Below are 72,089 nucleotides of genomic sequence, written 5' to 3' on the forward strand. Positions count from 1 at the left end.
GCATCTAAAGAGGAAGAATACTCAAAGGCATCTCAAGACAAATCCAAAATGAGAAAAGAACAAGATTATGAAAGCCAAGACTCAAAGTAAAAGTATGAAAGTCATAGAGTTAGAGATTGAGTCTTAGGTCTTATGTGAAAAGAATAGATGAGAATTTAGTCGAATGGAGCTCAAAAATGAAACTTTATTTTCTGATTACTTTTTCTCATCACGACCTTGGATACTGCTATTGGAACTTATTTTTCTTTTAAGGTCTAAATCTTTGTTTTTAAATATTACAAGTTGAGACATGTAGCTGTTGACTTAGTTTGCTAACTGCTGTGCTAAAATATTAGTTTGCTAATGTGTTTGCTAAAACATTAGTTTACTAACCAATTTACTACTGTTGCCAAAATTTCATTAGTTTGCTAAATGATCAGAGCTGCTCAACTTCGCACAAAAGGACAAAATAACGGCCATTTTGTCTTGAGCAGTGTGTATAACGTTCCAAAAAGGTTTTAAACGGTCTAAAATGATTTGGGATTATAATACACCTTCTTTACTTCATTTTTAGTTTGATGAAAGCTTACATTTGAACTCCAACCTTGATTTTTATTTATTGCTTTCATTCAAGAGCTGTAAAACCTTTGAGCTACCATTGGTAAATCAACTCATCTCTTCTTTATAGCTTGATTTGTATTGAGTAAGAGTGAGTGTATAAACATTAAGTTGCATTTAAGAGAGGTTGTACAAGCACCTATTGAAGCTTGAGAGTGTGAGTGCTTGAGATAGCACTTGTGAAGGTTTCAAGCTACCTTGGTAAAAGCTTGGTGTTGAGAAGTTGTAAAGGGCTTTTGGTCTCTTGCCTTTAAAAGAGCAAATAGTGGAGAGAAGACTCAAAGAGGGTTCTTTGAGAGAGTGGATATAGGCTAGTTAAGCCAAACCACTATAAAAATCATTGTGTTTGATCTCTCTAACCTTAACCTCTTTACTTTTGTACAATTTAATTTTTATACATGACCTTGAATGTTGATTGAATTTATTGAGTTGGTATATTTGAGGATTTATGAGTATGATGAGAAATTAGTTGAAAATCTTGTGATGCATGTTTTAGTTGTCACACCTTACCCCTCCGTAAGGCATAGCATGCTCCCGTAGAATATTTAATGAACTACCGAACTTCACCTACCGATAACTCATTAAGTACCCTACAAGGGATTTTAAAACAATTTTCTTACATTTTGGAAGTGGTGAGCATTTTGGTAAGAATTAAAAACCATTTATTCCAAGTTTAAATACTAGTAAAAAATTTTGTCCATTCAAATTTTGTCGCAAATTTTATAAAAATTTTGACAGAGTTCCCTCTGTATTTTGAGAAACCAGTTCTTCAAATACCTGTAAAAAGCACTTCCAAAACTATTTTACAACTCCCAACCTCCAATAATTCACAATTCAACTCAAGTCAATCCATTTCAAAACAGTTTCACAATCCAAGTCAAATTTGTCAACTCAGTATGTTCAATAATTCCATTCACAAAACATAAGGCAGAAAATCCATATATACAAATATCAAATTTACAGAAGAAAATCTAAAATAATATTATTATAGTTTATTTACAACTTCTCAATTTACATTGATACTTATGACATTACAGTATTTACATCAAAATAACCATAAGGGTATAAAACAATACCCGTACAAAAAGGGATCAAAAAGATCTTGTCAATCCCGCAGCTCACTCTGCTGCTTTCTCCTTACTTTTATCTGCGATAGTAAAGTAAACTATCGCTGAGTATAAACATACTCAGTGGTGCACAATAAAGATTTAAAATGCGATACATAAATCATTTATTGATGAAACATAATTTGAATACTTCACAATCACATTTCGCAAATATCAAAGCTCATAACAACTCATTTTGTCAAATAATATATTAAACAACAGTTTAGTCAAACAATTGCATAGACACAGTGTTGCCAAAGTCGTACACAACTTAAGCCATGACACAAAATTTCCGATCAATGCCGTGTTGTACACCACGACAAAGAAATCTCAACCCCATTAATCGAAACCAATGAGGGAGGTGGCTAGCTAGCTAATGAGTACTCATCCGATCTACAACCTCAACTGGCAAGCCAGAGAGGGAGGAAAATAAACGATCTCAACCCCATAAATGGAGGAGGAATAATAAGTAACTGTCATGCTAAGTGTGAATCAAAAATTCGTTTCAAACATTTCATTCAAATATTGCATACAAAAATCAAATCCATTTCCAAAGTTACAATTTGATCACAAGGTGGCAACACAAAAGTTCATAAATTCATAATGCGTAATAAATCAATTTTTCAAGGATAAAATGCTTAAATAGGGTTTATTGTGCACAAACCTCAAGCGAGTCGTCCCTTAGCCTCGACTCGTTTCCTCGGGTTCCTTCCCGATTTTCTTTTCAACTGAAACACAAAATTTTACAATGTTTTAGTACTAGAACTTAACATAAATCCCAAAATAAATTTTAACTTCGCATTTACCTATTTCTAACGTGTTAAATTCGACGTTCTCGAAATTTTGTGTTTCGGGTTACTATTCACTGCACTATTTAAGTCAAATAATTGACTTTCTAAGGATTAATAGGTATGGGAACTCCAACTTCACCCACATACCACATTTTGTTCATTAAACTTGTTGGTTTTGGTCACTTTTTCAAAGCATAGGTCATTTTTGGCAAAATTGCCAATTTTCGGTTTTGTGATCCGAAGTTGCACTATTCCATTGGTCGATCTACTGTTGGAATTTGACAAAACTTCCTTCATAGAAAATGTTCCTTATTGTCTTAAGTGTATTCTCATTTTTGGATCACCTCAATCGGAGTTTTGTAGCTCAAGTTATGGCCAAAATAATTTACTGTTCACATGCACTGTTCATACTGCACTTTTGGGTTCTGGCAGATTTTGTTTCAAATTTGGTCAGTAATTTGATTAAGTTAAGTTTATAATTTGGTCTAACTTTCTTCATATGAAATGTTCTACTATGTCTTAGGTTTCCATCGGTTCAAGAATCGCCTAAATCCGAGTTTCCTAGAGAGAGTTATAGCCATCCAAACATTGCTGCTCAATGAAATTTCTGCAGAGGTGCAGGTTTGGTACCCTAACTTTGCTCAATAATTTGAATGGGTTAATGGCATAATTTGGGGTGATTTTCTTCATGAAAGTTTTAGATCTATATGCCCTCTAACCCCTGGCCAAATTTCAGGTCAATTTGACCTGTCTAACTCGAGTTATGACCAAATGAACAGTTACTGTTCATTTGGTCGATTTAATCTGAGGCAGCCTGCTATCAATTCACTTTGGCCAATTGTTTCACCAAGTTTTGGTCAGTTTTTGGCCATGGTTCCTTAATGAAAATTGTGCTCTTTTATGTCTATTTTCATCTCCAATTGGTGGCATATCAATTGGACTTGTAAAATTTGAGTTTTGGTCCTTCAAAGTGGGTTTGGTCATGCTGCCAGCAGCATGACCATTGACCTACGAATTTAGCTAAATTTTCCACCATTCCCATACAATTTATTTGGTCCTAATTGATCATTATTTCATTTCACAATAGGTCAAATATGCCATTTATGCATTTCTCCAATTTTTGGTTCATAAACCCTTGCATTGAAACCCTAAACTCACTAACTCTTGCATTTAACCATAACTAGTGCACTTAACCTTAACCATTCAACTAATCAAAGCTTTTAAACTCATTCTAATGCATCAATTTCATGTAAATCATACTCCTATCAAGCTGCCCAAATTTCAGTTTGGTCCCTCTCCCATGTTGGTTTCATTTAAATCAAGTTCTAAGCTCACTTAATTACCTAAACATGCATTTAAATGGAAAAATAAAGAGTTTGATATGCTAACCTCACTTAAAGCTTCAAAACCCTAACCTTTGCTCTTCTTTCTTCTTGAAATCTCCTTCTTAAGTAGTAATAACAAGCTTTAGTAGTATTTTTAGGGGAGTTATGAGAATTGAGTGGGAAAATTAAAGCTTGTATGCAAGCTTTAATGGTGGCTTTCCATGGAGGAAAATGAGAGGGGATGGGGACGGCACAAGGAAGAAGAAATGAGGCTTTTCTAATTTTTTTTTTTTCTTTTGTTTCCTTTTGTTTATTTTGAAGACCATAAATATCAATTTAATAAATATTTAACAAATTTGTTTATGACATCATTAGTGATGTCATCAACTTTGACTTTTCCATCCTTTTTCTCTTTTTTTTTTCTATTTATTTTTCTATTAGTTCTTTAATTTAATTGTCGATTTCGAAATTTTCTTTTCTCCGATTTTATTTGACAGTTAGGTCAGGAGTCAGCTCTCGGGGTCAATTGACCAAATTGCCCCTCGCCGGTTCATCCCGGTTTGCAAATAATCCCATATTTCTTAGGCTCACGACCTAATTATTTGGTAGCTTACAGTTCTTTTTCGTGATTTTCTCTTTTCCACTGTGTTCATAAGGGTCCTAAGGACCGCAGCGTCGCTTTTTACGGTTCGAAATTTGAGTTTAAAATGACTTCGCAGTCGTTCCCGAGGAGGTCACTCATCGCTGTGACTCTCGGCTCGTTAAACCTCTTATGTTCTGTTTTTCTTATTTATAGTCAACTAATTAAACATTACTAATTATTTGTGTTTATGGCTTCTCAAGTTGTCTTAAGTGTGGCCCTAATCCCATTAATTGTCCGGACCGACACCGGTCACCGGAATAGTAAAATATACTAGGCTATACAACGGGAGTGTTACATTGGTAGCTATAAATATTGATTAAAGCTTGACTTGCAACTTAGGAACACTTTATTAAAATACATATCACTGTCATTATATATTAAGAAGCATCTAGTTGAACAAAGCCACAATTTTTCATTAGGCTACAAGCAAGGGCCGAAAAATTGTTAAAGTCCAATTCACCCCCCTCTTGGACTATTTTGGTACAACAAACATATACTCAAATTCACAACTCAAAATTAGTATCAAAATTTCTAATACTCAATCTCAATTAGAATCATCATGATCAGATACTTAACTCATATATCAGAATTCTTACATTTCATTATCTTACATAATTTGCCAACTAATTACATAAGTTTGTCAAGTACAGCATATACAAATAATTTACAATATACTTAGAATGAACAAAAATACATAACATGTGTAAATATGAGCCCTATCTACATGTATTGCTGAGAAGGTGACAACCTTATACACTTTTGACACTTCTGCAGATCTGGACTTCAAAATCTCAGTCGAAGCACCTGCGCGAGGAAAACAATTCAATCACGCTAAACATTTCTGCTTAGTGGTGCAGTAGTATAACAAGAAATAATATATACAAATAAAGAAAGAAATAAATTATAATTCGGATACTCAGGAATCAATTTAATTTAGTATGGTATTTCTAGTATCAACTATCTTATATATTAGTTTGTTCTTTTTTGGAAGTGCTTAGTTTATAACATTTCAGTAAATATACTCAGTATACAAATCATTCTAACTATATTGTATTTTAAGTCTCTATGGTTCTACAAATTATATTTTTATTATGTTTCTATTGCTAATCTCTTTTACTCATTTCATTCAATACTTAGTTTAATTGTACTGAAATTTCATTATACTTAACTGCCTGAATTGAATAATGTTTTAATTGACTGTCCGTGTAGCCTATACACTGACCAGACTGGATAAATGGATTTACTAGCTCTGGATACCTAGTACCTCGGGCCATCACACCATCGGTCACAAAGTATCTCCCGGTGTGCAAACAGTGGATAAACTAGCACTGGGTACCTAGTACCTCGGACCGTCACACCATCGGTCACAAAGTATCTCCCAGTGTGCAAACAATAGGGCTAAAAAACTATGTAAACAATCAGGCAATAAGCCGAGTATCATAACATAATCCTTATAGTCATAGGCTATTAAAATCATAGTGTGGCATAATAAGCCATAAAACATAGTGTGGCATGAAGCCATTTACAATATAGCTGTCAGAACCCTATTGGCATGCCAACCTATCCAAACTAGTTAATTAGGCAATACTAGGGCATTTACAAACTTAAATATTTAATTCTTTATTTTTAGGATTTATAGGTCATTATGCCTTGCAATGGTCAACAAAATTGTTGACCTTTTTATGCATCATGGATAGGTTGATTCTAGTATCAACATGTCACAATTATTCAGTAGATCGTCAGACAGATCACATTTCATATCAATTGTTCTAAAGTGCCATTGTGCTCAAAGCATTTTTCCTGTCTCTGATAATAAGGACTAATATAACATTCATATATTCATGTGATTTATTAAGTCATTATATTTCTTGTTCACATTACTAGTCAAACATAAACGTTGACTTTTCCACACTGAACAAATATGTTGGTTCTAGTTACACTAGGATTCCTTATTTTGAGTTTATACTCGTTGGCATTGACTTCCAAACTTAATTCAGGGCTAATTATATGTGATTCCAAATTTTCATATTTCATGGCTAATGGTTACTGTTCCATTGGGTCAGGCTATAGGGTGAAATTAGCAAAATTCTCTTCATCAAATTGTTTCTTATTGTGTCTTCTTTAATTCCCTTTTTGAATTATTCCATTTTGAGTTGTATAACTCAAGTTATGGTCAATTAACCATAACTAGGTCAAATCTGAATTTTATTTTCCTTAGTAGTCATTTTGATTTTGGACTTTACTAATTTATTTGGACTGCTTCTAAAGACATTTAGGCCTAGTGTGCTTCATAGGATTTGTTGCCCTATGTCTTATAGTTATTTAAAAATTTTACTTGTAATTTGTCAAGTCTTATAGAATTATTTATAGTCAAATTGTTGACTTTGACTCAAAGGTCTTATATTGGCATGATCCTCAATTAGGTCAATAGCTTTGATCTTAAATTTTGGCCTTATAGATTTATAATTTCAGGAAGTTGTAGGTCTCTTTCTTAGCTTTCCAGATTGGTATGACTCATTACATTTGGAGACTTCTTGTGGGAGATATGCCTATTTGAATTTTCTGGACTTAATGGTCAATTATACCAATTCCAGATTTAGTGTGTCAACTTAATCAACTTAATTGGCCTAGTTCCCTTGATTTCTGGGTTCTCGTCAAAATTTCAATATCGTAGGTTTATGTCTTGTTGAACTTTTGACACTAATTTTAGGTCATTTGGAGTTGTGTAGACCAAGATATGGTCATTTTACTATTGCTGATCAAGTTGCACTTATATTGCAAATTCTGGGTCACTTTTAGGTCAATTTCAATTCTGGCAGATTTAGTACCCTAAATTGGGCAAGTAATTTGACTTGGTTCTGGTCATTTATGGGCTTTGATGTCTTCATAAGAGTTATAGCTTTATGTCTAATCTTTCCATTTATATAAATTTCAGATCATTTGGGCCTATTTTGAGTGAGTTATGATCAAATGAGTGACTACTGTTCATATGGTCAAATTCTGAGTTGCAATGGTTCTGGACAATTTTGATACCTCAACTTATGCAAGCAATTTGACTTAATAAATGACATTTTTGGGTTCTGTGATCTTCACCAAAGTTGTAGCCCAATATCTAAGCTTTCTGATGGTATAAATTTCAGGTCATTTGGAGTTGTATAGACCAAGATATGGTCATTTTACTATGGCAGGTCAAGTTACACTTATATTGCACAATTAGGTCATTTTTAAGTCAAAGTCAATTCGGCCAGTTTTTGTAACCCAACTTGGGCAATCAATTTAACTTGCTTAATGGCATTTTTGGGCTTGGTGGTATCTACCAAAGTTGTAGCCCTATGTCTAAGCTTTCCAATGATATAAATTTTAGGTCATTTGGACTTGTTTTATGTGAGTTATGGCAAAAATACTGGCTACTGTTCATATGGTCAAAAATCTGGGTTGCAAATTGCCAATTCCGGATTAGGTCACTTTTGAGTTACTTTCTAGACAGAATTTAGGCAAGGTTTCTAATGAAAGTTGATTCATTACATGTCTAATTTTACCTCCAATTGGCTTCACACAAATTTGGATCACACAATTAGGGTTATAGGCTCAAATGCATACTGCCCTCAATACAGTCCTCAAATACCAATCAATTTACACATTCAACTTGCTATACCTTAACTTCTCATGCCTAAATTTTAGACTCTTAAGGTACTAACATCATTCATCACATCTCATTAAGGTCATTTTGAACAGTATATACAAATTCTCAATGTATAATATACAACCCTAAATCACAAAGTCCAAAATCAACATAATATACACATGAATACACCTAATTATTACATATAATTCCAACAATAATTTACATACACTTCCATTAATCCCATAGTACGACAATTCATCAAATAACTTCATGAATTCAAACACTCTTCAATGAATCATAAGACTGCCGAATTGCCCAAAAATGCATAAATCTTCCACAATTCCTTCAACTCCAAATTCAAATACTCAAATATATATTCATATGGAAATTAACTTACTAGCACCTTTATCTTAATCAACATTAAATCCCAACAAATACATGTAAGAATAATTCAATAACCATGCACTTTCATGGCTGCCAAATTCATGTCCCATCAAATACTCATCTTTTTCTTCAAATTTCTCAACAATTACACTCATCACAACCTTAAATCCAAGATTAATTAAGGGAGGAAGAAAATTTAATACTAACCTTATTTTGAGCTTTGTAAAACCTCACCCAAACTTCTTCTTTTTGCTGCCTATGTGTTGCCCATGATGTCTAGACTAAGTTTAATGAAGAACTCTTGAAGAAACTAAGGCTTGATCATGGAGAAATTGAGCTCATGCATGAATGGTCATGGAGTTTTATGGGAGAGCATTTTTTGCCATGGATGAAGAATTGAAGGAAATGAGATGAGTTAGTGGAGAAATCTGTCCACTTTAGCCCTTTTAAACCTCATTATCTTTAGGTTAATTAATATATATTATGCTCCACTAACCTTTTGTTAATTAGTTTAATAATCCACTTTTAATTATTCCAAATTATACCACTCATTTTTTTTTAATTGCATTTCATGTATAATTTCATTTTTCATGAAATTTTTAAAATTTAATACTACATATTTTTAATGGACATTTAGGTCAAAAGTCAACTATAGGTGTCAATTGACCAAAATGCCCCTCTTCGGGTTGTATTTCGAATTTTTCGGTAATACCGATTTAATCCTTGACCCACCGATTTCTTAAATTTTTTTTTCGTTTATACTGACTTACTAAATTTTCTTTGACATTTTTCATGTCAATTGTACCTCAATAGACATTTAATTATGTCCCGAAAATATTTCCCCACGGTCTAGAGGTGGTCAATGGCACTTGTAGTAACTTCCCAGTGCAGTCACCTATCGCTACGGTTTCGGCTCATTTAACCTATTTGCACTTTACCTCTTTTATTTTCTCTTAATTTTTCTTATATTTTCTTACTTTGTATTTCATCATTTTATATCTCCTCACTATCAGCAAAATTTATTCCAGACTTTCTGGCTATCTGTACCCTAACTGTCCCCATTCTAGCTGTCTACCCAGACAACCTCAGTCATCGGAACAGTATAACGTACAGACTATGTAAGTGAGGATGTTGCAAAATTACTTTTCTATCTCTAAATTATTTCAAAATTTATAAATATATCCTCTAATTTTTAAAGTTAATGGTTTAATTTTCTCAATCCATCTAATTTTTCATTAATACTAAAAATACCCTTAAAATTTTATTATTTATTTGCAATTTGTTTGTTGCTCAGCAAAGAAAAGCCAACAAAAATCGGAGGCTTACCACCAGAAATACATTCCATCCCAATGTGAGAGGAAAACCCAAAACTGATGGGTCTCGCGGTACCCAACTCACCAGCAATCCTCTGTCCTTTACTTCCTCATCAAATTCCTCAGGCATGAACTACGGATTCACCAATCACGACGTCAAAATGGATGCTTGCTATTTGCGAGACCCCAGGCAAATTCTATCTGCTGTTTGTTTGTTATTGTAGTAACACAGCCATAATTTACATGCACAATTGAATCTGGTTCTCTTTTATCAAGCCACCCTAGACAGCTTAAATCCTCCTTCCATAAGCTTGACCTTGGACTTGCCATCAGGTATGCCCCTCTCAAGCAGGGTAAATGGATATAATAAAAATCTCGGGGTACATAGGCTGCAATGGCATTTAGCACTTCTTCAAACTCAATCGAATGTGTTGAAAATGAATGCATCAGCTTTTAGACTTTTATGTGCTTCTGACTCCATAAAATCGAAAATTATGTCGTCTACATCACTGACTGATAAAACCTATGTAGCACGGAAACGGAAACGCGGATACGGGGAAACGCGGAAACGGACACTGGGAAACGGCATTTTAAAAAATATAGGAAATGGAAACGTGGGGGAAACGCGTAAATATAAAAAATATAGGGATATATTTATAAATAAATAATATATATATATATATATATATATATATATATATATTTATTTATTTATTTATTTGAAAGTTTTAGTTATAACAAATTTAAATATTAAAATAAAAAAAAATAATGAAATTAATTAATTAATTTATTTATTTATTTATATATTTATAATTATAAATAATTGAAATAATAAATATATAGAATAATAAAATTAATATTAAAATGCTGAAAATAGAAGGTTGAGAGTTTTAATACAGTGAAAATTGAAAAAAAAAATTAAAAAAAATCAAACAGAAGATTCGGGCAAGGAGCACTGGAGCAGAGCCATGAAGAAGGAGCAGCGCCATCAGGGGCAAGGGAGGCTGATTGGCAGAGCAGCATCGGACGGGGAAGGAAGCTCCCATCGCCGGCACGCTGCTCACCACCAGGTACTCCTCCTCCTTCTCCTCTTCTTCTTCTTCTTCTTCTTCTTCTTTTTTCTTTGCCTTCTCCTTTCTTCCTGAAGGTGTGACTTTTTTTGTTTTTTTTTTTAAGAAACGCGTGTCCGGCGAAGGAAACGCGTTTCCGATTTCAAGGAATTACGGAAACGGCCCGGAGACGTTTCCTCGCCGTGTCCTAACGTTTCCGGCAAGGAAACGTTTCCAGAACGGGGAAACGCTCCTGCCTCCCGTTTCCGTGCAACCTAGGATAAAACTAGCATTGTCCCTAAGTTTCAGGTTAGGCATTCCCAGAATGAAATCAGCTGGTTGATTAAGAGTGCCATCATGCATGAAACTTTCATCTGATCCAACATACAAACAATGTTTTGTTTCATTAATTCATCTCCAAAGGGTAGAAACCACGTTAAAAATAACGAATAAAATTACCTTTGAATGGGACTATGCCCCTTATGATGAATTTAACATGATGGATATAAGCCATGATGAAGCCTCCAGCTGAGGCAGTCCAAAATCGAATCTCTGGAATGCCAACACGATGTGATTTAGGGATGAGGCACTGACAACATGAGGGATGGGGTGAGATGGGTTCTTAATGAATGCATGTAGGGTGTTTTGTGACATAAGTGCATTAATTTGGCTTGTTAGCGCGTTAAAAGCAGAGCTGAGATATAATGAGGAAGCGTATTTTAGAATTAATTTTTTTTTTTAGATTAACTTTGAATTGAAGATCTAATATATTACAGGAGATTTATTATTTAGTTCATTAATTTTTATAAATATTATAATTTAGTCTTTATATTTTAAAAATTGAGTTATTTAGTCCATCAATTTTATTTTTATAAGAATTAAAGGTCCGTTTATCCAATTAAAAATTATCTATCATTAGTAATACATAAAATGACAATTTTACCCCTTCATTAAACATGCCAACCTTTCCCTTTTGCAATCCCGAGAACCTGTCTCGACAAATTCAACTCTGAATTTCCAAGGTGGGTTTCGTTGTGGTGGTCTATTCTTGAGGTAGGATGCACTGGTTGATGGGAGAGAGAGTACCTTTCATAGCATAAACTCAGAAATGGATTTTCATTCGTTCACTTCGTCTACTAGTCATTGAATTTAGCATGCACAGCTCTTCGATTGGCCTCAAGATCGCATATTAAGACTATGTTTACTTCCTCCGTGCCTATTGTAAACAGACCCAACCCCTCCTCCATCCAAAATGGCCCATTTCACCAGCTGAGGTGTTTCAGTTCACACCAAAGTTCACCAGAAATAGGACCCAGCTCCATCTATGCCCAACAAACATACACAACTCCTCCCTCTCGAGTCTTCCGTTCCCTAGATTCAAATAAGTTCCTCATACCCATTATCATGTTGGTTATTTTCCTTAAGGTGTTCTTTAGATATGCTTGACTGGTGTTGTGCTACTGATTCAATTTACATTTGTATAAAGCAGGAGTGAACGGTTGGAAACATTGGTACCAGCATACAAGAGACTGGTACTAGCGTAATTCAAGAATGATTTTGAGGCCGTGGAAACAATCGCTACGGAAGTGGGTAATGTCGTCGATGAGGATTGCTATGCGCTCGTGATTTGTGGGTTGTTGAGGGCTGATATGCGCCGATGATGAGAATGACTTGCCTTGTTGGGATTGACATTCTACGATTGCATTTTCTTTTTTTAATTTGCTGTATTAATTTGTTGGTTTGGCATTGTTCAAGTAGAAAAGGGAGAGAGGAGAAATTGAAATGGAGAAAGCAAAAAACAAGGGAGAGAGAGAGAGAAACCGTAGGAAGAGGGGAGAGACAGAGAGAGACAGAGAGAAGAGGGGAGAGGAGAGGAGGAGAAGAGGGGAGAGAGAAATAGAAATGGAGAAGATAAAGGTAATTTAGTTATTTAAAAGTTTTCTAGAACTCAAATTCCGACGGAAGCAAAAATAAGAAATTAAATAGTTTAATTTCTCAAACTTAGGATCAAATTATAATATTGATCAAAATTAAAGAACTAAAAGCGTACATTTCCCTAAATTATACAAACGTACCTTTAGTTTGCTGGTGTCAAAGACGCGTTAATTTTACAAATTTAAGGAAGAAAAAATAATTTATCCAAAACATATATATATATATATTAAACGCAGGCACACATTCATCGCAACCTACAAGTAAATCCCAATTGTTAAGTGACAAACATAAGAATGTGCTTTCAGTATTAAAACTCAACCATATTTAAACCTAGATAAAGTCAACTCCTGCGGTGAATTCCCTAGAAAATTTCTTCTTCAACATAAAATGGAAATGCTAAAAGTATAACAGGTTTCACTTCGGGGAAAATTTACTCATAATAACTCAATTTAGGCGCTAAAACAGTGCAATCTCTAAACATAAATCTTGAACATAAAATCTCATGGCCTTCAATTTAAAAACCATAAAGAAATAACCAGTTCCTTGATTTTCTGTTGATGCAGCATCATGTTGTAAAAAAATAAAATAAAAATTATCAAAACACCCTCATTATCTATCTTTGTCCCTCTCCCTCACCATTACACTCTGCTCCAACGCCAAAGGTCTTTACATCTCCTGCTATTTTCCATTTTCCGCTACTTTCTTTCACACGCTGAGGGTTTCCATTGCAGCATCACAAAGTCCCGACTCAATCCACCTCTCTTTCTCTCTTGCCCATACTCTTTCTCTCCATTTCTCCCTCACACAGTCTCTCTCTGCTTCTCAATTTATAAAAAAAAAAAACAAACCCAACATAATACATACCATAAACAATCCAAATCCAAATCCAAATCCAGTATGGAAAATCACAATCAATAAACAGGCTAAATCTAAATAGAAATTCACAACATACAATTTGGAAAAATTCAAGACCCATAATCAATTTCACAGTCAAATCCAAATAAATAAATGAAAACAATTTGCAGAAGCAAATTAATCAAATGCAAAATTTTTTGTTCTCGGCCTCTAGATCAAAGTAATAGACAATAGGGTTGAAATACTGAAAAAAAAAAAGAAAATAAAAAGAAGTGCAATTAGATTATGGGATGAATCTAAGGAAAACTCATTTGTTTTACAAATATCCACTCATACATCTCTTTCCCATTAAGACACCACAAAAACCCTTCCCTCAATTTTGTTGACAAATTTCTGTTCCAATCAGTAGCAGCGACAAAAACGATCTTCAACAAAGGATGTCAGTCCATACTTGGGTTACCTTACCGGAAAAGATACCGAGGACAACACAACTACAACACCCTACATTGAGGTACGAGGGAGAAATTTAACCTCACTTTCCATCTTCTGAAAGTGATATTAGGCATGTTTGATATGGCGTAATCAAAGTTGTAATATACATTGCGTATTTGATTACGGTTTGACATAATGGAATGACAATTACATACATAATTAATTTTACTTAAAATAATGTAGTTAATCATACACTAGCACCACCACCACCACCACTTAAAAAATATACTTAAAATAACATAATTAATTATACTTAAAAATAACATAACCACACTACCATTTAAAAAATATACTTAAAATAACGTAATTAATTATACTTAAAAATAGAGTAGATATACTTAAAATAACATTATTAATTATACTCACCACTATCATTATTATTAACATTATAAATAAATTAAATATTAAAATAAAAATTATCATTATATTACACTACTTATATTTTTATTTGCAACCAAACAATTGTGGCAAAATAAACAAAGCTATTAGTAAGGGTGTAAATGAACTGACCCGAGCTAAGCAGTGAAGAGCCCAGGCTTCGTTCATCAAAACTTTTTCGAGCTAGAGCCGAATATCCATAAACTCAAACTTGGCTCATTTCATGCCATGCCAAGCCAAGCTTTTTAGTGAATGAGTCTCAATCATCTCACGAGAAGCTTAGCTCATTTATAGAGTAAGTTTTGGGGTTTAGAGTTATGAAATTCAAATTAAATAATTTTAATTAGCTCTCATATAAAAAAAATAACTTAACTTTCATAAAAATTAAATTAAATTACAAATAACAATATTTTATAAATACATTTACATATTAATGTCATAATTTTAAACAATATATTATTTTAGAATATTCATAAACAAAATATAAATATTCATATATAAGAAATACAACAACTAATATAAATATTTTAAAAAATGAGCCTATTCACGGACTTATTTAACAAGCCTACTCACGAGAATCTTGAGACTTCGCAAGACTGTCAGCTAACGAGCCCTAATGAGCCAAATATTAAAAAACTTGAGCTTGGTTCCTTTAGACCGAGGGAGCCTCATTAGTAGTTAGGTTTCTTCTAGTTCAAAGCTAAGAATGCCCATAATCTCGGACCAAAGTGTTGTGCTTAATAGCTAACACAAAGGATGCAATTCAATTCAATACTAATAAAATATAATATAATAATAACAATATGAAAACTGAAATTAACCCAGTATTCAAGCCAGGATAAACTGAGAATATTGAGGATGTATGTAGAAGAGCTGAGATGCCTAATGAACGTGCACTATATTCTGGAAAACCAAGCAGAAACACAGGTGCTAAAATTAAAAATCTAATTCATTTCACTAGCTTGTAGACTGCATACTGTAATCAATTGCTACATAAAATATACCAAAACTATGTGATAATAATGAATTTTCAATTAATTAACATTTCCACAGACATAAATACCAGTTTTTATTTAATCAGAATTAAACGCACAAAAATTTTCGAAAGGATTAAAGAGGCTTTCACATTAACCAATAATGGTCAATCGTCCAAACACAACATAATTACCTTATCTATTAAGCTTAAAAGTAACGTTAAGATCATCATAATCGCAATTCATCAAAAAGAAAACGAAATTCAAACAACAAATCCACTTATCTCATATCCATCATCCATGGCCAGAGACTTCAGTCTTTATTCTTAAGCCGCTCAATACGCTGATTCAGCTGCTCGATCTTGACCACTAGATGCGTCACCGAATAAAGCAGCCAATAAAACACAAGCGCCGCCGCAATGAGAAGCGCGTTCCTCTGGCTCTTCATGATGGACTTCTGGTGGCGGAGGTGTTCGGAAGGGGTGCAGGAATCGCCCTCGCAGCTCGGACGCGTCTCGTACTTCCAGTAAATATCCATAAGAAGGAACAGGCAGAACGGCACCACCGATAGGAAAGGCTTGAGCAGATTCCGAGTAACGGCAACGAGTCCCCTGCGGAGACCGTCGAGGCCCGGGATAGTGAGGAGGAGGACCATGATCGCCTCTGCACCAGCAGCGTAACCAAGCACGACCCACTCGAGCGCCATTTTTTTGGAAGATTAAGAAAACTGGAAACCCTAGATCTGACCCTGACTTTTTTGATCTCGGTATCGAGCTTTCCTTAGGAAGCAAGGAGGAATTTCTTCGTAAAGAGAGAAGCGCGTGTATGCTTTGTAAGGCGTGAATTGTGATGATATTGATTCGGTGATGCTGAAAAAAAATGACACGTGTCCAAGACTGGTGCGCTGTGTTCATTGGGCCGAAATGGTCTGGCCCAGCTCAATACAAATATATTTGGTAAAAATATTTTATTAAAAAAATATACAAAATGTTTAAATATAAAATATTTTATTTGATTTTTTTCACCAAAAAATATTTTATTTGATTGTGCGAGCTAATTTTCAGGTTTTATATTCCTAAAAGCTTATTACAAGTTTTTGATAAATACAGTTTTTTTTTAATGAATTTTTTAAAAGTTATATTAATTATTAAAAATATTAATTGTTGAATATTAATATTCAGGTCTCACAGACTAAACACGAGAAATTATATTTTAATCCAGTGATTTTACGTAGGTTTATATACAAAAAATGGTAAATTAATAATAAAATGTTAAATGAGTGATGATCGATCCCATAAAATATAATTATATATATTAAAAATAATTTCTTAAAAAAATAATTATTATTTTTAATTTATTATTATTCTTTTATTAAATTATTATTTTATATAATGTACTTAAATGGAGTAACAGATTTACTGTAAAATTACTCTGCACAACGCCTATAAAGTTTAGGTGATCAGATCAGGATGGGAGGATCCCAAGCTAGCGATCAGGTCTGTTGTCTTGTGAAACTTGGTTATTTTGAAGGCTAGGTGAGGTTTGGGCTTACCCCAAAAGCTCAGTTTAAGCAGGCCTCAATATTTTCTAGACTACCATTCTTGAAAGGCCTTGGTCCAGAATGCACATACCCGTGTGTTTTGGTTTTGTGGCCTTCAATAAGGCTCTTCGATTTTATATAAGAATTAATTTTATAATTATTAAATTAAATTTTGATATAAAATTTTATAAAAAAAAAAAATTAATTAAAAAATATATAATAAATACATAAAACTAATATAATTATTTAATCTAAAGTAATTTTTTCTTTTATAAAGCTGCAACTTTGAAATTATACTAACAAAATGACAATTTCATTTATTTCGCCCAACTCCCCAGCTATCCACCATCATCTAAATTTAATTATATATGTCAACTTCTGATTCCATGACAAGGTTAGAGAGAAATACAAAAACAAGTAAAGCAACCTTACTTTGAAATAATGTTCTTATTTTCTTAATTTCTAAAAGAGGTTATGTGATGTATCACTGGAAGCTTCATGCCTTGTTTTGATATGCAAAAATGAAAGAATTAAAACAAGATTTTTGTTTGTCATTTTCCCCTTTTATATTTGCCATTAGGTGATGTTTTACAAAATTTTTTGTGTTAAGTTTTCCATTCTAAATATTAATTACAAGAATATAAATTTTAAATAAAAATAAATTCTTCTATTTTAAGTATAAAAATTAAGAGGGTGAGTATTCGAATATAATTTTTATTAAGTAAGTGATATATTTTCAACCAATAAAGTAAGCTAGAAAAGAAAATTTAATTATGACTTCAACTATCTCTTGTATTTTCTTATTTGTTTCTCTTTCATTCTGTTAAAAGTCTCTTATTCAATAAACTCATCTCGCAAAGATCTTCCACTTTGTTATTGTTTTTTAAAAGGTTATAGTAACTTCTTTTTCATTATTTTGCCTGGAGAACAATATTATTGTATTAGACATAACCCCACCTATGGGCTGCACCATGGTGACCAAAAACAATAAGAAAAATGATGATATGCACACATTTATAATACATATTCTACTTTTTATACATATCAACGTTTGAATTGTTCCCCTGCATTTCAAAATAAAAACAAAAAACGTTCAATTCTTCTACTTGTAAAATAATTCATGCTTAAAAAACAATCGATTGAACTCCAGAAACTCTGTAGTTCTAAAATTCAAACATGCCAAAACCAAAATAATAATAACAATAATAATATATAACCTCTTTTTTATTTATTCCATGTTCCCAATATAATCAAACTTCTGAAATTAACAAAGGTCTGAGAAATTTCTTCCTTATTTTTTGCGCTAAATCCAATTAAAAAAATGAAATATTATGCAGTATAATTATCCTATATATAATAATTTTTCTATCATTATTAATTATAATAATTTCATCGTAATTAATTATTAAAATATATTCATTATACATTCAATAATTCTATCAAATAATTATTCTCTCTAGTTAATTTTATCGGTTGCATTTGAATTTTTCGTTTATTTAAAATTATTTATCACATTTAGAAGACTAATGAGTATTAATTATTTTTTTTAATTTTATTTTTTATTTTAATTAAATATAATAAATATTTATAAAAAAAGTAATTAGATGAGATAAAGGGTAATTTGATATGTGGAGAGAAAGCAAGATGATATTTATAATCATGCTTGTGAAAGAGGGATTAAAGTAATGATGCCAAGGACTAGGTTGGCACAGCTCCAAATAGCTAGAAAACTTCCAAATTTTAAAAGCAATTGCTAAAGCCCTAAAGCTATAGATAATGGATGAGAGAGAATAAACTCTTACACTGCTCATTAATGTCACTCACTTGTATAAAGCAAAACTTCAATTAAAGATCACAAATAGGGCTAATGACATGGTAGTCCAAAAAACCTTTCACATTAGAGTCAAATTCATAGACAATTTTATCTAAAAAGTAATAATAAATCCAATTGAGAATGATAAACTTATTAGAGACTCAAAGAGACAGAATTTGTTGCAAGTAGAACAATGAATTGATATAAAATTTAAGGAGTACAATAACCTAACTTTTAGGTGAAAAATCAAACTTTAATGCTCTAAAAACACCCAGCAAAGGCACTAACTACAGCATCACAAACAGCACTTTTACTATTTATACAAGCAATCAAATTGAAAGCAAAAGCTAATTAATTAACATTGTTATAAGACTTAAGAGATCAGTGTAGGAATCTTCAGGCTTTTAATCTTATTTCAACTTTGTTTTCATTTGTTTCAAGATGAACATCTTTCTATCTACCCTTTCAGGCTCTCTTTTGACAGGGAGATATGGAAGAAAAGAAACTTCAAAAATAGCTATTGGGAAAGAGAGAGAGTTCTCAAAAGAAGTTAAGACCACAATACAAAAGTGAACCCCCAAAAAAAAAAAAATACCAGAGGGAGGAGCAATTCCTTGTATGTCTACAAGCTTTCTAATATTTACCATCTGCATATTGAAAAAATCACAAAATATATCAGTATTGACAATATTTGAATCTAACGAGGGTAAAAAATGTTTCTGACATTAAGGAATGGCCTCTTACCTTTTCCTCTTTCACAAGCATTTCTCAAGCAAGAAAGGAATACAATGAGCAAGGAAACCCCAGCAATAAGCCCAATTAATATTGCAAGTGTCTTCTCTATCTCATCATCATTATTGTTGTCTACACCAAAAAGATTAAAAAAAAATGCAATTAGATGCCACCAAATTAATATATGCCACAGGAGATTTAACAATCATAAGCTAACAATTACAATTTCTTGGTTTCAGAGTAGTCAGTGATCAATGCTTCTTGCTATAGAGAACTCAATTATTGAATGTGAATTTTCTTGCTATCATTTCTGAATAAGCAAAAAGAATGTAATTGACTGCATCAAGTTTTCAATCAGCTTAGCAAAGATACATTATGCTACCCACAAGAAGAGAATTCCAATTTGATTGGGACATTGTAGTAATTTCAACATCATCTAAGCAATGATACAAATTTCTTTTTCAAACACTTTGAACATTAAAACTATGATTTGTGGCCAAAATTACCCTCTTTGCTTTGGATTCTTATTTGATTCCTAATTAAAAAGGCACATTAGTTCAGTGTGGGGTATTATGCTTTGGGATTAAGTGCTTCTGTATAGTTAGCATTTCTTGCATGTTTAAACATTACATTCTTGTTAACAGGAAAATGCAATTAGGGTATCCCTTTTATGCTTCACCCATATTTATGAATAAAACAGGCACTCTATATCTATCACATAAAACATCCAACACACAATTTCACATATGGGTTTGTGAGAAACCATATCATGTGATCAAAACCCAAAGTGTGCAAGCATTTGATTAAGTAATAAACCTTCAATAGAGCAAACCACATAAAGAATTAAGAGATGGAAACTTCATTAACGTTGCTCCAAATATCTCATTAATTATAGATTATACTACATAATTCACAACAAGAAGGTAGTTTAATTATCTTAATACAAACAAACACTTACTTTCATCGATTGCCCACTTTCTAATTAATACAAACACAATTAAAATAAATCAAAGGATGTGAGAAAAGGAAAGAAATTAAGAAGGGGAGGGTTGAATATAATTTGAACTTACTCAAATCACCATGCAATAACATCGGAAAAAAAGAGAAAAATAAATTAGGCACATAAATAGAGTTTATTTACATTTAACATGCTGTTGAAGGTAAATTTCAAGATTAGTGAAGATGGCTTTTCCACTAAATTCCCACTAATTTAAACCACATTATATTTAACCATGGACCAGAAATCTGAAACCACCTCCCATGGCGGCGGAACAGCTTACCATTACCACCGTGCGAGTGAGCTCCACGCTCCGAGAAGCGAACGTAGCACTTGGCCAAGTACATTTGACCCCAAGCGGCGGGCCCACATTCCGTTTTCAGCCGTCCGACGGCGTCCGATATGCAATCCTGGCACTCGGTCGCACTCAAATCCTGTACACACTGAGCCACACCGTTAACGTCGCCGGACCCACCAACCCTGTAAGGCTTGTAGGACTCATCACTGGCTCCCAAGTAGTCCAACACCGCATCGCGCCTGGTAAACGCGTCAGACTCATACCCATTAATCGACGGCCCGCATTTCCTTAACACCACGGTCTTGTCCTCCACCCCCAAAAAACTGATGTTGTCGTACTTGACGAAACATCCATCGAGCTGCAGCGCTCCACCGCACGAGTCAAGGCAGAGTGTGCCGAGTTGACTGACGGCGCTAGCAACACAGCGAGCACAATCCCCATTGGAGAGGTCTCCACGGCATTGGAAGAGGCCGTAAAGGGTGTCCTGTGAGGAGGAAGGACTCTGGACGGTGAAGTTGTTGTAGTTTGTGAAGGTGGCAGAGTTAACCAAGGAGGTGAGTAGCGAATTGACGTTGGATTCATAAGGAGAGCCTGAGATGTACTTGAGCTGTGAACATCCACCGAAAACGAAAGACTCAAGAGAAGAAGTTGATGGGGTTGAAAGGAGGGAGATTGTAAGAAGAGAAACAAAAGCTGTGATTGTTAGAGACATGTTTGATGAGTTGCTTCCAGGGAGAGAAAGATTGAAGGGTTTTGCTTTGTGGGAGGCTATGAGTATAACCGGAGCAGTGATCGCTGGCATTTGGCACTCTTTTTGAGCGTCAGTGAGGAAGAGAGAGAGAGAGAGAGAGAGAGAGAGCTCTGGCACCGAAGGTGGTTGTTGCTTTGAGGAGAATTTACGTAACGAAAGGGTGTTCATTGACCTATGCATATATGATTGTTTCTTTTTACTTTCCTTCCCATTTATTATTATTATTATTATTATTATTATTATTATTATTATTATTATTATTATTTTCCACATTTATGGATTATGATTATTTTAGAGATCATTAAACTTGTTTTGATTATAAATAATACATTGTAGCTATTTAAAGTACAGTGTTATGTAACTAAAAAAATTATTAAGTATATTAATTATATATTTATTATTTCTCATAATCATATAAATTTATATTTCATACTATAAGAAAAAATTATTTTTTATGAAAAAGTAATACTATTTTTAGTGTTATTAATGTATTTAATAATTAGTTTTGAGACTGAATTACAATTGGGGGACTGGGTTTAGTTGACCAGATCACCATCAAAGGGTGGTCCATTTCCTTCACCTAAAACTTGAGATTGTCAATTTACATGGATTTATTTTGTTTTTTTCTTTTTCATAAGATTTTAAAAAAGAAAATCACTTTGATGTCTTGAATTTTTTTTTTCTTTTTCTTGCTTTAAAATTATCTGAACTGCTTTGTCAACAAGCACAGAATTTTTCTGCGTTCTAGTGCAGAGATGCGTTAATTAACTAAATATTTTTTAGGTTGGGTAATTATATGGGTTAAATCCGTATTTGAATGTAATTATGACATAATAATTTTCAACTAAGCTTTAACAAAGGTAGATGCGATGCGATCGAGAAGGTGAAGTTCCTATTTATAGCCATTGACAAAGAAAAGGAAGTAGGCTATGTTGGTAAACTTCCCCAGTTCCCTGTGCTGTGCGTAACAACCGTTTCAGGGGACCTACAAACAGAAAACGACACTACTCTTTACTCTCCAATATATATATAATTTTCTTCTGTTTTTCCAAATGCAAATGAGACTTGGATAAATTATTTTGTGCCCTTGTATACAAAAGCGCAGTTACTCAGAAAGGCGTGAATCTCACTTCTTAAATTTAAAAAATAATTAATTTTCCATGAGTATTAGTTACATTGTATAATTTGCTCCGTTTCGGAGTTCACTTGTAATATTTTTTATGCTTTCAACAATGTGATTAAATAAGGACTTACTGTAATTTTTGATTAATTATTGGATACACTGAAAGCATTAAAAAATAATATTTTTTTAGATATAAAAAACTTATTCTTTTTAATTTTAAAAATGTGAGATTTATATTTTTTAGAGAGAAAGTGTATGTGTACCAGTGTACATAATAATTTATCACAATTATTAGGCTAACCAAAATTGCATTTAAAGATTTGAAAATTAAAGCAAAACTAATTAATTAAGTTGCTTATTAACCAGGATAACTCTTGGGTGTAACGTATATTAATTTCTTAAATTAACAAAGCATTTTGCCCAAATTCAATACCTTGGGAGTAGCATATCATAGTTAGAATTGAAATATTTAAACTAGTTGATCAAATGATGAGTTCAGCAGTTAAGAATTTAGTTGGATTGGTGAGTGATATATAAATTTTATTACAAATTTCTAATCATTGCTAGACTTTTTCTGGTCAATGAGAATATCCCTTTTATCCCTAAATTTTTTCAAGAAAAAAATATATTAACTATGATTTATGGTTAAAAAGAAGAACAAAGAGGATTATCCCTTCAGTATAAAGGCTAAGATAATGTAGGCGTCCTCAACTTATTGTTTTCTATAGATATAGCTAGCCATTATCGTCTATTCAAAGCTAAAAAAGGTTGGAGCCTTCCATTGTTGGTTACAAACTGTAAAAAGAAAGGCTTTTGTATCCTATATACAGCAAGCAAGACTGGGGCCCCTTTTTTTTTCATATATATACATACATATATGATCGACATTGAATCTCAAAAGTCACAAAACCATGATCCAACATAATCTTACCAATATCTGAGCCTTTTTTTTAACGTATTACTCACCAAATTTTGCTCACATAAACTCTGGTTAGTGGGAGCTGATTCGATTAATTCAAGTTGTTAAATGGTCACTAGTCCTTCCCCTCTTTTCTGGGTCCAATTTAATTAGGTCTCTCTTCATGATCTCAAGCTCATGTTTTTACCTAAATGTTTAGTGAGAGATCTTTTCAATCTTTCAATCTTAGTTGTTTGATTTGGGTATTGAAGTACGTAAGGTAGCAAATAGGTGGAGTCGGTTGGATTCGAATTGAGCTGTGATCAGTCATTTCAAATTTTGCCTTTTTAAATAGGTTCAAGTTATATTATTTCAGATTATTAATGATTCAAATGATTAATTTAGTCACTAAAAAAATATTAGATTTTAATTATTTTATAGGTTGTTGGAATTTTTTGATGTAGTCCACCAAAAAATCGAGTCAAATGACTTAGTCAGAGAGTTAAATGTTTCAATTAGTGAATGGTTTGGCAACTCTAAAGCACATGACTTGGAATCACATGGCTTGGAGTAAGAGTGTTAACAATAATGGCTTATAACGATTACATAATGCCTCGAAATGGATATGATTTAGATAAAACAATGGATAAGCTTTCACTCACTAAAGTCTGAGATAATTGAGCCTAGAATTTCATATTAGAATCCCACTCCAAGCCTGATTATCATGGAATCTGACTAATAGCCTCAACAGGTCACTGTTAGCCTACATATAGCCAGATAGCACAAACCATGTGCGCGCTTATTTTGCATAACTGAACTTTTAACTCTCAATTATTTGAACAATTTACTGCAACACTAATCTGACTTTGGCGTCACAGTGACTAGACAAAGGTCATTGATCTCACCATTTTTACTTTTTGCGGGTTTAAAAATTAGACCAAATGACTCGCAGTAACATCATTTTCAAATCAAATTATTAATATTTTTAAAAGAAATATAATTTTTTTATAGATTTAATTTATAAATCAAAATTTAAATTGATATATTCATCTCAAAACAGATTAATTCGGATTGGACCATATAAGAGACTAAAAAGAATTTGTTTAAACAATTTTAATGTATTTATGTTTGATTGGGAGTGCTATTGTTGTGACGTACCATATTAGATGAAGGTAAAGAGAAAGCTATCAAAAAAAGAAAAATATCAAATAGTAGATGGGATTGAACACTAGAATTGTACCTTAATTGGGACATATTTGCTTATAATCATATGGCAATTGGTCTTGAGGCTTACTCTTTCTGTGTCTGGTACATTGATGCAACATATGAAAGTGCGAGGAAAACAACCCTTTGGTGACAAGGCCATGCATTTAATATTTCCAATTTCAGGATGGTGCCTTTTAAAATTACGGGCCAACAAAGGAACCCACCATATTGTTGGATTATTTATTTGGAATTAATTTTATCATGATGTGATTATGGGTGGATAGGATTTATAAATATAAATTTTGATCAGCTTAGTTGATGATTGAGTTTAATAATTTATGGATTAAGTTTTTAATTTTAGGGTTGGTTCATAATTTTATTTCTTGTAATTTTTTTAATTGTAATTTGGATGATCTATCTTTAATTGTACAAATATAGTTAATGTAATTTACGGAAGGGGTCCATGATGATATAAAAAAAAAAAAAAAATCTTTATTGCATTTAAAATGCCTCATCCATGGATCAATAATAATAATAAAATTGTTGCTTAAAGGCCTACAATATATTCAATAGATACGTAACATCCCTGAATGCCGTTTGCTTTATTTTCAATTTGGAAGAGGAAAACCTCCATAATCTATTTGCTTATTCTATTGCTTATGAAAATTTATTATAAAAGATGGTTGAATACACCATTTACACTTAAATTTTATTACAAACATTTATAACACTCTAAATTTTTAAAATGTCATATTATACAGCTTTTGTGAAAATGGAATTAAGATACCTATAGTATTATAGTAAACAGATCATCATATCAATGCAATTAGAGTTCACGCAGATATCTTAATCTACTTTACTGAAATTGTGATGTGTCATGCAACGTTTTAAAAATTCAAGATGTCATAAAATATTTTTTTATAAAGTTTAAGGATGAAATGGTGTATTCGGCCATAAAAGTATCATTGAAATTTTTGAAACGTCAATTTCCCTGAAAATCAACAATAGTGATTTAACTTAATAATAATATGTGATGAAATCAAGTGTATATGTACCAATTCATCATAACCATTAATTATAATGAAATTATTATACTTACATTGATTTTACGGTATAATTTTTTCAATAAGTTAACAAAAGACCTGAAATGAATGACTCATAAAAAAAGTAAATGTGCATGAATGAAACGAAGACATGGTTTCTTGAATTTTGGTGATAATTTAAAGAAAAACAACAGAAAGAGTAAGAATAAGAAAAAGAAAAAGAAAAGAATATAAGGAATAATAGATTAAGAAGGTAACGTTCAAATTCATTAATTAAATAATTTTCTAATTAAGTGATGAATTTATGTCATGGCCAAGGCCAACTACACAAAAGGAAACTCTCACTTGAGGCTTTTTATTTTTGGCTTAACCTCAAACCAAATGCTTGTCAATTTGCTCTTCAGATAAGGTTTCCCATCCCACAGAGCTTCTTATAGCTCCATGTTAGCTTCTCCAATTCTTAGCCTTTCCATGCCTTGCTTGTTTTTGTGCTGGATATATAAGCTGGATCTTGCATTGTCTGCTCTTCACAGCTGCCCAATCTACTTGCGCCCCTTCATGCTTTTTGCCATCACAATAATTTTCTTTTCCTTCGCTAGGTACCCAATTTCACTCATATATTTATTGAAAATGTTTAATTTAATTAATTTTTAATTTTTTTTCTTCACATTAACTCAAAAATTTTAATTTAAATTTAATTTAGTTTAAAAATTAAAATTTTTGTGCTAAAATTTTGATTTAGACAAAAATTAAGATGTATAATTTCTTATTTTTGGACTAAATTTCTTGATTTGAATTTAAAATTAAAATATTTAATTTCTTAATTTTCTATAGTTTTAAATTAAATTAAACTTAAATTAAAATTTATAAGTTAATTTAGACAAAAAATTAAAAATAACTTAAATTAAACATCCCAATAAATTCAATAGTTAAATTAAGCATCAAACCTTCTTATTTTGTCCCAAGCTTCTACTAGCAAATTGAATAAAAAATAAAATAAAATAATCAAATTGTGCAGAACCAATTACAGAGGATCAGCTTGGATTCGGAATTTGACAAAAAAAATTTTCCCTACTTTACAAATTCTTAAATTCTTAAAGATGTTAGAGGTTACAATTTGGTTTAGTCTAGCAAGTGATATGTATATTACTTACTTAATAGGTGCCGGATTCGAATTCTCACTTTTAATTCTCCCTAAAGAAAAATAAAGATTAACGCTACGAGTTGAATACTTTATTATTGTGCATATGCTAATCTGATAGCTTAGTGACATGTACTTTCATATTGCTAGAAACCCAGCCAAACTTTTGCTTAATTTTTCAAAAAACTTAATCATTATTATCATCACTAATTTTTCAATTAATGCCATTGAGACATGCAACAATTTGATTTTTTTTATATGTTAAAAATTTTTAAAAGAGAGGAAATGACCATATCAAAATTGAAATTTTAATTTCTTAATTATATCATGAACAGATTTTTTTTTTTTAATCCAATGATGTAATATAGAGTGTAGATTCATTCATATAAGTGAGCACTTGTTATTGTGGTACATTTTGCTAATCAAGATTCAACGCGCAGAAAGCAGCTTTGATTTAGAATTAATGTTCTTGAATCTTGAACTTAAGTCTATCTGAAAGGTATATAATTAATCTTTCAAAGCAATGAGTACTTGTGTAAAGCTACCACTAATTAATTGCTTCAAATTATTAATCATTAATTTGTAATATTATCTGAAATTTTTTTATTTAAATTTAATTTATGGTACAAATCTTAAACTTAAGCCTATCTGAAATTTTTTTATCTAAATTAAATTTTTTTATTTGAAATATATTTAATAAATAAATTTTATTATACATCTTATATCTTAAATTTATAATAAATTAAATTTAAGTTAGAAAAATTTGATGTTATCTATTAGTCCTAACAAAAGAGCGAAGAAAAACAAATGTTAAGTCGATTATATATAATCATTCTACAGTTCTTTAATTAAGATCTTATATTTAACTTAATAATTAAGAGGAAAATAAAAGAAACAAAAGAGAAATATTATTCTTTTATATATTTTTTAAGACAATTTAAGGAAATATTAATTAAAAATTTTATATTTATATATATAAGTATAAAAAGAATTAAAATTTAATGCGATGCTTGAACCTTATCACCCATTAAATGTTTAAAATGATAAAAATATTGTTTTTTTACTTGATAACACAAAAATCAAAACTTTTTCACTATTTTCATTCATTGTTAGTAAAAGAAAACATAAAAAATTACATTCACCTATCAATAATAAAAAAAATAATTTTTAATTAATAAAATTAAAAAATTATTCATATATTTCATAATTAAAAAAATAAATTACTATAAAAAATTTAAAATTTTATTTTACTTTTAAAAGTTTTTAATATATTTATTCATTTCTTTTTTATTATTAAAAATAATATTTTTCTAAATAATTACTTAATTTTAATTACGTAACAGTTATAGTATAATTTTATTTTTAAAAAGTAATTATTTCTATTTAAAAAAGTTAAAAAATAAATCTTTTATTATAAAGAAAAACAATATAGAAAACAATTAAAACCGTTTTCGAATTTTAGCTAAATTTAAAAAAAAAAAATATTAGTTATTGAGGTGAAAAACTAGTATACGTGAACATAAAATTTTAATTTTTAATTTTCATAAATTTTTTAAAAATACTTTTTATTTTTATTTTTTACGGTGAATAGATCCAAAGAGCTTATGATTGGACTAGTCATTGAGTCAAAATACAATAAATTTTTTAGTAAATTTTATAAGTACATATTAAGTTTTATTTTGTTCGAGAAAATGATTTTTTTAATAAATTATTTATAAGAAAAAATTTAATTGCTTGATTTTTATTTTTTTTTAAATAAAAAATTTTTAAATAAAAAAGAATTAAATTCTTTCATTTTAAATAGAAAAAAAAAATCAGTTAAATTAAGTTGTTGTAAAATTCAAATTCTGAACAAGGGAATAACTCGAGCCTAAAAAGAAAAGAAACAAGACCATCATCCATTATACTATTTTAATTTAATATTCATTTGTTTATCATTTTATTCCACTCTTTTGAGTTTTGACTATATATTTTAATAATAAATCATTTGATTGCTATCTAAATTATGAGAATTTATTTAGGGCAATCATTATATACAATGGACATGAGATTTATCATGATTAATGGCATAATAGTTTTAAAATTTTTCCTAAATTAGAGCTAGGTATATATTTTAAAGCTTGATATTTATTTTTGGTAATAAATAAAGTTTTAACTTACATTTATGAATCTAATTTAGAATTATATATTCAATCAATTAAATGAAAACCAAGCTAAGATTACTTAATTTGGTCATCAATTTGCTGGTTTGAATTCATTTATAAAAAATTTAATTTCAATTTACGCATAAAAAAACAACTAGCTACTTAATATTATTGTTGAAATTACTATTGAAAAAATTATTTTTTTAAATATATTAATTATAGGATATTAAAAAAAATTAAAATTAAATTTAATAAATTTTAGTTTTAAGAATACTAAAATAATAATATAATTTTTTTTTTTTCAATAACATTTAAAATAATACTTTTATTCAGAAAAATATTTTTAACCTTTCTATACATAATAAGACAGATTGAATTGAATTTGGAGAATATGTGTATGGCATTTAGCTTTTGCTATGGTTCACTACTCCTCTCGCTCGATGCTCTCTAGTTTCCAAATTTTTCTGATCATCTGCCAATTCTGATGCTCTCTGAGAGAAATTCTTGAGTTAAGATTATGATATCGTCTCTTCTCTATCATTCTCTTCGAAGGAAGAGCTCTTTTTCAAAGAATTGATTCTAATTGTTGCAGCAGTTAGCTATATACTGATAGCAAAGCAATTTAAACTGAACAATGAAGCAGAGAAGATAAATATGAATTGCATAAACTATATCATAGCTATTTGCTGCATATCATCTAACAAATCAGAGTGCCTATAAATAGGTTGACCACCTAATTGAAAAATGCTATAAAGTCTCAACTAATATCAGATTATATTCAGTCTTTCAACTAACTAAAGCCCATAAAATTAGAAAAAGGACTAAAGTCTACCAAGACTTCGAGCTGGCAAAACCTTCAACATATATCTTGGTATATCACAAATTGTTACATGCTTGCTGCAAGAGATCTCATGATTGCATGGTGTGGTACTCCTGAGCATTGGAATGTACAAGACTGCAGGCTCCAGGTGAACTCTCAAGAATTGGAGATTTCAACCTTTTATGATAACAAAAGTTGCAATTCTAAGCTAGGCCTCACTGTTGACAAGGACAGTACCAAAATGTTGAATTGGGCTAGCCCAATTTTTAAATCTTCTTATAGATTATATTTGTAATATAGTTTATACATTTAGATATTTATTTTTGGGCCGGGCTTGAACAGAACCCATTGATTTTCCAACTTGACCTTTGACAAAATAATAAATCAAACCCATAAGATTTATAGTAAGTTACATATGTATATTTATTGATATTACTGCATAATTACATATCTTTATTTGGATTATTTATCCTATCACTTAGGTTTCATTTAATGTAATATTCCCCTTTGTTCAAAAAATTTTGATATATCATTTTTTATAATATTTTTCTTAAATATTGTCTTATAATATAAAAGATCAGACATTCAAATCATAATGCTCTATTTTTTTAAAAAATTCTAATCACAGAAAACAAATCAAATTATTTTTTTCGAACAGCTTCCAATTACAAATTGACAATACAAAGTTTGCAAACTAATCTATTAAATTCCTTTTAAAAATGGCAATGAGTAGGTCGAAGGTGAGATTGCTCCCCTCGTCCCCACCCCATACGTAGGTCGAAGGTGGAATTTCCCCACTAAAGAGCAGAGGAATAAATAAAGTTTTTTTTTTAATTTTTAATTTTAATTTATTATTATATAATATAAAATTATTTATTAAAAATAAAAATATGATTAGAAATATAAATTTTAAACATAAATTTGGCGATTTTTTTATATTTTTTTATTAAATTATAATATTTAAATATATAAATACATAAAAATATATTATTTTTTAATAAAAAATAATAATATATTATACAACATGAAATGGGTTACTGAAATTCAGAACAAGAAGAAAGTCTCTTCATCCTAAACCCATACAATATTAAGATCAAAGAAAATTGATCAAATTAAAGGCAGATCGAATAGAAAACTTTCATCATCCCTAATCCCTTTTGCACAAACGAAATATAAGCCCCTTTTGCACAAATGAAAAATAAGCCTAAGACATTTGTCTGTTTTAATTAATTTTTTTTTTTTCCTTTATCGTCATCTTTATTTATCTTTCTAATTTAGGATCTTATTTTAGTTTGTTATTTTCATGTCATTTCGGAATTATCTTTAATTTCAACTGCATTTTTTTTAAATAAAAGTAGAATATAATATCAATAATGAAAGAATTTTTAACCATTGTAGCAAACAGGAACCCCAAAAGCGAAAAATGACAAGGTCTGAATCATAGATACATGAAAATGAACAGAGCAAACCATGTGATGATATAGCCACAGTGCAAAACACTTGAGCAGAGAATCAGAAAAAATAAAATAAAATTGTCTATAAAGTAGAAACACTGACATCTTCCGCAATAAGATAGACATTCATTCAACTAAGAAATTATCAATTTAATATCATTTTGATGATACAAAATTTCAGGTGGGCTAAGAGTTAAGAGAGTTTATACAACTTTATCAGATAAAAAAAAAAAGAAAAGATGATGAAATTAAAGTAATGAGCAAAATCTTGGCTCGTGGGAGAGCACGTCACATGGGAAAATCCTCATGGTGGATCAATAATGATGTTTCAAAAAGCATAAGAAAATGGGCATGTGACAGGAAAATAATTCAAGACTGAAGATTGCAGCATATGAAATATACCCAAAAGAAAAAAACACAGTGGCTTCCATTCCATAACATCCAAAGTGGAGTTACCCTAAACAGCCGGAAGGACTCCAACCCAATCGAATCATTGAGCTTGAACATGGCATGCTGGTTCTAAACAAGAACAAACGCTATATTGACCAGTATTCTCTCTTTACGTGCAGCTACTGAAGAAAGGAAACATTACCTTTGCCATGGATTAGAACAAGACAGAGATACTTGCTCTACTTGGACCCATCGAAGATGTTCATTATACAAAGGGAATCAAATAGAGAGGAAAAGGAATGGTCTACCTAGCGATAGGAGTACTTGCAAGAGCTTTGTGAATGGGCTCCATGTGATTCTCTTTATTTCTATACTATTTCTTTATCTTTAAACTTTCTGACTCAGATTTTATTATTCTAAAGGATGTATTACTAAAGCCATCTCTAAAATAATAAAATCTTAAATTAAAAAAAATTATATTTACAATTTCAGAAATTAAATCTCCCCAATTTTTCTTAGTTAAAATTCATTGATTTTTTTTTTATATTATTTATTGTAAAGTTAGCTAAGATATATATGTCCAATTTTGATAAATGAATATCTACTCTTAGCTGTAGCGGTCCAAACTTTGAGCTTGAGAGATAACGTTTACAATTAAATTACAAGTCATAACTACCAGCAAATATTGCCAATAATTAAGTCTCATACTTATTAATTAATCAATGCACTGAAACTATTAATTGCTCAATAAATTTAAAAACTGTTGTTCTGTTTGGATGGGGTGATTAAAAACTGTTGTTATGTTTGGATGGAGTGAGGGAAAGGTAATTAATGAGAGGATAAGGGAAAGAGGGAGAAGGGTAAGAAATGTTACAATAAAAAGAAAAAAACTCATGTTTGAAAATTGTTGAATTAATGGAAAGGTGATGAGAGGTAATGTATATTCTTTATGTATGAAAAGAAGTAAAAAAATGGTAAATAATTATTAAAAGTATAAAAATATCATTTCCTATTAAATAAGAATTTATTCTTTAGAATGGATTATTTAGAAGAAAAAAATTGATAATTAAATCATAATTATTGTAACAAACTATTGAAAGAACAAATGATTTAACAACTAAAGTTAAATAAAAAGATAAAACTAAATTTATTTCAGTAAGAATTTGAAATCTACGAGAGAAAACGGAGAGATCAGGTACGACCACTTGAGAGAGAAGATATTTATTTATATTGGTAAATTATGTTTAATTTTAATGGGTATAATTAGATTTTTAATAAAAAATTAATCACACAATAAAAAAATAAAAAATAAAGTAATTTTCAACTCACCTCTCCTGCTTACATCTCAATTTTGGATGTAAGAAAAATTGAAATTTGAGGGGTAAGAAAGATAATTCTTACCATTACTTACCCTTACCCTTCACTAGCTCATTTCTTTCCAAACAGGGTATAATGGTTACTTAACTCTTCTTGCCCTTATTTACACTTCTTTCACCTCTATCCAAATAGAGCATTAAACACCAATAATTGGAGCCATACCTATTGATAAACTCAAAATAATAGCAAACTAAGGGAAATTCTTGGGTAGACTCAAGTCTACTATATCCCTAAAATATGAGAGTGTTTAGTTTGGTTTATAAGTCTACCAAATATATTTATACGTAAAAAATTATAATTAATTAGAGTTTGGTTTGACTTATAAATTTAAAAACTACTTAAAATAAGTCAAAAGTCATAGGTAATATACTTCTTACTTATGAGTTATTTATTTATTTTAAAACTATATTTTAATTAATTAAAAGACTATATTCTTGTGTTAATTTTTTAAAATATCAATATTATCCTATTTTAATAATTATAATGGAATATCTTCTTTATTCATCTTGATAAATTAAATTATTCTCACGTATTTTTTGTCAAACATCTAAACTATTTAAAAATTAATTTTAATTAGTTTTAATAAATAATTAATTATTTTTTAAATAAACTTATAAGTTAAAAATATATTTTAGGTCAAAAGTTAAAAAATAAGTAGTTGAGCCAAATACCCTTTATGTAAAACTCATATATTTAATAGGCATATTTTATTATACATTTTATATCTTAAATTCACAATATATCTAACTTGATATATTGCTTTATTATTATTATTATTATTATTATTATTATTATTATTATTATTATTATTATTATTATTGTCATCCTCGTTTGGGACAAATCACATAAAATCTAAACTTTTTAACTTACTTGTGATATTTTTTCTTAATCTTGATTAAAACTAAACTCCAATAAAGGAGTCATATAGACTCATAGCACATCGTTTAGGGCTTAATTTTGACTTGCATGCTCTTCGATTTCAAAAAGAAACAATTGTTATCAATGTAAACTATAAAGCATTCATGACATATAGACCTTAGCAGAGAATATTAAATTAATCTATTTTCTAATTAAATTTAAAAAATAACATTTCAAATTAGAATTCAATTTGCATATGGTATTGTATAAAAGAGTATATGTGATGTTGGTGGAGACTAAAACAATTAGGTTATTGCAATTAGAGGCGACAATTGTAATAACCCAACTTTTTAAAATATAAATTTTATATTTTTATATAGTATTTTAATATTATCTAACTAATTTGTAATTTTTATAAAACTTTCATTCATTTATATATATATATATATATATATATATATATATATATATATATATATATATATATTATTTCTAAACATATTTTATAAATTATTTAATAGTCCAATTTTAATTGAAATGATTAATTTTATAAATTAATATTAAATCAATTATCAAAATATATTATTTCATTATTGTCAATCTTGGGTCTAAGGTTTGATTAAATTGTTATTATTATTATTATTATTATTATTGTTGTTGTTATTGTTGTTGTTGTTATTATTGTTGTTATTGTTTAATTATACACAAAATTGCATTTGGGACCCAATCGAAAAAGAATTTTAGACTTATTTGAAAAAACCCAAAAGTATGAGGACCGAAAATGTAATTAAAAGTTAAAAAAGGGTCAGATTTTCAAACGTGCAGGAGCCCCATAACCTCCCCCTCTCTCTCTTCGTCCCTCTTCGTTGCCCACCCTCTTTGTTTATTGTGATCATATCGATGATAGCTCAATAGTGCTTGGGTGTGAGTTTTCAGCCAGATTCGACTGCCTAACGGCCCGTCCTGGAACATAGTCAATATTACAGTTGATCCTAGTATTTTCAGACGTTTTGGACGCATTTCAAGTAGTAGAAATTGCAAAGGTAGTCTCGAACTTAAGTTGTATAATTTTTACCTTGGTTAAGCTAACTGATAAATTTGTAAAATATTATTGGCTTGGTAAAATTAAGTAAAATAATTTTAATTAATACAAGTACGATGTAGAGAACCTCAAGGAATATTTTTATAATTTTTAAAGTGTTAAAAATAATTATTTAAAATGTAGACCGAACTGGAGTTTGAAGGATTAGACATAGATTATGATTCTTATAGGCTCCGGATGATCATTATAATTATTGTTGTGAGCCTATGACCCTGTGTTGTTGTTATTGGTTGAATTTTCTTGCAGGGGGTTAGGTTCAGTTATAGGAAAAACTCTTGTCGAAATTTTGGTAAGATCTTAGAATTTATTTTGATTATATAGTTTAAATTAAATATTTAATTTTTTTAGTCTTTTAATATAGGTCAGTGTGTATATTTAGGTGATCGGTGTCGGTCGTCTTCTCTTTCCAGTCGGACTAGCTGCACTCCAATCGATCAGTCTATGAGTTGGATATTGATTATTTTTACAATTTTAATATTAATTATATATCAGACATGCTCATACATTTTATAAATATTTAATTATGCACATATATAGTTAATATATTATGAGTACTTTGGTTGCTGCAATTTAATTGTTGCTATTTATTTGTGATTGCCACCCTAAGAATAATTTGCAGCCGTATGTGTGTGTCGGCGTGCGTTATGGATAGGACGGGTAGAGCGACTAGAGTTTGACTCGCTAGGACCCGATCCTTTTTGTGGATAAGTCCGAGTAAGTATGGTTTTGAGTTGATCTCGCTGACTCACGCATTTGTATTACTAAGCAAAAGTCCGGCTTGAATTGAATTCGCTGGCAGGTATTGGATTAAAAGAGCTGTATAGGGAATCGGCTCCTATATTCATATATTGATGTGATATACTAGGTATGTGAGTAGCTCAAAATTAACTTCTCATACGAATATTGAATGAATTGCTAATTTTGCATGTTGGATGTGCATTTCATGGTAGGGTTATATCAGTCTTAGATAGTTATAGAAATTGTATTTATAATCAATATCTAAAACTCTTTGAATTGAACAATTATTCCTGTTCAAATATTTTTTTCCAGGTTGTAGGAGGAGTGTGTTTATTTCTTCGAGTATTTTTCCTCTACAGGTTGTACTTCTTAGTTTGATAATTTATTGTGTCTACTTATTTATTTATTTAATAATTTATTTAATAACTAGCACCTCGCTATGACATTGGGTTATATACTTATGATATTAATTTATGAAAAATTATTATGATATTAAATAGTTTATACATGATGGGTATCAGAGTTGAGTTGAACCCCCTTAGTTTTGGTTTTCGGTGGTTATCGGGTGGGTTAGTTAAAATAAAAATATAATATTTTATTTTATTTTATTTACATGTTTGGCTTTTATTTTGGCCATTGTTATAGGTTTGGAAACAGTAAGGCTTACTATGGGTCTCGAGGGTTTTATACCGACTCAGGTTCTAGTGTCGATTCGGCCCATAGAATCGGGTAGTGACAACAATATTTTACTCTACCTAATGATAATTAACAATTAAATATTTACTTAATTCCAAATAGCTTAAATTTGAATAATCTGTAAAATTAAAAATTAAATTAATGGTTAATTCCGCAATTTATATGATTTAATTTAAAGCCATATACTTAGATTGACTACTTGAATTATCAAAATTTAAATGTATAATTTTTATATGACAGCACAAATAATTTAGCTTAATTTGTTTATATCTCTTGATCATTTTTTTTTCTAATCCAAATCTCTTCTTGAGAAAATAAAAATTATTATTTTTTTAAGTAATATTTTCGCATTGTTTAGAATTACAGTTGAGAGATTAAAAAAAGTTTTTGAAAACAATATCATTTTAAATATTATAAAAAAATAATTTTAAAAAAATATTTTTAGAAAAAAATCATTTTAAATATTATAAAAAAGATTTTTAAAAAATTTTATTTTTTATAATTAAGATATGTTAAATTTAATTTTAAATTAATTTTTAATAAATGTAATTTTTTATTTTTAAAACTAATATTTATATTAAAAAATATATATATAAGTAATTAGAATATATATATAATTAAAATAATATATAAATATTTAATATAATAATAATTAGATTTACTCTTATTTAGAGTAGATAGAGTTAAAAAAAAAAGAAAAAGCCTCTTCACGTGAGGAAAAAAGCATGAGTCCAGGAATGGAAATAGTGCACGTGGTACATTTCCACGGACAAGTGGGCACCACAAGCAAGTTGCTGGTAAACTGTGAAAATGTGAATTAAAAGCTCGCGCACGTGGTGGGTTACCGGACCACCCGGTAACCGAACTGGATATACCGGTAACACATTCCTTGGTTTTTTAATTTTTTTATTTTTTTTCCTTTTCAAAAAAGGAACGGTCAAGATCTTATAAACTTATCTTCTTACACCAAGGCAGAATACACCTCTCTCTCTCTCTCTCTCTCTCTCTCTCTCCCCCCCCCACCTCTCTCTGCCTTTTGCTGTAGTTGGAAGCTTTCGTTTTGGTTTTTCTCTCTCTAGTTTCCTCTCTGTAAACTGAGGTTTGGTAGAGGAGTGGAGAGATTGATCCGTGAATTTATGATTTTTGAACTAGTTTTTTGAGGTGGGTTTTAGTTGAATTTTGTGTTTCTATTCGTTTTTTGAGAGGCAGGAGAGGTAAAATGGAGAGAGATTTTATGGGTCTGAACTCAAAGGAGTCATTGCCTGTGGTTAAGGAAGAGGTTAATTCTGATGGGTACAAAGAGATAGGTATTTGTTTTGTTCTCTTGTGATAGGTATTTGTTTTGTTCTCTTGTGATTTCTTCTTTACCTTCCATGAATATTCACTGATTTTGTTATTTGGTTCATGCAATTTTTGTTCTTCTTCGGTTGTTTTCATTTGGAAATTATGTAACTATGCTTTTGAAATTTTGGTTTGGAGTTTGAATTTTGCTTTTTGCAAGTACCTTATCAATTTTGCGTGTAAAACATGTAAAATTATGATACTTGAATTGGACAAATGAAAAAAATTTTTTTTTGCTAATGTTGTGCAATTATCTTTTTTGTTTAATTTGAAATTAAAAGGTTAATATTTGATTTGGAAATGTTGGTGTTAATGACCCATAGAAAGCCAATTGTGACTAGAGTTTTTTTCCCCCTAAATAATTGGGTTGCATAGGTTTAATCTCTCATCCTCTAGATTTATTTAGATGACATCATATGAATAACTGTTTTTTCAGTAACATGCATGCATGCGTGTGTGGATGGATCTAATTGATTCTTTACATCTTCAGTATCTGCCTTTATGATAAGTTTTAACAATTTTGGAGTACCTCTAAAGAATATCAGTATTTTATAGTTTTGTCTGTAGTTTTAGAGTTCTGTCCAACTGTAAGGATTTCTGCCATCTGAAATTTTAACTTATTTTCCTAATATGAATTTGATTGTTGGCTAAATTTTAGTGCTAGCGAAATTGGGTTTACATGATTACCCTTGTTTCTTTTAAACTGAAAGCTTTTGAGCATTGCTAACTCTTGGTGGATTCTGCAGGATTTAGCAAGGGTTCAGGGATACACTGGCCCTTCTCCAACAAGGTCTCTGCTCTTCCTCATTTGAACTCTTTCATGGTTTCTCAAGAAGATAAGACCAAAAGGTTTTTAACTGATTCCTCAGTGTCCTCTGGATTCTTGTCCATTTCAACTGCAGATTCATTTGATCCTAACCAAAAACAGTTTATGGCTGAAATCCAGGTGTTATATTATTCCCTATTTGGCTTTCTTCTTGTTTAACAGGTTTTGAGGTATTGCTTAGAAATTTAGTTGTTATTTTTCCATTCTGTTTCGTATTACCCCAAGTTGAAAAATTCGGGAGGGATGAATTTTATTGTATTCTTTTCATTGACCATTCAAGATTAACTGGATGATTATTTCCATGACTGACCTTGTCTTAGTTGTTTGGTAAAGGATTAAATCCCACTTTTTATTAATATCAACAAATATTTTATTTCTCATTCTGGTTTTTACCATATAGAAATCATTCAATCACGATAGGCAAAGTGGGACTCATTTTACATTGACTGCTTACCCTGTGCAACATGATGTGCATTCTGTGCATCATCCTCATGACATGAAGATGTTTCCAGTCTCCAACCATGCAAGTTCAATTTCCTTGAGCAATCCTTTCTTCAAGAATTATTATGCCACCTCTGGTCAGAGTACTGCTGGAGCTACTGCAAAGCCACAATTACTTGGAGGAATTCCTGTTACCACTCCACAAACAATTCTTCCTACTTTTGGCTCTGTTACTGGGATGATGGAATCATGGTAATGAATAAGATTGCTGAATATAAACATAAAACATATTGCACGTAAACAAGAGTTCTTATTGAAACATGCTACTATAAACAGTGCGAAAACATCTGGTTCTCCTGCTCAACTGACCATCTTTTACGCTGGCACAGTGAATGTGTATAATGATATATCTCCTGAGAAGGTTTTCTCTCTTTCTATTCCTGAGAAATACTTGTGTTGGTTATTTATTCTTCTATTGAGCTGTAGTGAATATAAAATCCCTTTTGTGAATTTTATCCAGGCCCAGGCTATCATGTTCTTGGCTGGAAAGGATTCTTCTATCTCCTCTAACATGACACAGCCAAACATGACACAGCCAAACAATCACATCCAGGAACCAAGCTCAAAGCCAATAGCTACTGATGTTAGTCCTGTGAACCACAATGGAACTACACCACCTGGCTCCCGTCTTTCGAGTCCTTTATCTGTTTCTTCACAAACTGGTTCTCAGTCAGGGAGTGGGTCTGCTAGCACTGAAGAAATCATGGCAACTAAAACCGCTGGAGTTGCAACAACTCCTGTTAGTAAACTGGACACTCCAAAACTGGCAAGTGCAATAGCATCTGTTGCTGCAACAACCTTGATGCCATCTGGTATGAACTTGTGCCCTGGAAGACAGCTTTCCATTATATGTTATCCATGAAACTTTCCAATTTTGAAGCTCTTCCAGTGTGCATGAAATACACTGTATACAGATTAGATTTATGATTACTATATTCGCCATGTATAAATGATATGTAAATTCTTGTGCAGCAGTGCCCCAGGCTAGACAGGCATCCTTGGCTCGGTTTTTGGAGAAGCGCAAGGAGAGGTAAGTTGCATAAATCCAAGCAAAAGCAAAGATGTTCTTCACAATTTGATTATGAGTTGAGAGTTGTCCTTAAAATGTATGCACTCATAATCCCTTCGCTTAGCCACAACTCAACCCAGCTAAACCTTAATACCAAACTAGCTGGGGTCAGCTAGGAAAAATAATTTTGCTTGTCTTATATCTTTGAATCTCTCATTCAGTGAAAAGCTGAACTTTGTTTTAAAGATGTTTGGGCCTTGGAGCAGGGAACACTTTTGCATTGGTAATTCTCAGTGTTTTTTGTTTTTCTTGACGTTTGAGGGCATGTATGCCAGCCACATTCATGGGGCCAAAAGAAGTTAGACGAGGTGATATTAACAGAAAATATGATGAAATATATATATTCCTTAACATGGATGTAGGTTGTCTCTTGCTCATGACCCAAGCACATTTAGGAGAGGACCTATTTCCAATTATTGTAAGGTGTGGCCAGCAGGCCAGAACCGCCAGTTCTGGTCCCTGGAACCGAGGGCCTGAGACCAGACAGTAGGGTCCCTTGGTCCCGGTTCCATTTTGGTTCAATCCAGTCTGAACCAATCCAACAGTTGTAATATTTTTTTCAATTTTTTCAAATAATAAATTCCTAGTTCCAGTCCCCTCTACAGGTCCAAACCGGACAGTGACCGGGTCTAATTATTATACTATCATTATTCATTCTAGTGGTAGGAAACTCAAGTAATTAATTATTTAGTAGTAGTAAAATTAAGATATTTTGGCTAAAAGAACCTAGGGCTTTACATGAGAATATACATTGAGGGCGACCCTATAACTATGCTTTCAAATGATGTAAATATATTCCTGGAAAACAATGACTTCAATCTTGATTTGAGGACTTTGTTTGTGCATGTAGGGTCATGAGTGCAGCACCATACAACCTTGGCAAGAAATCTTCCGAATCTGCCATCCACAATCCAATGGAATGAATAACTCTGCAGCGGTACCTGTTCTCTCTCTGCTAGGAGGGAGAGTAACAAAAACAAATGAAGCCAACTTAGAAGGGATTCATTGCAATTGATGTAGTAAATTAAAGATGTAAGCACTCTTTTTTGTTCATAAACTAGAATAATTGTAATCCTTTTTTAATGTCAAAACTTTACGCATATATCTCTATATATATAGATAGAGAGAGAGAGAGCTGATGTAGGAGTTCCTTTTTTTTGGGTTCCCCATTCTGTTGATGCATTTGGAGCCTTTGCTTCCAAGATGACATTAAGTACATTTTGTAGATATATTCAACTCTCCGTTGCATTGTGGAAATAAAAACCAGATTTAGATAATATCTAATATCTCCATTCAGTTGTTATATATTCTTGTTTCCTTGTATGCTATTGGGAGACTGTTTCAGCAATTGTGGAACCCGTTACTGTGTGGCTTAGGCAAAAGTTTACTATCATCCTATGACCTAAAGATTAGCTGCCTTCATCACGCGCCATTTTTATATTATCTGAATTGCTAAAATTTTTCCCAAAAGCTTTGCCAGGAGAAAGTTTTTCAAGTTCTCAATATACTGTATGAATTCTCTCTGTCTCTCTCTCTCTCTCTCTCTCTACCCCTTTTTCTTTCTTGACATTGGTTGTCTTTCAAGCTTTTTCTGGTTGCAATTTGAGTGACTTATTCACACTTACTGTGGATTAGATATTCTTAAAGCATGATTATGACCGGAACCCAGATATTCACATGAACTGTTTTTTTGGGGTTGCAAGATATTCACATACGAGGACTCGGATCAAATTCTTAATATCTTTAACCCTTCCTTGTCCTTGATGGGGACATTGAAAATAAAGATGATGAAAAAGTAATAAAAAAAAATTATATTCAAGCTGAATTAAATTAGTATAAGATTTCAACACACTTCTTAAAAATGCAAAATTATATTTGAAAATTTTTGAGGTAGTGTGGCAGACAAGAGGTATCTTGAATGGTCATTTCATTTGGTTTCCATACACAAAATTCATTTGAAAGGAATGGAGAATTGAGAATTGATATTTTCTTTCTTGATGTTGATACTATAAAAATAATGAGTAAATGACTCTGAGGCTGTAAATGAATATGGTTTCTGGATTTTTTTTTTCTTTTTATATAAGGTAATTTACAGTTGGTTCTTGAATTTTTTTTTTTATTTCATTTTTATTTTTTTAACTTTAATTTGTTATTAAAAAAATTTCCAAATTTTAATTCATTTTAAAAAATCTTTTCAACTTGTAATAGCAAGTTTTTAGATTAAAAATTCTCTTTAAATTATAATTAATGTTTATAAATATAAATTTGGTATTTTCTGGTGAAAGGTAAACCATTCTCCTTTTTAGAAAGCAAATTATTGTGAGAAACATAGGTATTTTAAAGATAGTTTCGGATGGTAGTTAAAACGGCAATTGCCTTTTTTTTTTTTTTTTTGTTTAAGTAAGAGAGAAAATAAGGTCAAAAGGTGGTTTATTTTATTTTTTTTTTAACTTGAAAAATAGTTTGGGGGATTTTTGTAAAATAAAATTAAAATTTAAAGACTTTTTAGTAATAAATTAAATATAAAAGACGAAAGTGAAACATAGAGTAAAATTTAGAGATAAATTATAAAAGTTATCCATATGCACATTTAATTAAAAGTAATTTAATTAAAGAATAATTTGTCACATTAAAATTCTTGACAAAAATATTTTTGTTATATTAATAATTTAGTTCTTATATTTTAAAAATTTTGTAAGTTGATTAAATCAGTTTATTTGTAAGTAGTTAAATTAGTTTATAAATTTTAAAAATAATTTAATTTATTTATCTATAATAATTTTTAAATTTATAAATTAAATTTATAAGTTAAAAAAAATAGAAAACCTAATTTTTTATTCTAGTATTTATAAACTATATACTTATAAATTAATTTCATTAAATATCTTATTATATTATTTTCAATTAATTTATAAAATTTTATTATAAGTCTTATTTAATATTTTTGTTATTTTAATTATAAATATATTTATAAATTATTTTTTATCATATTAATTATTTATTAACTACTTATAAATATTTTAATTAAATACATAATTACTTAAAATTTCAAATATTTATAAATTCAAATTAATTAGTTAAGAAAAACACTCTTTAAATCTATGCTTCTGTTTACAAAAAGGCTGCAACTTGAGAGCTACTGGAAATGGTGTCGGTGATTTCAGTAAACGTCAAGATGAGTTTCAAGTTGAGCGATGGTTTGAATGTTGCTGAGTTTGATGGTGGATTTGGATTTGGGCGACATTGAATTAGCATGAGAACCATTATGGATGAGTGATTAGCTTGCTAGTAGTTTTTTTTTTTTTTTCTTAAATATAAACCCTCAAATCTCATGGCAAACAGCTACCTACCTTTCAAAATTATTCAAATAATTCGTTCTGGCTTGGAGATTTCTTGACTATGAGAGAAATGAAAGAAAGTTCTACTGATTTCAATGAAACTCAAGATAAGGAGAGTAAAGTTTATATACAACAGCTAAAGTACTAAACACGTGAGATACAAGCTCCTATGACTTCAGCAACAACTAACCATTTAAATTAACAATAGAATTACTCCAGCTCTACTGCTTGCTTTACGCTCTTTATCTCCCCCTCAAGTTAGATTAGGTGGTAAAGGCACTAGATTCAACTTGGAAATTAACTTATGATGAAGATTAGATGGCAAAGGCTTGGTAAATACATCAGCAAGCTGTAACTGAGATGAAACATGGGCCGGAGAAATAAAACCTTGTTGCAGTTGCTGTCTGACAATGTGGCAATCAATTTTAATGTGTTTAGTCCTTTCATGAAAGATTGAATTCTTAGCTGTAACACTCCAAAATTTTAAAATTTATGAGCATTTTTGGTATTTTAATTTTATTTAAATTTTAGAAATTTTTTTGAGATTTTTCAGATTTTAAAAATCGGATTCGATTTTCCGAAAATATAAACTTTGATGATTTTTAAAAATTAATTTAAAGGCTACGTGGCAAAACTAAAAATATATTTGGAGTCTACGTATTTTTCTGAGTTTTCTGAAATTTTTTCGGAATTTTCGGACCTCGTTTTCGGACCCGAGGTAGAGTAAAAATTCAAAATTTTGTATTTCGAATCGAACCGGCCGAATCAAACCGGACCGGATCGGACCGGTCGAATCGGACCGGCTCCCTTCTCTTTTTCTTCCTCCCGCGCGCGTCGTTCCCTCTTCCTTTTCTCTCTCTTTTCTCTCTCCTCCCTCCCCTTGCCACCCCAGCCGACCGGCGTCACCTCTCCGGCCCGGTAGCGCCTAAGCAGCGGAAAACGCGCGGGATCTCCCTCCCTCGCGCGCGCGACGTTTCGGCTTCCCCGACCAAAATCCGGCCGATCCGGCCACCAATTGGACCGGGTCTTGTGTCTAAAATCATCTACTCGGCGAGAGCTTTCCATAGACACCAAGAACGCTGAAATCCATCGAGCGGTTTGTCCAATTTTTGCTCGGGAAGTTTTTAGCCCATTTCGACTTTTGGGCTAGATTTCTCGAAAACCGTGAATCCCACGAGAAAACTGAGGGTACCAGCACGCTCCACTAGTCGAGAGCTTTGCGGCGACATAAATTTCAAATTTTTCCGACATCATTTTTCGGTGGGTCCCACGGAACTTTGCAGTGTTTTTCCGAGTATTTAATGAGCTTAGAAAATTCTGAAAAATTTATGTACTAACCCCCGTGTTATGGGCTTCGTGTAGGTATCCTCAATTCGCGGAAATTCGACAGTTGTCCGGGTCTGTGAATATCCGTTACCGAAAATTCGCGAAAATTCGACAGACCCGTTACCGGAAAAGTCTCCGAATTGGACCGAGGTTTTGGCTAGCCCCCCATTGTCAGACGTTCCGAGCGCGTTCCCAAAGTCGGAATTGGCAAAGGTAAACCCGAACCTTGCTTTTTCATAATTTTCTAGTGCTTAAATAGGATTAAAAATCCATAAAATATTCGTGGTAGCTTAGAAAATTATGATTCTTTTTGCAATAGCTTAGTAATATTGCTAAGGACCGCGGGGCAAAGTTTTAGAATTTTTAGAGCTTATTTGGGCAGTTTTTGCAAAAAGGTCAATTATAGGGACTAAATTGAAATTTTACATATTGTGATGGATGATTGATTTGGTGGGCCCAGGAGGGGCTGTGTGATATGATTGAGTTGTGGACATATGGATTGTGAATATAGAAGTGTGTTTTGAGCCATTTTGCAGGTTGGGTAGGTCCTAGGTATAGGGGAGACTCTGCCGGATTTTCGGCACGACTTAGGACGTATTGGTCTTTTTCTTTGTTTGTATTGAGTCAAATTTATTAAATGATTATAATAAAATTGTCGGTGAGCCGACGACCTTCTTCCTCCGCCTCAGTGACCATCGTCAAGTCTGTGAGTAAAATATTAATTTTAATTGTAATTTCGATATTATTATATGTTCAGCATGCCCATGCATCACTTATATGCATATATTATATAGTTAAACTCTAGGCACGACTTATGTTGCATTCATAACTGTTAACGTGCCATGAATGTTGTTGTGGTAATTTGGAGCAGTGTGCGTGCGTTGGTGTGCGTGTGATGTGGTGTGGACTATGGACAGGACGGGTAGTCACGGCTTGAGTTCTTCGCTGGGACCCGATCCTTCGAGGGGTAGTCACGGCTTGAGTTCTTCGCTGGGACCCTCGATTTGGTTTATTAAGCGAAAGTCCGGCTTGAGTTCTTCGCTGGCACCAGGTTGGATTAAAGAGAGCTGTATAGGGGATCAACTCCCATATATTATGATTGATGCTACAGGGTGCGTGAGTACTCCAAATTACCTTTTTGATGTTAAGATGTGAAAATGATGTTGATGTTGCATTTCACTCTACAGGGTGCATTAGTTTTAGATAGTTTTAGAGATTATGGTTAAAATTGATATTTTACTCTCTGAGTCGAACGCTCACTCCTGTTCAATATTTTTTTAGGCCACAGGAGGATATTTTTGAGGTTAACCTGCTTCCTTTCCTCACAGGTTGTTTATCAATATTTGTGTAATTTTATTTACTCCTAGAATTTCCGCATGTGTTAGAAATGTTTATTTGGTTTGGGTCTGTAAACTAAATTATTATTTTGGACCTGTAAACTTAATATCCTATGCATGTTTGATGGATTGGATGAGGGAGCTGAGCTCCCATTTATTTTTATGCTGATGAGTATGTGGAGGGTGAGCTGAGCTCCCCAATTGAGTATTTATTGTGTTTACAGGTCGGGTGAGTTGAAAACTCCCCGTTGGAAAGTCCATTTTATGGACGGACTCTGTCCGTTTGGTTTCTTGAATTTGGGCCCAAATGGGCCTTAGAGTTGGGTTAATGAGCAGTTAGGCTTACTACGGGCCTCGGGGGCTTTAGGCTGGCCCAGGTCCTAGTGCCGGTCCGGCCCATAGGTTGGGTCGTGACAGATGTGGTATCAGAGCTTAGGCTCCAGATTCTTAGGGAATGTTTGTCTAAAGTGTTGGGAAGAGTCTACTAGGAGTCACATGCGGAAAATAGGGTTCACATTCGTCTTGCATTGTCATCTTTGCTTTTAGTTTCTGCTTTATATATTGTGTGTAAACATGAGTCTATAGAGCTATGTAATATGCAGTTTTGAATTTTGTGGGCTAATGCTGCTGAATTTCAGGGAAATGCGTAGAAGCAGGAGAGCTGCCATCGCACTGAACGGATGTGCGGACGAGGTGTCGACACAGATGAGGCGCTGCCAGGAGGCGGGGTAGGAGGCCTAGAGTCGCTCAAGTAGAGGCAGCCACCCCGATCTGAGATCAGTCCTTTATGACACAGGGTCCCATGGACCCCATGGCAGCTACTCTCATTGGGTTGCAGAGAACCATCGATATGATGGCACAATATATGGTCCACCCTCCACACAATGGCCGATCCACGCGCAAGAGGAGAACCTTACAAGCAGATCATCAATTTTAAGAAGTTGGTGCACGGTACTTATGATGTGTCGACGATGCATATCGGTTTTGGATTCTGCAGACGGCGAAAGCAATTACAGTTGACTGATAGAAGACTGATAGAGTGTATGCAGCATGTCATGGGGCCTATGCCTAGACAATGGATGAATGACTACGTGTTACCCCGGATGGAGGGTTTGACATGGGCTCAGTTTGTGAAACTTTTTATCAATCGGTTTGTGCCAGAAAGCTTCAGAGATCAGAAGCAGTGGGCCTTTGAGGCCTTAAGACAGAATGGCGTGTGCAGAGACGAATATGCTATAGAATTTCTGGAATTGAGCAGATATGCCCCTGCAGTAGTAGCTACAGAAACTATGAAGGTGAAGAGATTCCTAAAGGGGCTTGACAGGAGGTATGCGAACCTAGCCATGATGTCTGATCAGTCTTTTGACGTGGTAGTTGATCGAGCCAGACAGATAGAGATTAGCTATCTTTGCGGATGACAATGGAGAGCAAAGAAAAACAGAGCAGAGGGTTCCTCAGGTGTCCCTTCCATGGGTACTCCGGACAGTGGTGGCCAGAGTAATTACAGAGGAAAAAGTAGGAACAAGAAGAGTGGTTTTAGACACAAACCTCGAGGATTGCACGAGTGCGGATCCAGCGGTGGTCACGCTTAGGTGCAGCCTGGTGCAGTTCAGATCCTCCTTGGCACCTTGTGCACAGTGTGGAAGAGGACATTCAGGATCTTGTTTGATGGGATCGAGTATGCTTCAGTGTGGCCAACAGGTCACTTTGCTAGAGAATGCCCGTTTTGATGAGCCACGGATGGGGTCACGGGGTTCTTGCAAATGTTCCTCGCCGATTGTATCCGGTACTTCCAACATGGCGGCGATCGATTCGATGTGGCCAAGGCCGAGGACAAGGGGCGTGGATTTGGAGGCGGTCGGGAGGTAGAAGTCGATGTCGTGGTTACGCCACTCAGGGTAGGGGTCAAGCTCGGGTTTTCACCCTGACCCACCAGGATGCTCAAGCTTCAAATGCAGTTGTGGCAGGTATTCTTCTGGTCTATTCTTATGAGGCTCGTGTTTTGATAGATCCGGGTGCTACGCACTCATTTGTCTCCCCTGTATTTGCCATGAGGTTGGGTAGAAACCCTACAACTTTAGAATGCCCTTTGTCGGTAGCTACTCCACTTAGTGACAACATAGATGTAGATATGGTTTTTCCGGGTAGCCCAGTGGTAGTGGATGGAAAGATCCTCCCAGCAGACTTGGTTCCTCTACCAGTAATGGATTTTGATGTAATCCTAGGGATGGATTGGTTGTCAACTCACTATGCCACTTTAGACTGTAGGAACAAAAAGGCGTATTTCCACATACCTGGTGTGGAAGAGTTTAGCTTTGATGGTGACAGGAGCGTGGCTCCATATAATTTGGTGTCAGCAATTAGTGCTAGAAAAATGTTGAGGCGTGGATGCCAAGGGTATTTGGCATTGGTGAGAGATACATCTCTAGAAGGTGTCAGCATGGAAAATGTTCCTGTTGTCAGAGAATTTATGGATGTCTTCCCAGAGGAGCTTCCAGGGTTGCCACCAGGAAGGGAAATAGAGGTTTGTATTGATGTTGTGCCGGGTACAAACCCCATATCCATGCCACCTTACAGGATGGCACCAGCAGAATTGAAAGAGCTAAAGGAGCAACTACAGGAGCTTTTGGACAAGGGTTTCATACGTCCGAGCACTTCACCCTGGGGTGCTCCTGTTCTATTTGTTAGAAAGAAGGATGGGTCATTGAGGTTGTGCATTGACTATAGACAGCTGAACAAGGTGACTGTGAAGAACAAGTATCCACTTCCTCGGATCGATGATCTGTTTGATCAGCTCCAAGGGGCTAGATTCTTTTCCAAAATAGACCTACGATCAGGCTACCATCAATTGAGAATCAGGAATGAGGACGTGTCCAAACGGCTTTCAGGACAAGATATGGTCATTATGAGTTTTTGGTGATGTCTTTTGGAATCACTAATGCACCAGCAGCCTTCATGGACTTGATGAACAGGGTGTTCAAGCCATTTTTGGACCGTTTTGTCATCGTATTCATAGATGACATTCTGGTATACTCGGTGAGGAAGAACACGTGTGGCACTTGAGGATGGTGTTGCGGGCGTCGAGGAGCACCGGTATATGCCAAATTTTCAAAATGTGAATTTTGGCTAGAAAGCATCTCATTCTTGGGACACGTGGTTTCTAGGGACGGCATTCAAGTAGATCCCAAGAAAATTGAAGTCAATGGCCGATTGGATTAGGCCTACAACGATCCAGCGAGGTGCGAAGTTTTTACGGGTTTAGCTGGCTACTATAGGCGTTTTGTACAAGATTTCTCGGGATAGCGGCTCCCTAACTAAGTTGACCGGGAAGAATGTTCCATTCATTTGAATGGATATTTGTGGTGAGTTTTCCAGAAGCTTAAGGAGTGTCTAACCACTGCCCCTGTGTTGACACTACCTGTGAGTGGTGAAGGATACACCGTGTATTGTGACGCCTCCAGAGTTGGCCTAGGGTGTGTTTTGATACAAAATGGAAAGGTAGTGGCTTATGCTTCAAGGCAGCTGAAGAGGCATGAGCAGAACTACCCCACCCATGATTTGGAAATGGCGGCTGTAGTCTTTGCACTTAAAATCTGGAGACACTACCTGTATGGTGAAGTGTGCGAGATATACACCGACCATAAGAGTTTGAAGTACATCTTCCAACAGAGGGATTTAAACTTGAGACAGAGAAGATGGATGGAGCTTCTGAAAGACTATGATTGCACCATCCAGTACCACCCTGGGAAGGCCAATGTTGTAGCAGATGCCTTGAGCAGAAAATCTTCTGGCAGTTTGGCGCACATTTCAGTAGAGAAGAGATCATTGATTCAGGAGGTACATGAGTTGATGGATCAAGGTTTAATCCTAGATCTTTCAGATGAGGGGGTATTGTTGGCTCACTTTTCAGTGAGGCCAGACTTGAGGGACAGAGTTAGAGTTTCCCGGCACAGAGACCAACAATTGATGAAGATTATAGAAAGAGTACAGCAAGGTGAAGGTGGTGAGTTTGGATTTGCCAATGATGGCGCCTTAGTGCAAGGTTCTAGGATATGTGTGCCCGATGTGGACAACCTCAGGAATGAAATCATGCGAGAGGCACACTACACACTGTACAGTGTCCACCCAGGTTCCACCAAGATGTACCATGATGTGAAAGATAGCTATTGGTGGAATGGTATGAAAAGAGACATAGCAGATTTTGTGTCCAAGTGCTTGACTTGTCAGAAGGTGAAGTTTAAACACCAAAGACCGTCAGGGAAGCTGCAAGAACTCCCTATCCCAGAATGGAAGTGGGAAATGATCACTATGGATTTTGTGACTGGGTTGCCTCGTACCACGCGAGGATATGATTCAATATGAGTAATTGTAGACCGTCTAACCAAATCAGCTCACTTCTTGCCTGTAAAGACTACATACTCTGTGGCACAGTATGCCCGGCTCTACATTCGAGAAATAGTCAGATTGCATGGAGTTTCGGCTTCCATAATATCTGACAGAGGGCCCCAGTTCACTTCTCGGTTTTGGAGAAAGTTGCAGGAGGCACTTGGCACACAGTTGAACTTCAGTACGGCTTTCCACCCTCAGACAGACGGACAGTCTGAAAGGACAATCCAAACACTGGAAGACATGCTTCGCATAAGTGTTTTGGATTTTGGAGGTCAATGGGATGAGCAGCTAGCTTTGGTAGAGTTTTCCTACAACAACAGTCATCACTCCAGTATAGGGATGGCACCCTATGAGGCACTATATGGAAGAAAGTGTAGGTCTCCTCTGTGTTGGACAAAAATGGGGGAAGCGAAGGTGCATGATGTAGACCTAGTGCAGTACACTTCAGAGGTAGTTCCTTTAATCAGGAACGATCGAGGACTTTCGATGAGACGTAAGAGTTATGCAGACCCCAGACGGAGGGATGTGGAGTTTGCAGTAGGCGACTATGTATTCCTGAAGGTTTCTCCGATGAAGGGAGTCATGAGATTTGGAAAGAAGGGCAAGTTAGCACCTCGGTATATTGGACCTTTTGAGGTTACCGATAGAGTTGGAGCAGTTGCCTACCGGTTGGAGCTACCACCCAACCTTTCTCACGTTCATCCTGTGTTTCACATCTCCATGCTTAGGAAATACATTCCAGATCCTTCTCATGTACTACAGCCTTATGTGATAGAGCTAAAAGAGAACTTGACATTTGAGGAGCAGCCTGTAGCCATAGTGGACTACTAAGTGAGACAGCTGAGATCTAAACAGATCCCTATGGTTAAGGTTTTGTGGAGGAGTCAGTCAGTGGAAGAGTGCACCTGGGATTCAGAACGGGACATGCGTAGCAAGTACCCTTATTTGTTCAATGTATAATCATGTGCTTTATTCTGCCTTGTGTAAAAATTCGATGACGAATTTTCTGTAGGGGGCAAGAATGTAACACCCCAAAATTTTAAATTTTATGAGCATTTTTGGTATTTTAATTTTATTTAAATTTTAGGAATTTTTTTGAGATTTTTCGGATTTTAAAAATCGGGTTCGATTTTTCGAAAATATAAACTTTGATGATTTTTAAAAATTAATTTAAAGACCACGTGGCAAAACTAAAAATATATTTGGAGTCTACGTATTTTTCTGAGTTTTCTGAAATTTTTTCGGAATTTTTGGACCTCGTTTTCGGTTCCGAGGCAGAGTAAAAATTCAAAATTTTGTATTTCGAATCGAACCGACTGAATCGAACCGGACCGGATCGGACCGGTCGAATCGGACCGGCTCCCTTCTCTTTTTCTTCCTCCTGCGCGCGTCGTTCCCTCTTCCTTTTCTCTCTCTTTTCTCTCTCTTCCCTCCCCTGCCTCCGGCTAGCCACCTCCCCCTGCCACCCCAGCCGACCGGCGCCGCCTCCCAGCCTCCCCAGCCAACCGGCCGCCGGCCCAAACGGCCGGAAAACGCGCGCGATCTCCCTCCCTCGCGCGCGCGGTGTTTCGGCTTCCCCGGCCAAAATCTGGCCGATCCGGCCACCAATTGGACCGGGTCTTGTGTCTAAAATCATCTACTCGGCGAGAGCTTTCCATAGACACCAAGAACGCCGAAATCCATCGAGCGGTTTGTCCAATTTTTGATCGGGAAGTTTTTAGCCCATTTTGACTTTTGGGCTAGATTTCTCGAAAACCGTGAATCCCACGAGAAAACCGAGGGTACCAGCACGCTCCACTCGTCGAGAGCTTCGCGGCGACATAAATTTCAAATTTTTCCGACACCGTTTTTCGGTGGGTCCCACGGAACTTCGCAGTGTTTTTCCGAGCATTTAATGAGCTTAGAAAATTCTGAAAAATTTATGTACTAACCCCCGTGTTATGGGCTTCGTGTAGGTATCCTCAATTCGCGGAAATTCGACAGTTGTCCGGGTCTGTGAATTTCCGGCCAGACAGACCCGTTACCGGAAAAGTCTCCGAATTGGACCGAGGTTTTGGCTAGCCCCCCATTGTCAGACGTCCCGAGCGCGTTCCCGAAGTTGGAATTGGCAAAGGTAAACCCGAACCTTGCTTTTTCGTAATTTTCTAGTGCTTAAATAGGATTAAAAATCCATAAAATATTCGTGGTAGCTTAGAAAATTATGATTCTTTTTGCAATAGCTTAGTAATATTGCTAAGGACCGCGGGGCAAAGTTTTAGAATTTTTAGAGCTTATTTGGGCAGTTTTTGCAAAAATGATCAATTATAGGGACTAAATTGAAATTTTACATGTTGTGATGGATGATTGATTTGGTGGGCCCAGGAGGGGCTGTGGGATATGATTGAGTTGTGGACATATGGATTGTGAATATAGAAGTGTGTTTTGAGCTCTTTTGCAGGTTGGGTAGGTCCTAGGTATAGGGGAGACTGCCGGATTTTCGGCACGACTTAGGACGTATTGGTCTTTTTCTTTGTTTGTATTGAGTCAAATTTATTAAATGATTATAATAAAATTGTCAGGTGAGCTGGGACAACCTTCTTCCTCCGCCCAGCCGCCTCAGTGACCATCGTCAAGTCTGTGAGTAAAATATTAATTTTAATTGTAATTTCGATATTATTATATATTCAGCATGCCCATGCATCACTTATATGCATATATTATATAGTTAAACTCTAGGCACGACTTATGTTGCATTCATAACTGTTAACGTGCCATGAATGTTGTTGTGGTAATTTGGAGCAGTGTGCGTGCGTTGGTGTGCGTGTGATGTGGTGTGGACTATGGACAGGACGGGTAGTCACGGCTTGAGTTCTTCGCTGGGACCCGATCCTTCGAGGGGTAGTCACGGCTTGAGTTCTTCGCTGGGACCCTCGATTTGGTTTATTAAGTGAAAGTCCGGCTTGAGTTTTTCGCTGGCACCAGGTTGGATTTAAGAGAGCTGTATAGGGGATCAGCTCCCATATATTATGATTGATGCTACAGGGTGCGTGAGTGCTCCAAATTACCTTTTTGATGTTATGATGTGAAAATGATGTTGATGTTGCATTTCACTCTACAGGGTGCATTAGTTTTAGATAGTTATAGAGATTATGGTTAAAATTGATATTTTACTCTCTGAGTCGAACGCTCACTCCTGTTCAATATTTTTCCAGGCCATAGGAGGATATTTTTGAGGTTAACCTGCTTCCTTTCCTCGCAGGTTGTTTATCAATATTTGTGTAATTTTATTTACTCCTAGAATTTTTGCATGTGTTAGAAATGTTTATTTGGTTTGGGTCTGTAAACTAAATTATTATTTTGGACCTGTAAACTTAATATCCTATGCATGTTTGATGGATTGGATGAGGGAGCTGAGCTCCCATTTATTTTTATGCTGATTAGTATGTGGAGGGTGAGCTGAGCTCCCCAATTGAGTATTTATTGTGTTTACAGGTCGGGTGAGTCGAAAACTCCTCGTTGGAAAGTCCATTTTATGGCCGGACTCTGCCCGTTTGGTTTGTTGAATTTGGGCCCAAATGGGCCTTAGAGTTGGGTTAATGAGCAGTTATGCTTACTACGGGCCTCGGGGGCTTTAGGCTGGCCCAGGTCCTAGTGCCGCTCCGGCCCATAGGTTGGGTCGTGACATTAGCAATATGCAAAGCTGCCTTTTTGTTACACTTGAGAGCAATAGGCAAGTGAAGTTGGAATATGAAGATCTTTAAACAAATATGTGATCCACAACAATTCACACACAGTGGTTGCCATTGGTCTATACTCTGCTTCAGCAGATGATTTAGAAATGGTAGATTGCTTCTTTGTCTTCCAACTAATCAAACAAGGTCCAAGAAAAATGCAAAATCCCATAAGGGATTTTCTACTAAAGGCACAAGACGCCCAATCTGCATCACAATAGGCTGTTAAATGAAAATCATTAGAAGCAGCAAAGTATAACCCTTTAGAAGGACAGGATTTCAAGTACTTAAGCACATGAAGAACAGCCTCCCAATGTGGTTTTCTAGGCACAGACATGAATTGACTTAAATGTTGGACTGCATAGCTAATGTCAGGCCTAGTGATGTTAATGTATAAGAGTCGACCAATGAGCCTGCGATAAGAATCTGGATTTTCCAAAAGCTCTCCAGAATCAGTAGAAAGATGCAGGCCTTAAGGCAAAGGACACACTGCAGGCTTGCAATTAGAAAGCCCAGAATTAGCTAAAACATCCAAAATAAACTTTTTTCGGCTAATTACAGTACCTTCAGCAGACCTAGCAACTTCCAAACCTAGGAAATACATCATGAAACCCAAATCCTTGATAGTAAATTTGGAATGAAGAGCAACTTTGACATTTTCTATGGCTGTAGAGGAAGTGCCAGTAATAATGACATCATCTACATAGACCAAAAGAGCCAAAAAATGATCATTAGTAGATTGAGTGAACAAACAATGGTCATTCTGAGATTGCGCAAAACTAAGGGACTTCAGAAAACTAGAAAACTCAAGATTCCATTGTCGTGATGCCTGTTTAAGGCCATAAAGTGACCTTTTTAACAAGCAGACCTGCCCTAGTTTTGCTTTTGTATAGCCTTGAAGAGGTGTCATGTAAACTTCTTCATTCAAGTAACCATGAAGAAAAGCATTGTTAATGTCCAATTGATAAATTGGCCACTTGTTTGATGTAGCAAGAACAATAAAAACCCTTACTGTCACCAATTTAGCCACTGGAGAAAATCTTTCTTTGTAATCCAACCCCTCTATTTGATTATAACCCTTTGCAACCAAGCGAGCCTTGTATCTATTCACTTCACCATTTGGCTTGCATTTAACTTTGTAAAACCATTTTGAACCAATGGCTTTCTTTCCCTTTGGCAACTCAGTTAACTCCTAGGGTTCATTTTTCTCTAAAGCTGACAACTCCAGCTCTATAGCCTTAATCCAATTAATATCAGTTGCAGCTCGAAAATATGTAGTAGGCTCAGAGATGGTAGATACATTGTTTATGTATGACTGATGGGTAGGTGTATAAACAAAAGGAGAAGATAATTTGTCAACTGCAATATAGGGAAAAGAATTGACTGAACAGGTAACAGTTGTAGCAGCAGAGTCAGTAGATACAAGATGGACAAAATCCTTTAGCCAGCTTGGTTTTGAATGTGGTCTAGAAGTTTTTCTAGGGACAATGGGATTAGAGGAAGTTAAAGGTTGAGTAGAGTAGGTATAGGTGATGATGCATAATTTAGAGAAGAAAAAGAAAGTAGTGAAGATGCAAAAGATTGTGATTTTAAATTGGACAAATGAAAATTGTTTTCGGAAAAAACAGGTTTAGGTAAAATAGGAGAATCATCTGCAGGAAAAATTGAATTGGTTTTAAAAGGAAATACAACCTCTTGGAACAAGACATCTCTACTAACAAAGATTTCTCTAGTACTTAAATCATACAAATTATATGCCTTATGATTCCCTGCATAACCAATGAAAACAGAAGCAATAGCCCCGTTTGCAAACTTGTCCTTATGTGGAAAAACATTAGCTGCAAAGCATAGACACCCAAAAATTTTCATGTGATCATAAGCTGGTGGCTTATTATACAACATCTCATTGGAGTAAGCCACTTCAATTTTTTGATGGGAATCCTATTGATAATATATGTTGCTGTAAGAACACACTCTGACCAGAAATTCTTTGGCAAGTTAGCTTGTTACCTTAATGCTCTAGCAGTGTCAAGTAAAAATCTATGTTTTCTTTCCACTATTCCATTTTGTTGAGGGGTATACGGATAAGTTCTTTGATGCACTATGCCCTTGCTAGTAAACAACTGTGTGCAACTATTGTTGACAAATTCAATACCATTGTCTGTCCTAATAGTTTTAATTGTAACCCCAAACTGATTGCGAACTAGGTTAATAAAATTTTCCAAAGTATTTGGACTCTGAGATTTGTCTTGTAACACAAAAGTCCAAGTAGTTCTAGTGTAATCATCTACTATAGTAAAAAAATACCTAGCACCTGTAATAGATTGCACCTTATAAGGTCCCCATATATCCACATGTATCAAATCAAAACTCTTTGCTGCATAAGACTTACTAATGGGAAATGAGAGTCTATGATGTTTTGCTAGAGGACAAATGCAGCAATTAAAATCATTGAAATTAGGTGTATCAATTCCAGGAATATGACTCATTTTGCTCAAAGAGGCATGTCCTAACCTAGCATGAAAGGTATGAAAATCAATGGTAGATAAAGCATGTGCTATTGAACAAAGAAACCTCTCTTTATTGATTTCAAATTCAGAGAGCATGGTATTTACACAATGAGGTAAAGGAATGCAATATTTTTTAATGTCAAGTAAAGAAGAATGAATGGTTGAGGAAAGAAAACTAGATTTGTCTATCTTGTGCAATCCATCTATCTCCTTTGCCACTGCTATTACATCTTCAGTCTGAAGGTCCTGTAATATGCAACAAGTACGATAAAAGGTCAATTTAATTCTAGTGGTTTGAAGTAACTTGCTAACTGACAACAAGTTATATTTGAAAGAAAGTAAATATAATGTGTTTGAAAGTTGCAACGTGTTGTGTAAGGTAACATTGCCTACCTAAAAAACTTGACTAATGATACCATTAGGTAAATGTACAGTGACTGGTTTGGTAAGATTGTGTAAAGCATCAAAAAAATGTAAAGCAGGAGTTATATGGTCAGTAGCACCTGTATCTACTATCCAAAAACTATCTTCATATTTTTTAGCACAATAAACATTAACTAAACTAAGATTACTAGCAAAAGTTGTAAAGCTCTAGCGAGTTGAAGTTCCTAGATATGAAGTGCTTCCTGAGTGCCCAACTGTTGTTGCTGCAACAGAATTCTTCCCTTTCACCATTCTTTGAAGTTCCTACTGAATAGACCCAAGCATATTACTGAGCTCATCAATCCTGCTATTAGCATCAGGTACCTTAATTGGTGTATCTAAATCATAAGAATTAACCATTATTGCCACTTTGTTTCCACAGGCTCCATTAGGCTTATGCTGCTTAAAGCCACTTTGTTATCCCTTATTCTTATATTTGAACCAATCTGGATACCCTATGATCTTAAAACATCCTTCTCTTATATGGCCATCCATATTACAGAAATCACAATGCCCTTTTTTAGGGTCATACTTCTTCGAATCTCTTTTAAAATTCTGTCCCTGAGTCTAAGACTTATTAAACAATGCTGTAGAATCACACATCAGAGAAATTTGTCAACTCTTGTTTCTGTGTTTCAAATTTGGTAATCGTTGAATAAGCTTTGTTGACTGAGGGCAATGGATCCGTTAGAAGAATCTGATTCCTAGTTGGTTCAAACACATCATTTAGGCCCATCAAAAACTGCATTAGCCTATTCCTATTAGTAATTTCTGCAATTTCTTTTAATACTCCACAAGTACATGAAGGCAGAACATGAATACTATCCAACTCATCCCAAAGCCTTTTTAGCTTTGTGAAGTAACATGCAACTGAATCATTTTTTTGCGAAACTGATGAAACCTTCCTCTGTAGCTGATAGATCATCGGCCCATTGCTTTTGTCACACCTTACCCCTCTGTAAGGCATAACATGATCCCGTAGAATACTTAATGAACTACCGAACTTTACCTACCGATAACTCATTAAGCACCCTACAAGGGATTTTAAAACAAATTTCTTACTTTTGGTAAGTGGTGAGCATTTTCTAATAAGTACTTAAAACATTTAGTTAAAATTAAAACTAGTTAATATTTTTGGCCCATTTTATTTTTACGCAAATTTTATAAAAATTTTGACAGAGTTCCCTCTGTATTTTGAGAAAACAGTTCTTCAAATACCTGTAAAAAGCACTTCTAAAAGTTTTTCTCAACCACTACTTCGATTTCACAATCAAACTCAATCAATTTCACAATCATTTCAATAAATTTCTCAAGTTCAAAATTCAATAATCCTCAAGGTACAATCAATCAATTTCATACATTGATATTTCTTTAAGGATAAACAATTTATATATACATCATACAAAAATTTACATTAAGAAAATCCAAACTAAAATTTATTACGGATTTTATACAGATTTTATACAAGCTGCTCAAGACCCATTTTAACATGTCCATATATTTCTGTGCATTACATACATCAAAATAATTATTTACAATCAGGGTATAAATTATACCCGGTGACTTCAAGCTGATAGCTCCTCACACCTTAGCAGCTCAGTCTGCTACTCTTCTAGTCTCTATATCTGCGACAGCAATAGAAGCCATCGCTGAGTACTAGGACTCAGTGGTGCACAACATACTAAAATAATCTTTATGCAAAACTTAAATCACATTTATTCAAAAATTTGGCTGAACATGAGAATTAAGTACAAATCACGCATTGTGAGATTTTAAATGCAAACCAAGTTCATTTCAAAATATCAAAACACATTTCATAAAACCCACAGTTAGATCATACCATTCGAAACAAATAGAATCTCAATAGCCAGAGGCTAAAGAGAAATCACATCACAAGGCTAGCTAGATCAAATATATGGATATCCATTCACATCCTCTTCTACTGGCACACCTCAACACTTCTCCAGAGAAGGAATCAAAATTCGAAACTAATTACCCCCACTAGTCGTGCTAGTGAGGTGTTCAAATATATGGTCATGACACTGTGGTTTCAAAACTTATCTTAACAATTTGCTAAACATTTTCATTTCAAATATACACAATAACTTTCACAATTTAAATCAAACATCATAAGAATGCCATAATTCAATATTTCACATTATTCAAAATAGTATGCAGAAGATAATTATAAAAAGTATACGTTGTGCACAAACCTCAAACAAGTCGCCTGTTGGCCTTGACTCGACTCCTCGGGTTCTGTCCCGGTATTTTTTTCCACTGAAACACATAATTTCACAGTGTTTCAGTACCATAACTTAGCATAAATCCAATAATAAATTTAACTTCACTTTTACCTAGCTCTAACGTGCTAAATTCGACGTTCTTGAAATTTTGTGTTTCGGGTTACTATTCACTCACTATTCAAGTCAAATTATTGACTTTCTAAGGCTTAATAGGTATTGGAATTCCAACTTCACCCACATACCACATTTTGGTCACTAAACTTGTTGGTTTTGGTAATTTTCTCAAAGCTTAGGTCTTTTAGGCAAAATTGCCAATTTTCGGTTTTGGAGTCCTAAGTTGCACTGTTTCATTGGTCCTTTTACTGTTAGAATTTGGCAAACCTTCCTTAATATAAAATGTTTTTTATTGTCTTAAGTGTATTCTCATTTTTGAATCACCCCAATTGGAGTTTTGTAGCTCAAGTTATAGCCAAAATACAATTACTGTTCACGTGTACTGTTCATGCTGCAATTTTGGTTCTGGCAGATTTTTTATCCAACTTCGTTCAGTAATTTGATCAAGTTAAATCCATAATTTGGTCTAACTTTCTTCATATGAAATGTTCTAATATGTCTTAGGTTTCCATCAGTTCAAGAATCACCTAAATCGGAGTTTTCTAGAGAGAGTTATAGCCATTCAAACATTACTGCTCAATGGCAATTTTACAGTTTTGCAGGTTCAGTAACTTAACTTTGCTCAATAATTTGATTAGGTTAATGGCATAATTTGGGTTGGTGTTCTTCATGAAAGTTTTAGATCTATATCTTATCTAATTACTGGTAAAATTTCAGGTCATTTTGACCTTCTTAACTCGAGTTATGACCAAATGAACAGATATTCATTTGGTCAGTTTGTGCAGTGGCAGACTGCTCTTAACCAACTTTGGTCAATTGGTTCACTAGGTTCTGGTCAATTTTTGAGCATGGTTCCTAAATGAAAATTGTGTCATTTTATGTCTATTTTCATCCCTAATTGGTGCCATATCAATTGGACTTGTAAAATTTCCGTTTTGGTCCTTCAAAGTTGGCTTGGTCATGCTGCCAGCAGCATGACCATTTACCCTACGAATTTGACTTCCATTCTAACAATTCCCACACATCTCCTTTGGTCATTATTGACCATTTTTCACTTCACAATAGGTCAAGGTCATCATTTATGCATTTCTCCAAAATTTGCCTCAAAACCCTAGGCCTCCAAACCCTAATCTTACTTAATTGTTACAATTAATCACATTTATACATTTCCATCTTACTACCATACTCATGCAAGTTTACTAACACCTTTAATTCATTTAAAATACATCAACTCTCATACATCCATGGCTGGCCGAAAATTCAATAATGGTCCTTCCCCCATATTTTCATTTCATTTCATTAATTCTAAGCTCATTTCAATCATCACATATGCATTTAAAATGGAAAAATGACAAGTTAACATACTAACCTCAACTTAAACACCAAATCTTCAATTGTTCTCTTTCTTTCTTCTTTCTTTCTTGTTCTTAAGTTGAGATTGTAAGGTCTAGTGAGGTTTTTAGGGGAGTTGTTAAGGTTGAGTGGAGGGATTAAAGCTTAAGTGTAAGCTTAAATGGAGGAATTCTCATGGACGGTTTTGGAAGAAAATGGGACGGCAACAAAGGGAGAGGAAGGGTTTTTATTTTTTTTTTCTTTTCTTTTCTTTATGCATTTTGGCTTATGGAAGACCACAAAAACCTAATTAATTAATTTATTAATTATACCTTTTATGGCATCATGCATGACATCACCCTTTTTACTTTTTCATTTTTCTCTCTTTTTTTTTTCTATTTTTCTATTAGTTCTTTAATTTAATTCTCGATTCCGAAATTTTCTTTTCTCCGATTTTATTTGACAGTTAGGTCAGGAGTCAGCTCTCGGGGTCAATTGACCAAATTGCCCTTTGCCGGTTCAACCTGGTTTGCAATTAATTCCATATTTCTTTCGGCTCCCTGACCTAATTATTTGGTAGCTTATGATTCTTTTCATGATTTTCTCTTTTCCACTGTGTTCATAAGGGTCCTAAGGACCGCATCGTCACTTTTTACAGTTCGAAATTTGAGTTTAAAATGACTTCGTAGTCATTCCCGAGAAGGTCACCCATCGCTATGACTCTCGGCTCGTTTAACTTCTTCTGTTCTGTTTTTCTTATTTATACTTAACTAATTGAACATTACTAATTATTTGTATTTATGGCTTTTCTAGTTGTCTTAAGTATGGTTCTAATCTCCTTAATTGTCCGGACCGACACCGGTCACCGGAGCAGTGAAATCTACTAGGCTATGCAAACGGGGGTATTACAGCTTTCTCCAAACCTTTCAGAAATTTCATCCTACAATTCCTTAGAAGTAGTGTAAATGAAGGCTTCTGCGAGGTTTTTGGATATCGAATTCAGTATCCAAGATGTGACCATATAACCACATCTCTTTCATTGCTCAAAACCCTCTTTCCTTCAGCTGGAACATATATTGTTCCATCAACAAACCCTAACTTTTGTTTTGCCCCAAGTGTTATTTTCATAGCCCTAGACCAAGATCTGAAATTACTTCCAACCAAAGGTGCGGTAACCAAAACCATACCTGGATGGTCTGAAGATTGCAGATTCAAAGCATCATTCATTCCGATTGAATTCCTATTCATTTCTTTTGCAGCAGCTTGATCCACAGTAATGGCAACTTCTTCCATCTTCTTGATTCCCTAACCAAGCTTCTTCTTGTTCCTTCAATGGAGTTTCACGGAGAAAGAAATCAACAAAGAATGAAGAGTGAAAAATAATTGCCTCTCTAAATCTAAACTCGTTCTGATACCATGAAGATTTCTTAACTATGAGAGAAATGAAAGAAAGTTCTACTAATTTCAATTAAACTCAAGATAAGGAGAGTAAAGTTTATATACAGCAGCTAAAGTACTAAACACGTGAGATACAAGCTCCTATGACATCAGCAATAACTAACTACTTAAATTAACAATAGAATTACTCCAACTCTACTGCTTGCTTTACGCTCTTTATGGCTAGCTAAGAAACTTCTTTAGAGGTCGATTGCATCAATCTTCGAAAAATGAAATAGATCGAGATTTGTATAGATAGAAGCTTTTCAGCATCGTAACTCGCAAGTCATGGATAGGCATGGGGCGTGATCAGTAAAGGCATGCTCAGCAGGTCCAAGCACGCTTGGGGATGTGATCGACGCCGCCAATCATTGACGGTGCTCAATGATCGGTGACTGCCAAAGAGGATAGTAAGAGTTCTTTGACGTTGATTTGATTTATTTTCTTCAAATTTATTTTCTTTAGCTAGTTTTGAAATGGTTTTTTGTTTGATATTGGATTATTTGTTCATATTGTTCTTATTTTCTAATATAGAAATCTATAAGTTTGCCCATAGGAACCTTTAAAATTAATGTTCTAGTCTTCATATTTTAAAAATAGATATGATTTATTACATCTCTTTTGATTCTATTAATTATTTAGTTATTTATTTATTTTTATTAATTTAACCGTTAGACAAAGGCTAAAAAATGGTTGACAAGGGACAAAAATATTAATAGTAATAAAAATTTAAGTATGAAAATATTTATAATAATAAAATTTGGAGAAGAAAATGTTAATAATTAACAGATTAAAAGGAATAAATAAAATGATGGAAGTGTTAATAAAACAAAAATGTAAAAATTAACTAATGTGTTTTTTAAAATATAAAGATTAAATTATTATTAAATGATTTTTTTTCTTTATTTGAAATTTTTGCATTCTGTGGATTCTTTTGGATTTGTACATTTTTGGAGAAAGAGGATAGTAAAATATGTGTGGGAGAGAGTAGAATATGAGAGATATGAAGAGAGAGATAGAGAAAGAGATCGAGAAAGACAGTTAATTTTTGCAAACTTATTACTATGGAAATAAAGGTGGTAATGTTTTTTTAAGTGTTGTTAACGATTAATTTAAATAATAAGATTAATTTATTAATGTAATAAATTAAAAATATTCTCTTATCTTTATTCTGCTTCTTTTTTGACTGGAGTGTAGTCTTTGGTTGGCTTTTTTCGACCCTTTTGGATAGAGGAAGGCTTCTTATTTTGCTTCAGCCATGATATGAGCTCCCCTCATTACTCCGGTTTAACTTCTTAATAGTGGTATTTGGGTTTTGTTTCTATTAATCATAGAGCTTTAAGGAGAGGGAAATATGCAATAGATCGGTTACTAAGAGAGCTGGTGTGTGGAAACTCTTTTGGGTTTCTAGATTTCTGGGTTCTAGAAATTATTACTGTTTGGTGGGAGAAGTTCATACATGTTTACGGTGCCGATATTTCCAAAGTTAGTATTCTTTCAATTGGAAGTGTTCCCTAAGGCTATTGGAGATTGAGGGCGTGGTGAGTTCTACCGCCTTACTTTCTTGGTCAAGCAAGTGATGCTACTTTTAGAGGAGACGAGATTAGCAGCCGTTTGTGGTTGAATCCTAATGGCCCTTAGGTTGGAGCAACTTTCTATTCTTTTGGATGATGTTAGTTTTCCATTCGCTGCTGACAGCCCAGCAAAAAGCAGAGGCTGAGCTGCAACTTGATCCTCTTTTCCTCATCTAAGTTTTCTAGTTAGGAGTTTAAATTAAGATATCTGTTTTGGGTTGCAGTTATTTTATGTTGGATTTAGGCCTTTTGTTTTATTTGTCCCTATTTTTAAGCCCTTTAATGCATGTTGCTTTCTGAGCCTCGTTAATGCAATAACAGAAGCAACTAAAAAAAATTATAAAATTAATTTTTTTTTTTGGGTTTAAGATATATAAATAAATTATTAATTAAGATAAATGGCAAAGATTATTTTTTTGTGATTTATTTTAAATTAAAAAAGAAATGAAGTGAAAAAAAAAAGGGTGTTCAGAAAAATCACCATCAGGGTGGGCAGGTGGTGAACATCAGACACGTTTTCAATGACTGTACAGTTGGGGTTGGGCCACACCTGCTGCTTCCGGCATCTTAGCCTGTCCTATCACTTGCTGCTATTTTCTAAGCTTTATAAAGTGGCGAAGATGACTAGAGGTTGAGGCCTCAGGCCCCTTTTGTTTTTGGTTTCTCTTTTTCTACCATGTTTCCTTCTTGTGTTCAAGCTTTTTCAAGAACAGGAGTGTAGCCCCAACTAGCCACCATGACTAGGTAGCTTGGTGTCTTCCAATGGCATTAGCATGTGACAGACACTAGCTTAAGCTTAACTTTGCATGGTATGGACCAAAATAGCATGCTTATAGGAAGTATGAATTATTAGTAACTAAGAATTATTTGTAGCTAGCTATTAGGCCTAGTAGGCTTGTTCCCACAGAAATTAGGATTCCCAAATTTTGTCAACCCTTGACTTTTTTTAAAGATTTTTTTTTTTTAAATTGCAGAAAAAAAAATATTTAGGATAATATTCTCTTAAGAGCCAAGACTTTCAATTCATACAATACTCCATATTAACGCTAATAATTAATCTCCCTTATCATCTGCTCTTTGTTTTTTCACATTGTAATTTGTAATCGCAAATTGGAGGATTAATATTCTTTTTAAGATGGGAAATGTTCAGGTTAGGCAACAATCCATAAAAAATTAATGTTTTTTTTTTGATTATTTAGTTAAATTATAATCTCTTAAAAGAACTTTTTTTATTTGAGAGAGGGAAGAGTTAACTTGTATACAGCTAGCACTGAATTATACCCACAATTATCCTTTAAAGAACTTCATATTTAATATATTTGCAATAATCAATATTGCAACCAACCCGCTAATATGGACAAATTTTTGTTGAGGGATTATTAACTTCACTAATTTATGAGAAGAAGTGAAGCTAAAAATTAGGATTAATTAGGCTTTTGCCCACGTTCTTGGGCGGGTATAATAATTATTAATATATTTTTTTAATTAAATAAAAATATTTTTAAGAAAAAAATTGAATAAAAATATCAATATATAGTTTTTTTAATATATTTATAATTAATTTATTTAAATTATTTTAAGGATAGCTTGTAAAAAAAGTGAATATACATAAAAAAAATAAATAAATAAATTATTGTAAGATAAAAATCAACTTAGTAATATTTGTGTAAATTGTTATTTTTTTTAAGGTCTTGGCTACCAAAATATCATTTGGCAAGTTTGAGAAAAAATCTTAATTGAGCATTATATATTCTATTGTATAAAGAGGTGACTAATTTAATTTTTGATGTGTTACATTAATTTATATAGTTTATAACTATAACTTTAGTTTTCTTATTATTAATTAAATTATAATTATTGTCATAATTTTCTTATTACAAGAAATTAAGTACATGATTATAATGAACATTACAAAGATAGTTTTAATTTATATAATTTATGACTTTTAATTTTCCTAATATTAATTAAATTATATTTACAACTCAACTCAACTAAGCCTTTATCAAAAAAATTTAGGATCGACTATATGGATTCGCTTTCTCCAATCTGAATGATTTTTGGTTAAATCCTCAGAAATATGTAATGCTTCTAAGTCATGTTGTACTAATCTCCTCCAAGTCAATTTAAGTCTACCCCTTTTTTTTCTTTCTATCCTCTAACCTAATGTGCTCTACTTGTCTAAAAACCACCTCAATCTCCTTTATCTTCAATTGGTACCACTCTTACCTTTTCTCTAATACTCTCATTACGGACTTTATCTAGTCTAATATGGCCACTCATCCACCTTAAATTATACTTACTATCATAAATTTTGATTATTATTAAATGCCTTATACTCATCAATTGATGATGTAAAATTGTTAAGAGAATAACGGAAAAACAGAAAAATATGAAAAATAAAATTTAATTGAACACTTCTTGTCACTTTTTAATGAAATTTATTTTGAGACCAACTTTATTATATTTATATAGAAGTAGATATATATTATATAGATAGATATAGATATTCTTGATTCAACAATCCCACCAAAACTTCATATGCAAAGAACCATATTTACAAATAGTAGTAATTATTAACCTTTCAACTTACGATAAGCTTATACATCTTCTATTGCTAATGGTGCTGGTGTAGATCTTCCTGCTCTGAGAGGGATGAGGTGAGTGGCATACTAACCTTGAAAGTAAAATGCATTCTCCCTTATCGTTACAGCTGCAAGCAGTTTAGTAAGTTCTGATCCTTTTGCCGCTCTTTTGCTACATTCCTATGGTAAGAAGTTGTTAAATCAAATATAATTTGAGTTCAAAGTGCATTTCTATCTCACTATCAGGCTTGAGTAATGCAAATTTAACCCAATGATCATGAGGGATTCTGGACCAGTTTCGGATGAGTAGCAGCATATATAGAAGAGGTCATATCTGGTTTCAGGTGGGAAAGAAGATGCTGTATATCTGGACGTAGACTTTCTGCTGCTCTCCCGCATTGAGCCAGGACCTCTGGTCTAGGCTTGCTGTTAGCCTGGACAGGCCCTCCCTGCCCTTCATAATGGACAACATGATGACTGAGAGACACAACGAATATTCAAATGTAAGCGACTATGCGGTTAGAAGCAATTGTAGCATGGAATTTTAGTCCATGTTCAGCTGAAGGGACAACAAATTAAAACTTACAGGAAGTCGATAAGATCTGCTATTTCTGATGCTTCAACAGGTGTTGATGGCTGTGAATTCCTCCCAAATACATCAGCCATTGTGTTTAAAAGTAATAAGAGGGTCTGAAAAAAGGTTTTAAAATATCAAAAGACTGGAAAACAAGTAAGAACTAAATTTTTTTTCTTAAAAAAAAAAAGGATAAATAATTGCAGTTATTATAAAATGAAACCAGAAAGGATTCAAGTTACACTTGCCAAAGAATAAGGCATATGCAGTTTCTTTATGGTGAAATGGGGAATTAAAAGTTTACTCTGCATTTTCACATTTCTAAACCATATTTCTTGCACACCGTTTTTCACTTTTGCCATCAGCTTGACACAATTCTTTTGTTTACAATATCGTTGGAATATGCATTTCGTTTCTTGTTAATAATGTCATTATAAGATACTGACCTCCTTGGGTTCACACAAGCACGAGTTGGTTTGGGTTACATTTTGCAAGATTCAAGGGAGTCTGGTCATCATTAGTATCAACTACAAACCAACCCAATGCATTTAAGGGTTACATTTTGCAATATTCTAGGGAGTTGATTTTGGATTCACTCGATTGCTATCAACTACAAAACCAACCCAGTGCACTTATAATGAGCCAACACCATTTACTTCGAAGATCTGTATTTCTCCATGGATCTCAGTATGATTCCTACTAAAACTGCAACTCATGGAACCTAAGTTAGTATTTTAGCAACAAACCACCACCATAAACAAACAAATTGATTTTCATGCTATTAAATTCTTTGTTCCACCAAATTACCATCATCTCTCAGCCGCACCATACTTTGAACCTAGCACCACTATAAAGTAATGATTATTGAGGATAAACCTTTGCTGTTACGACTAGAACTAAGAGAGAGAGAGAGAGAGAGAGAGAGAGAGAGAGAGTTCAAAGGGGAAAATTATTTAGTGCCCTTAGGACACTATATAATAGTACATCCTCTCGCATTATATGGGATCCACCTATAAATATGGAAGCAGGATCCTGAATGAATGTGAAAGGATCAGATTTAATTGATGCAGTTGGAGTGTTTAATTGGTAAATATTAGTTTGAAAATCCATTGGAGGATTCCGGGTTTCAATGATAATTAAAGGAAGGTTAATGAGCGGTTGCAATGAAGAAAACCTATACAGGCAATTAATTGGTGGGAATTTGTCACAATAAATGGCAAACCTATGAGAGATGATATGGGAATTATACTTAAGGTTACCGCAGCATGGAGGAGAAAGATATAAGAGAGAGGAGAAGAGAGAATTATGTGCAAGCATGCATGCCTCTAAGCCAAATTAACTACTCACAATTTCAACCTAAGAAAATATCTAGCTACATACATATTTATAGACAATGACTTCTCGTATTAGCAGCAAATAAATTCCTAAATAAAACAAAATATTAATTAATTATGAATATTCTTTATTTCCTGGATAGGAATATCCTAAATATGTTTATACAATGCTCCAAAATATTTTTCAAAGATTAAAAAAATGTCACAAGAAAATATTAAATTATAAAAAATAAGATTGAAATCAAAATTATTCCTACATGTGTTTTTCCTTGACCAAATCAACATTATTAAAGAAAAATAAACTAGCGTTGCATTCAAAATATCACCCAGTATGCATTTAAGTGGAAAGTATAAAACAATGAGCAATTCTTTTGTACCTTATTGAAAAGAGCGTGAGCATTAGCAAGTCGTGGGAGCAGTGGACCCATTATACGGAATGCTATCCTCAACATTGCAACTGATGTTATCGGTCTGAGATGTTTAATAATTAAGTGTGTCTGTTCTAGCCATTCCTGCGGGAGGTTACTAAAGAAAGCATGTAGTAGGGCAACTATATTACCTGACAAATTGGCAATACAACATTTACACAATGACCAGTGTCCATATCAGGAAAAAATGATGTATAAATACAATGTAGTAAAGCACAAAACAAACTCAAACAACAAATTTTCAGTTACTATAACCAATACAAGGAAACGACTGGGTAGAGTGTAGTATACCACTAAACTAAAACAAACAACTACTAAGCTTTAATCCCAAACTAGTTGAGGTCGACTATATAGATTATTTTTCACCATTAAGCTCTGTTTGAAATCAATTCCGCACATATATCAAAAAATTGTAAATCTTTTGCTACTACTTCTCTCCACGCCATCTACCACTAACTTGTAACACTTCCGTATCGAGGCATTCAATGCTCTATGTTGGACATGACCAAACCATCTTAACCCTCTTACTTTATCCTCAATGTGTGCTGTATGCACTCTCTGGCGGATGTGGCCATTTTTAATTTTATCCATTATTGTGTTACTAGACATCCATATTAACATACACATTTTTGCCGCACAAGTCTTGTAGATACGTTGTACCTTAGATGCTCAGGCATTTACTCCCATATAACATAGTTAGCCTAACCACAGTTCTATAAAACTTACCTTTCATTTTGTTAGGGATTCTACAGTCGCATAGCATATCCGTCATACTCCTCCATTTCATCCATCCTATTTTGATCCTACAAGTTACATCCTCAATTATAACTCTGTTCTTCTAGATAATAGAACCTAAATACTTGACACCAAAACTCCATCCAATCGAATCTCCCCTCCATTCCTTTTATGAGAGTTAAACTCACAAACAATCAAACCAGAAATATGTTAAAAATCATCTCAAACCCAAAGGTGCCCACAACTTCGGTACTTTATGCATGCACATTACCTGAGACTAAAGAAATATATCAGCCTTAAGGCTTTGTACATCAATGTCATGTCTAAGATATAGTTTTAACAGCAGCAGCAGCTGTTCATCTGCATGTCTAGTTTGGCTGCAACCCTATCATCTTCACAGACCCTCCTTTAGCTTATTCTAAATGGGTGCCACACACTGATTCCTTGTATAATTAATAGATTTTAGGTTAATTGTGGCAGTAAGGTCTCTAAAGGTTTTTCGAGCAACTAGAGTTGAAAAAAAATATATCTTGAGATCCCTTGATGAACTTAACTTGGTTGGTGGATATTCTTTTCAGCTTATTGTGCTCCAAGCCTTTTTACAGAGCTACTGTTACCTTTCTAATACATTCTGTCAAAGTTCCATGCGCCAGCCTATTCCATGAAGTTCCTAACTAATAATATTTCTCTGCCATCTTTCAGTGGACACAAAAGTTGCCAATTGTGAACTAATAAAGCCAACTGATTTTAACATCGTGCAGTATGAGTGGCATCTATCTAGGATACCAACATCTAATGGTGAACTCAGCTAGAAAGAGAAAGCTAATGTAAATGAGATGAGAAATAATGGGGCACCTAATGGTTAAAAATATGAAAATTTTGTGAAGAGTAGGAAGACAAATAAAACTGGAAGATGAACAATAAATGAAGACAATTCTGGAACCAGATGATAGTAACATAAAGATTGCATTTTCTCCAAAGTTCTTTCCTTATAAAAAACCACTGTTTGCACAACCTTTAGTAAATATGCAAGATGACTGGTGTACCAGCAAAAGAAAAAGTACAAAAAAAAGGATAAAATAATCACAAAACCGTGAAGCCACCCTTGCAATTTTGGACAAGATATTCAGGATTGCAATTACATCATTGCCTCCAGCATATGTAAAACTATCCTAAAGTATGTCAGAAAAATGCAACAATAGAAATGTAATAGCAGCAGCAGCAGACAAAGACGATAAATGGAACTGTGCAAAATAGCATACCGATGGCTGTTGAGGTATTGTCCTGAGCAGCCCATGTTGGATCCAACAAAGCATAGCCAACAGCAGAGTCTAGTTCCCCAAGTGATCTTTTACCATCAGTGAGCCACCAACTCTCTTTTATTATACGTGATGCCTCCATATAAAGTTGCAAGTGAAAATCAGGAGGAAGCTGAGCCAGTAGGAGACCACAAGCTTGGATCAATAAGCAAGATAGTTGCTGGCATGTATAACCACTTCGAGAAACAAAATTAGCAGTATTGATTCCTGAAACTGAAGGAGTTGATCGACTTGCACCTAAGGAATCTGTACTTCCCCCAGAAGGGGATGTTGGTAAACCTGATCCTTGCGCAACACCATTTGGGGCTCCATGCAGACCATTGCTGGATTGTATTAGAGTTGGTTGAATATTAACTACAATTTGAACTAGAGATGATACAATTTGGGAAGCAGTCACTGGAAGTGAAAGTAGTTCAATCACTGCTGTTTCAAGAACTAGTTGAGTATAAGTTCCAGGATCTTGAATTTGATAGAATGCTTTTTGGCCCTCAGAAGTATTTGTTGGCCCAGATTGAGATGTTGCTGGAGTCTTGGAATTTAGATTGCGCATTGAATTACATAGACCATCTGCAACTGATCCATATTTTGAGTTGGTATTTAATGGGGGTAACACATTATTCACCAGTCCCAACAGAAGAGTAGCAAAATACTCAGGAGGTGGGCACATGACAGGGTTCGAAGAACTAATGTGCTGTGGGAATGACTCAGAAAATGGGATCTGAAACAAATTTGTAATCAATATAAAATTAAAGCAGGAAGGAAAAAGCAACATCCCCAAGCAGTGAAACAAAGAAACAAAAAGAATCAGCACAAAAATGGGGAATAGGGAAGAGGAGATATAAATACCTTGCTTAGATCAAGAACATTTAGTATTCGTACAATAAGCTTTCCTGGAAGATGACCATAGAAATATGCAAGTATATCACGAACAAATGTGAATCTTAAGGGGTGATATGCTAGAAATGGAGAATACATGGCCAAAACTCTATCAGCTGGATCTATGGCATCATTTTCAATAAGCCTATAAACAATTAAAGGGATTACTGGAAGTAAACGGGC

The 72,089-nt window shown here is 33.6% G+C and overlaps 4 protein-coding genes and 2 long non-coding RNA genes across 8 annotated transcripts in view; 2 read left to right on the forward strand and 4 right to left on the reverse strand.

The window, feature by feature from the left end:
• Nucleotides 1-9,735: 9,735 nt before the first annotated feature.
• On the reverse strand, nucleotides 9,736-11,535 carry LOC131175935 (uncharacterized). Its single transcript, XR_009146016.1, has 3 exons — nucleotides 11,293-11,535; nucleotides 11,121-11,207; nucleotides 9,736-10,307 (listed from the first exon to the last, which is right to left on the reverse strand). It is a non-coding gene; the product is annotated as an uncharacterized LOC131175935 (long non-coding RNA).
• A 4,056-nt stretch (nucleotides 11,536-15,591) lies between these two features.
• On the reverse strand, nucleotides 15,592-16,308 carry LOC110647290 (uncharacterized). The gene has a single exon (XM_021801049.2). The coding sequence runs from the start codon at nucleotides 16,171-16,173 to the stop codon at nucleotides 15,781-15,783; it is 393 nt and encodes a 130-aa protein (XP_021656741.1). The 5' UTR covers nucleotides 16,174-16,308; the 3' UTR covers nucleotides 15,592-15,780.
• A 2,844-nt stretch (nucleotides 16,309-19,152) lies between these two features.
• LOC110647287 (plasmodesmata-located protein 6) lies at nucleotides 19,153-21,727 on the reverse strand. Its single transcript, XM_021801046.2, has 3 exons — nucleotides 20,833-21,727; nucleotides 19,565-19,684; nucleotides 19,153-19,467 (listed from the first exon to the last, which is right to left on the reverse strand). Exons 1-3 carry the CDS (start codon nucleotides 21,647-21,649, stop codon nucleotides 19,454-19,456), a joined length of 951 nt encoding a protein of 316 aa, XP_021656738.2. The 5' UTR covers nucleotides 21,650-21,727; the 3' UTR covers nucleotides 19,153-19,453.
• A 15,844-nt stretch (nucleotides 21,728-37,571) lies between these two features.
• On the forward strand, nucleotides 37,572-41,604 carry LOC110670126 (protein TIFY 6B). 3 transcript variants are annotated; one of them, XM_021832067.2, is made up of 7 exons: nucleotides 37,572-37,895; nucleotides 38,676-38,875; nucleotides 39,156-39,448; nucleotides 39,533-39,617; nucleotides 39,717-40,068; nucleotides 40,229-40,286; nucleotides 41,176-41,604. In XM_021832067.2, the coding sequence occupies exons 1-7, from the start codon at nucleotides 37,808-37,810 to the stop codon at nucleotides 41,246-41,248; spliced, it is 1,149 nt and encodes a 382-aa protein (XP_021687759.2). In that variant the 5' UTR covers nucleotides 37,572-37,807; the 3' UTR covers nucleotides 41,249-41,604. The 3 variants fall into 3 exon arrangements, with proteins under 3 accessions (XP_021687759.2, XP_057996636.1, XP_057996637.1); XM_058140653.1 differs by having other exon boundaries at nucleotides 40,232-40,286; XM_058140654.1 differs by having other exon boundaries at nucleotides 37,584-37,921.
• On the forward strand, nucleotides 40,293-40,919 carry LOC131175934 (uncharacterized). The gene is made up of 2 exons (XR_009146015.1): nucleotides 40,293-40,548; nucleotides 40,688-40,919. It is a non-coding gene; the product is annotated as an uncharacterized LOC131175934 (long non-coding RNA).
• A 24,960-nt stretch (nucleotides 41,605-66,564) lies between the features above and the next one.
• Nucleotides 66,565-72,089, reverse strand: part of LOC110670138 (mediator of RNA polymerase II transcription subunit 23) — a 21,032-nt gene continuing 15,507 nt past the window's right edge. Inside the window, exons 17-21 of the mRNA XM_021832092.2 lie at nucleotides 71,877-72,089; nucleotides 70,974-71,748; nucleotides 68,926-69,107; nucleotides 67,227-67,330; nucleotides 66,565-67,117 (exon numbers count right to left, since the gene is read on the reverse strand). The exon at nucleotides 71,877-72,089 is cut by the window's right edge and continues 28 nt beyond it. Coding sequence (XP_021687784.2) covers nucleotides 66,916-67,117; nucleotides 67,227-67,330; nucleotides 68,926-69,107; nucleotides 70,974-71,748; nucleotides 71,877-72,089 — 1,476 coding nt within the window. The 3' untranslated portion in view covers nucleotides 66,565-66,915. The remainder of the gene's footprint in view (nucleotides 67,118-67,226; nucleotides 67,331-68,925; nucleotides 69,108-70,973; nucleotides 71,749-71,876) is intronic.

The sequence above is a fragment of the Hevea brasiliensis genome, chromosome 18, assembly GCF_030052815.1.
Source record: "Hevea brasiliensis isolate MT/VB/25A 57/8 chromosome 18, ASM3005281v1, whole genome shotgun sequence".
NCBI lineage: Eukaryota > Viridiplantae > Streptophyta > Magnoliopsida > Malpighiales > Euphorbiaceae > Hevea > Hevea brasiliensis.

What these genes read in the sequence shown, in the direction of transcription:
- LOC110647290 (XM_021801049.2), bottom strand. Translation starts at nt 16,173, where the DNA reads ATGGCGCTCGAGTGGGTCGTGCTTGGTTACGCTGCTGGTGCAGAGGCG.
- LOC110647287 (XM_021801046.2), bottom strand. Translation starts at nt 21,649, where the DNA reads ATGCCAGCGATCACTGCTCCGGTTATACTCATAGCCTCCCACAAAGCA. An exon ending in TCACTCGCACGGTGGTAATG is followed by an intron (nt 19,685 to 20,832) that starts GTAAGCTGTTCC and finishes TTTTTGGTGTAG; the next exon opens with ACAACAATAATGATGATGAG.
- LOC110670126 (XM_021832067.2), top strand. Translation starts at nt 37,808, where the DNA reads ATGGAGAGAGATTTTATGGGTCTGAACTCAAAGGAGTCATTGCCTGTG. An exon ending in ACTGGGATGATGGAATCATG is followed by an intron (nt 39,449 to 39,532) that starts GTAATGAATAAG and finishes TACTATAAACAG; the next exon opens with TGCGAAAACATCTGGTTCTC. An exon ending in AACAACCTTGATGCCATCTG is followed by an intron (nt 40,069 to 40,228) that starts GTATGAACTTGT and finishes ATTCTTGTGCAG; the next exon opens with CAGTGCCCCAGGCTAGACAG.